The 72,089-nt window shown below is 35.1% G+C and overlaps 1 protein-coding gene, 1 long non-coding RNA gene and 1 pseudogene across 7 annotated transcripts in view; all 3 read right to left on the bottom strand.

Annotated features, from left to right (window-relative positions):
• Positions 1-27,008: 27,008 nt before the first annotated feature.
• LOC127839909 (carboxyl-terminal PDZ ligand of neuronal nitric oxide synthase protein-like) lies at positions 27,009-36,596 on the bottom strand (annotated as a pseudogene).
• An 18,101-nt stretch (positions 36,597-54,697) lies between these two features.
• On the bottom strand, positions 54,698-56,792 carry LOC127838697 (uncharacterized). 2 transcript variants are annotated; one of them, XR_008029912.1, is made up of 3 exons: positions 56,628-56,792; positions 56,225-56,318; positions 54,698-54,932 (listed from the first exon to the last, which is right to left on the bottom strand). It is a non-coding gene; the product is annotated as an uncharacterized LOC127838697 (long non-coding RNA). The 2 variants fall into 2 exon arrangements; XR_008029911.1 differs by having other exon boundaries at positions 56,589-56,791.
• A 3,980-nt stretch (positions 56,793-60,772) lies between these two features.
• The window catches only part of LOC127838696 (carboxyl-terminal PDZ ligand of neuronal nitric oxide synthase protein-like), a 58,358-nt gene continuing 47,041 nt past the window's right edge, over positions 60,773-72,089 (bottom strand). The window contains exons 5-11 of one of the 5 annotated variants that reach the window (XM_052366586.1): positions 69,370-69,428; positions 68,813-68,921; positions 64,796-64,952; positions 64,320-64,486; positions 63,712-63,930; positions 63,167-63,307; positions 60,773-62,731 (exon numbers count right to left, since the gene is read on the bottom strand). In XM_052366586.1, the coding sequence (XP_052222546.1) occupies positions 62,195-62,731; positions 63,167-63,307; positions 63,712-63,930; positions 64,320-64,486; positions 64,796-64,952; positions 68,813-68,921; positions 69,370-69,428 (1,389 nt within the window). In that variant the 3' untranslated portion in view covers positions 60,773-62,194. The remainder of the gene's footprint in view (positions 62,732-63,166; positions 63,308-63,711; positions 63,931-64,319; positions 64,487-64,795; positions 64,953-68,812; positions 68,922-69,369; positions 69,429-72,089) is intronic. The other 4 variants (XM_052366584.1, XM_052366583.1, XM_052366582.1 and 1 more) reach the window with 4 other exon arrangements.

Here is a 72,089-nt window from a genome sequence, read left to right as displayed (position 1 = left end):
GAACGGAAACTCCGCCTCATGAAGCGCTAGGGCCAGACTGTCGCTGAACATCTCTCGAAGACCGCCGTCCGGAGAGCTGTGTCCAGCGGTGACTTTGAATTTTCCACCATACACAGGTCTGGGCCGTGACAGATTATTGGTGTCGTGGATTGCGCCACTAGTTCAGAACACGGGCCCGTACTGGGCGTCGTCGTGTCCGTATAGAGTGCTCCTGAAACATAACATACACGTAAATTTAGGGGACATTTTAATTTAGTTGGGTGTTGTTAAAAGTGTTTCGAAAATATTTACCGCATATTTCATTTACACTTCATTGATTGTTTTAAAATCAAAACCATGTTTATTAATAAAAATCACTCTGTAATTAAATGTTAAGCGGGCTATATTATTAAAGTTTTGGAAATGCAATATATTGTTGTTTTATAATGTGTTTGTGTTTCAGATAAGAACGAGAGATTATGTAAAAAAATAGTATTGCCATATATTACGTTTTTTCGCAGACGAACACGATACGTTTGAAAGGCTTCTTTAATTCCGAACTTCAGTACGTTTAGCGCAAATACTTATTCATGGCGCGTTTACTTAATGGAAACATGCGAACTACGCGCTCGAAACCACAAATCACACATAATGACAATATCATACACATAAGCCGTTATCTCTTTCAGAAGAGGGGTGAATGAGTCTCTAAAGTTATTGTTTCGTTAACAAAACATTGATAACCGATCTACTAACTCCTTTTAACATAAGAAAGTAAATTGTTTCCATGCTTACTTTTTTTTTGACTGCCTTTGCCCGGCTCTGCGGACTTGATGCTCCCTGATTCCTCCGTCGCGAAATCTTTACGCACGGTCAGTGACTGGTTCAAACTCAGCTAAATGCTACTTTTCAAACGCTTGACCAATTGTCCTCACTATGACCATTGCCTGCTCCTGAAATAAAAGCTATTCGAAAATAAGCATACTATTGAAATGGGCTTGCAGATGTCTCGCAAATAAACGTTTGTCCTTTTGGCTTGAGTATGCGCATGGTCTGCTCCTAAAATGCCTTTCATTTAAAATTTAGCTTACGATTACAATTGGATCGCAAAAGTATCGACCTGAAAACAAACGCATTACCAATATTACTAAGAATTCAAATGATTAACTTTTGGTACTAAGGATTCAGACTATTCACCAATTGTACTAAGAATGCACACGATTGAGTTATCGTAACTGGAATGTATAACGATTGACCAATGGTACTAAGAATGCGCATCACTTGCCCATTTAATACTTCACGAATGTTTTGAATGGGCACCAGGTTGTTTCGGCTTTAAATGGTGGAACATTGCCAATACGAAGCAAGAAATAAATACGTTTATTTAGTTTTAGACAATCAATAGCTATTGATGTCAACATTTTGTTCCTTACACATTTAGATTGATTCGAGCAAATCTGCATTGCAATGTTTTGTTGACAAATCTTTAAGGGAAACTAATTTTAAATATTAAAAATAATAATTTTCATGGTGACTAACATTAAGTTATACAATTTGCTTAATAATTTTACAATATTAATTTGTAATCAGAAATAATTATTGATTAGTATTTTTAATGTTTGACCTTTGTTATTTGTATGTGGACAGCGCCCTAGCAAATTGTGACTCCTTGTGTTTTATCTAAATTTTAAAAAGACAATATAGATATTATTATTTACATGTAATTATTAGATGATTAATGTGATCGAAGGCTTTATTAAATTGCTTTATGCGCGATAACACTTTTCTTGCAGATTAAAAATTTCCTTTTTCGCAATTGTCTTTAATTTAAATTAATACCCTGGATTGCTGACCTTATAACATTGGTTGTTTATGATAATATTGACCTTACATAAATTGTCAACATTTGTTATGTTAGGCAAGGTTGAAGTATCGGGTTATTTGTTAAACAGACATATTGCGTCACTCAACATATGCCACACTTTGATAACAACGACTTTGTTTACATGCATAACAGTTTTCAATCTAGCAGATACAATGATTACATTGAGTGCATCAAACGCTCACAGCATTTGTCAATAAAGAGCGATTCTCGGAGATTTAAGCAAAACTTGCTGAGAAGATACAAGATGATAAGAGTAATCTCGCAAGGTGATATGTGTTCGCCCAAACAAGGTTAAGTTTTATTTATGTATTACAACAATAAGCAAACGTACCCATTAGCGTATCGGGCGAAGTGGCGCCAGATATGATTTGTTCCACATAACATTTAACACAAAATGCGCAATGCATTTAGGTTCTAAGTGGCGTGTATGTTTGAAGATAATGATGAACACTTTAAACAAAATACAATTCAGTAACGAAATTCACCTACCTAAAGCAAATTTGCGAGATCACTCATGTAACGCATTACACTTTCAATTTTTATGTACAAAATAAGGTAACACGATTAATTTTCAATAATAAACCTGCTTATTGTACGATCAGAAATAAAAGAATATTTAATCTTCTCAAAACTAACATTTAATCAGTTACTTATTGCACTTGTGCAAAATGTCGACATAATTTAAATATTTATATCAGTTGTAATTGCTTCAATTTTGAATCGTCTATGTCAGCAGCAAAAGACCCTTATAGTAAATACAGAAACGAAACAAAAACGCCCCAAGATTCCACATATTCCCCATTGACGTTGCATGCATTTTAACATATTTCACTAGTGAAGAAACCGTGCGCACATACAACATTGTTACGTTGTTTAAGCATTCCTCCGGCGCGACACAGAATGGTACAATCATTCTACGAGATTGTTGATAACAAATCAGGTGCACGATGGCTCGAGAAAACATTTATATGCGCCATATGGGCATAAAACTGAATGCATTTGTTTTGTTAAACACAAGTAGTTAAAGCATCATAAGGGGTTAATTCAATCAAAACTACAGGATAATTTATATATTGCGTGTGACCAATTACCCGATCCATTCATCACTACGAATTAGTATACATATTGTTAGTGACCTTATACATTATCCAATCATCACAACGAGATAATTTCTATATTCGCAAGTGACATTTAATATAATCATATCATCATTTCAAGGTGCTTGATCTATAGTGCGTGATCTTTTACCTTATCCAATCATCACGACGAGATACTATCTATCTATCTATGGCATGTGAACTATTGCCTAACCCAATCATCATCACGAGGTAGGTTATATGGCTAGTGACCTTTTAACTTATCAAGACATCATTAAATAAATAAATATAAACGCGATATTAAAAGTTTGTTTAGCCAACCCAGAATGGTTGATCCCAGCTGAATACCTTTCATTTATGTGGTTTACCTTTTTGAAGGACTTGAACACGTTGCATTTGAACACATAAGTGGGTCCGTCTCGTGCATTATAGCTTCAGATCTTCAGGTCGTGAGAGTCGTTGGCCACGTAAAATATTCTGTTAACATAGTTTTTTTACATCTTATCATAACCTGTTAAAAAAAATAGTGATACAATAAGTGTAAAAAGTATGATAAGAAATATATCCATTATGCAATAATACGTTAAGCGTTAAATAAACGCACGTCTATGAAACCTAAATATATATTAGATTTTTTAAGATCTAACTTCAAATGGTTTGATAATAATAACAATTCTTTTTATCTGCAGCTATCTTTTAAAGAAAATAATTTAGGATAAAGACTGAGGAGCAAAAGGCTTTAATTTGGTACCACATATTTCTTTGTTAATGACCTGAGCTAAAGTTAGAGACGTGTAGACTAACATGTCATGCAAGCAAGTGCCTTATTCGTAATAATTGCAATACTAGAAAGATAAATTGTACCTGGTAGCAACACAATATTCTGATATATAAATACCTTTAAATAGGATGATGAACGATGACTAATTTGCTGTCGTCATACCAATGCGGAAGTTTCTTAAACAAATACATAGTCGCGTTATTCGATATTTATTATAATTTTCATGGGAAAATATTTTTGGTTGCTTTGTTACGAATATTGTAATATGCTTGTTGAATAAATATACTCGAATTCCTATACACAAAAAATATCGCGGAGAAGAAAATCTTCTTTTTACAGACTTATGCAATGTATCACTGTCCATGGGGATTTCTTATATTAACATTCGCGTTTTTTCTTTACAGAAACAAATATGAAATTGCAAGAAGGCGACAAGAATAAATCTGTAAGGAGAGATGTCAATAGCGTTGGGGATTCATTACCGCTATTGCCATTTGATCCAACACGCCTCAATGATGCAATTAAGCATATGAGGCAATCGTCCTGCTGTTCATCCGACCAGACATCGAGCTAATGAGCAGACAGGCGGGAAAGACATGTGTAAAAACCTGACCTGGTAATCTTGATTTAGACCCTAATAGATTCATAATCATGCATGGGTATATGTTAAAATAAACGCTCCGACCAGGCTTCATTAAGAGTTATGCATTATATGTCACCTCTAGATTTAACATGGATACCAAGTTTTCGGACGCATGTGACCCAGATTCAAACTTTGATAAGACAAAGGCAGGATCCCCATTTCGAACAAGTGTCATCGATATTGAGTAATAAATTGCTCTAAAAAAATTGCCCTTTTGAATGTTTTTTTCGAAGATGTGATCTCGCGACCTTTGTTCATACAACGTGATCCAGATTCAAACTATGCCTAGATATCATCAAGACGCACATTATGACCAACTATCTTTAAAATCGATGGTATGTGTGACCTAAAAATCGATTAACAGGTAAACGTTTACGACAAACGACATAAAATTGACGACGTACTAAGCCCTACGCCGGACAGGCAACAATAGCTCAGCATGAGCACTTCGTGCTCTTACTAGAAAATATAAAGAAGTAGAGAAAATAATCAGGAATGAAGAAGACATTTTCTCCATAAGATTATGTTTCATATTTCTGTTTTCAAACATCACATTTGTTTCCCAAAATCGGTCTGATTATTGACTGACATTTGATTTACAGGAAACGCATCATTTTTGCTCATCACCACTCTACAGAATAATATTCGTCTAAGAGATATTATGCTGATAAATACTTCGGCGTTGAAACTCCATAAATGCTCGAACAAAGTGACAAATATATCAACAAGGGAGGATTGTAATGGATTTAGCACTAGTACTTGTTCTTACAAGTATTGTAAACAAGCATTGGTAGCAATTACCGCAAAATTGGCTTGACCAAAGGCATTTATTATGAGTACACGAAACGTAAAGGCCACGCTAATAGATTCGTTTGCATGTGTATTGCCAACTACAAGCCACTTTTGGCATTTATTATTCGCAACACAAATTACAATGCCGTATAACCAAAGAATCAGTATAAGAACAAGTATTGATCTTTACAATAATATGAAAAACAATTTGACACAGTAATATCCAGTAGCATGACATCTCTTCATATGTTGATTGCCGAAATTAACAGACATTTTCATCTTGCCGATATAATAACGGATAATTGGAGACTTGATCGTTGACGTGCTTTGAATAATGAAGTAGGCTCCGAAAGAGGTCGAGTTTATAAAGCGGCATGAATTGGTAATGATAAAGGGTTTTCACGAACGCACTTACAGAGACGTCAAGGCTCACTTCTGCATAAGAATAAGCAAATGAAAAATACAATTTCATGGTGTAATGGTCTACAATGTGTGTCGCAAAAAAGACATTTGAAACAAGAATGAATTGATATATATTTTAAATGTTGTGTCTGCTTTTGCATGATGATAAATTTGGATAGTTACACGTCAATGTTAATTACATTAGTTCACTTCAGTTGTAAATATTATATCGCTGACCATTTTGTCCTCTCTTTGTTTCAATAGAGCCGTGGCACATTCTTACTCACGGATATGTATATTAGTCTTGTTGATGTCGTGCGCATTTGATTGTAAAACAACACATAAATAGTTTTTACTTGATCTGTTATCGTATAAGTAATTATTAATTCATTCGAACATGAAATGATTCATTTTACATTTTATGATATGCAAACATATTTTAATGCATTAGGCATTACTAAAGATTTGACTTAACCTGTTTCTTAACATAACATGATTTTTAATTCAATTGACCATACAACGAGTTGACTAACTTTGTGTCTCTACATTGAACAACAGTTATGACTTAACTGGTTTACGGAACTTCCATTGCGCATATTGTTGTAAGATTATTATTTTACAATCTTTATATGAGCATCATACAACAAAATCATCCCTAAACTATTCGTGTATTAGCAAATGTGAAACATATGTGGATCTTTTCTCTTAATCATGATTAATTTATACTCCGATTATTCATAATTTGAAACAAATGCTTATCCGTTCGATATCGTCGCTGTCGTTCTCAAACCTCGTAGCTCTAAAATTTTCAAAATATTTTTTTCGTCTTTTCCGAATATATGAAGTCTGGCGCGTGTTTTGTGCTATATCTCGTAGCTCTACGCCAATCAGAGCCCTTGAAAAAGCCACGTGACGTGACGAAATGTTGTAGAATTATTGTTGGCTTTTTTTCCCGGCGAAAAGTCGTAGCGACGTCATTTCACCTATAGGTACGTCGTTTCGTTTGGACAAATTTGCCAAAAACGTTTATATTTTTTTTTTATTTGAAACTACGAGGTTTCCTATAAAAAAAATGAGACGGTTTTTTCTCTCTCCTGAAAAGTAGGCCTTTTGTAGCTACGAGGTTTGAGAACGACAGCGACGATATACAATTTTTTAAACACCAATTATCAGGACTATCACCAAGTATTCCCATTCGGTTTTGAATATATGCATCGGATGTCATTGTGGTATTTTGGAGATAAGACGATGCGAATGATAAATAATGATTTATTTTTTTTTGTTCCAAAATGTAAATATTGGAACTAAAAAGAAATTTGGCATTCCGAATATGATATCGATGAATGTTTTGTTAATAATACACCAAGTTAAAGGAATTATGACGCGTTAACATCTTGCGGGAACCACTAATTCCTAATGGCATTGCTAAGTCTTACGTATTTAGGAATGTGTTTTTATTTCGCAATATAAAAAGACCTTAGTTATATAAAGGATTGACCTTCAAAGTCTTGTTATAACTTATGTGTCCGTTTTGGTCTTAAACATGGTATAGCTATGATTATCTGGACATTTCGATTTTTCGGCAAATGTTCCATCATATGCTTTAGAACAAATAAACCAAAGGACAATACATTTTCCCACCACAAGACCGCATTTTAGCGGTTGAATATTTCTACTATGTGCACCTTTTTCCACTTGCAGACGTAGACTCGAACCCCATCCACGGAGACCAGATGGTCAACCTTGCGCTTCTTGATTGCCTTCGCCTTGAACTCGTACTCGAACAAACATATAAAGAGAATGTGCCCCGTTTAACTGCCCAAATTTTAAACATATCCTTTTTATCAACATCGTCGTAGTCGTTATACTTATCAGCAGGAGTTTGTTTCATATACGGTCATCATAATAGCCTTCAACTGCATCCTTATTTAATAATAACTCATAATAACTCACTTTCATGTTAGTGTCGTCGTTGCCGTTATTGATATTATCATCAACTAACCATCATTAACCTTCATCGAAACGTTACACAGTGGCTTAATAGCGTTTGGTCAAACGTTGAAATACGGATCTTCGCCTTGATCAACAAGTGATTCTTAATTTCGTAATTATTGTGAGGACGCTTACCTGGTAAGTAAAATAACATATGGCTATGTATTATGTTTTGCATTTTGTCTTCGATCTACCCTAATTATTCGCATGGCAGCGACAATCTCCACTCGACTGCTCGGCCTAGGGATATCCAGGGTGCCGATATACTGAAACATACACACGGGCATGTCACAGAAAATACTTGAGCCGTGCTCTGTGAAAAAGGGTTAATGCAAGTGCGTAAAGTTTCGTCCAAAAATTAGCCTGTGCAGTCCGCACAGACTAATCAGGGTCGACACTTTCAGCTTTTATGATATGTTTCGTTTCAAGAAAATCTCTTCTAAGCAAAAATCAAGTTTATGAGGAGAGTATCGTCCCTGAATAGCATGTGCGGACTGCACAGGAGAATCTGGGACGACAGTTTACGCACATGCATTAAACCCCTTTTTCACAGGCTCACTTCAAAGCTCGAACACATCTGATAATGATCATTGATTCAACTATCTAGAGGCTGTGAAGCAACGAATGCTTTATACATACCTGTTTTAGTCCAATTTATCTTTAGCCTAAATTATCTAACATGCCAGACCACATGAGTGGATTATCTTTCGTTATCTTAATCGAACTCTGTAGGAAGCGTTTGATCCAACTTGAGCGATATTCTCCAAGGCGTGCGTGTATATCAGAGAAAGATTGAATGCAATTAAGTATATTAACAACCATCCCAATACTTTTCAAACATACGGTGTTGGTAATAGATTTTCGATTGAAATGTAACTATTTTCAACTCACTAGTTTCTCGGCAAAGACAAACAGGTAAAAAGAAGATACCAGGACAATCAATATTTAACATGAACACGTGTTCTAAACTGCCATAAACAAAATGGTAAAAATCAAAGCAAAAATATATTTCCAAAACTAATTCAATTATACAAAAAAAAAACATTCACGAACAGGTAATTTTGAACTGATGTAGTCATTTTGTCAAATATTTACTTCGCCTCATGTTATGTTTTTAAAAATCTTATTTGCTTCTACTACTGCATGCTGGCAATTACGAACTTTTCAAAACTGTTACCTTGGACAAGGACACGAAACTGTGTAAAGTGGACAAGCTCAACCTATATTATTCATATACGGTCATTGTTTCTTTAGTTAATAGACTGTCCTATAAGATTAGTATGTCGCTTCCTGAACCACTAACAGATATAACGATATCTGTTGTGAATAATGTTCGGTAAAATACACAGATATACTTCTCGATGGCTCTCCTTACTAGTGGCGTGAGCATGAGACAAACGCCTTCCGCGCGGAACTGAACACAATTAATTTTCTAAAAGTAATTTGAAGCTGACATTTACTGACAGCTACGGGAAATTGAATCTGTACCGTTGTTTATTTTCTATTAGCGAAGCATTTTCATAACTAACGGTTACTTTAACAAATGTAAATCGATACAGATTGACTCTGAAACACCGCATTATGGCACGTTTTCTTCTCAAATGATTAAACTTCGAAACAACTTGTTCATCTCTATAGTCCGTCTACATATGAAACAAACGTCTACCCATGTAATGATTTCAATGTTCCCTCGAGCATTTTAAATCACCTAAAATGCCATGAAGTCAAGCTTTATATTGGATTTAGATCATATTTCACATACATTATGTATATATATATATATATTAGAATCGCTGTGCTATATCAATACGGTAAACATGTTAACTGTAATATAAAGAAGTGTAAGCAAAGTTCATTCTCCATTTTTAAGGTCAATAATTATTTCACGCGTTGTCGATTTTCCCAAAGCATCATATTTTCCATTTCGTCAAAAACCGCTATGCCAGGAGCTGCAATCCATAGCATGTGTATCAAATTTTAGAGTTAATGTATATTTTCTGAGATTCATTCTGCATTCAAGATTGTGAATTTGCAATAACCACATAAACCATATATTTGCTTCTAAATGGCAATAGATAATTAAGGAAAAACGAAACGAATTATGAAAAAAATCAAAAATAATATTCCACTTTAAAAGAGGATTTTTTAAACCGGCGATATGTATCTGTTCTCCAATGTCTTTCGAATCAGAGACATATGTGTGTATGTAGTTATACGGTAGTTCGTTCTATAGGTATTGATAACCAAATCTTGCTTTAATGATTTCCATGGATATTTAACAAACACCCATACAGATTTGTAACAACCGTTAAAGTTGACTACCGCTTATTAGCCAGGCAGCAAAAACGATTAAACCAATAATTCTGATGTACATGGAATGGCCATTCAATTGCCGCTAAATCTTGCTTATTATTTCATTCAAATATATCATGGCGTGATTGGAGCGCTATCTCTCTTATACCCTACTTATAAAGGAGGGAGCTTTAATAATATTGTGTTATTCAAAATAACATCCCAATAGCTATTGCCTCACGTTGGTGGAACGCACCATGCATTCAATTAATATATTGAAACCTACGACTTCAGTTTGGTAAATTATCGAAAACTGAAAATAATAGAAAAAATACAACTCTATATTGTTAAATCAAACGTTTTTTTAATTATAATTTAACATCCATATAACACGCAAACGTATTGAAAATATAGAGAGTGTACGTTTTCGTTTATTTCTTGCAAATTTGCGTAAAAACGTGTAAAATAGTTGAACATGTTAATACAATTTACAACAAAAGTAATGAGTTTCTTAGTCATAGATAGTCAATAAAAGCACTTTTCATACCAACACACAATGACTACTGCTTATTAACCAAATAAACCAATAATTCCGATGTAACGGAACATAAAATAGCCATGTAATTGCCGCTTAGCCTCGCGAACATTTCATGCATATATCTGGCTTGCTCAGTACATGATGACTCTTGTGTATTACTGGGGAAAACTAAATGATATTTATTGTATCCAGAAAGTGAGTCCAATTACTATAGCGTGGATAAAGCGCAGCGTAAATATATATCGCAGAGACAATATGTACAAGAATGTTTCTTAGCGAAACAAAACGGAAAATATTACATTTGATAGGATTAAATAAAGATAGAATAACAACAGAGAAGTAACTATGTTTAATGCATGTTTATTAAATGCAAGACATATATACAGTACAAGACATCCGTCCAATACAGGATTAACACACTATACAGAACATACACACAATACAGGACATAAATAAATTATAATAAACATGGCATAACTTTCAACACAACGCTAAATATAAAAATTATGAATATGTGTTACTTTCGGCGGTGAGCTTTCGTTGCTATGTAGTATTTGGCTTTAAAAACGCAGGTTAGGTCTCGAGAGAACATGCCACATTTAAAGGAATCATGTCGTTTACAGATCAACAGTTAAGCAATTAAAACGCGAATGTTAATGAAAAATATAATCTAAATGTACTCCGTTATTGCGTCGGAAACATGGACTCGTTTCTGTTATAAAAGCATGGTTTCAAAAGACGATATTTTAAAGAGTCTTTTCCGAATCGGGATTTAAAGCAAACGGAACAGGGCAAAACGCCAAAATCCAAACGTTAATAGTATTACATAGCCGATAACCACAGTTTTCCCTGTATCTTTCTTCATTCACATTCAAGGTATCAAGAAGTCTTTACTTTCGCAATTGCGCATAAACAAAGCCGAAACCTTTTACAGATACGTATTTCTTAAGCATTTTTCATCACCTATAATATAGTTTTGACTTACTTTTCTTTTTTCGTGTGCTAGTTTGCAATACGCTCAATTATGGGACATTGTTAAAGTTATTTAGAAAAGCAGTTTTGTCACTGCTTATAGTTAGCGCACGAAACAAATATGTATTATTTGCTCGTATAATCTGAGCACGAAACATATATAACCTGATGAGATCTGTATACGACACAACTGTTTCATTTTGAAATGACGACGCTTGACAATACAAACATTGCGTACAACGTCCATTATCGACCGACATATACCGTTCTAAATATGCACGGATAACTATAAGCACCTACATGTTTCTAGTGAGTGGGGTAACTTACTTAGGTCTTCGAATACAGATTGAGATACCTCGTTTTCAGCTGATTATTGTGATACATCGTTTATCATGGCTTGTTCAGTAAGGGTTGTGTGCATATCACTGTATAAGATTCGCACAGCCTTCGCGTGTAAATGAAAGTCGGATGAGGTAAGCTTATACCAACACCTGGAGTTAATTAAGGCAATTAGCACGACGTGCTAATGGCACATGTATGCTTGCTATGATCCCTACGTTATCTTGTCCAAATTGTTTACACAGAAAATTGCGAGTGTCTTGTAACCTGACGAACAAACAGTTGTTGCCTTTCGGTAGTGTTGTTGTTTTCTTGACAATGATAATAAAAGAACATACGTGGTATGTGATGATTTCTTATTATCAACATGATTGTAAAATGTCTAATATCACGTTATATAGCGGTATATATTATAATTACATAAAATCATTGATTTACATATTAACGTTTTCATTTAAATAGTTAATACATATACTATTCATAATGCTGTTACAAGGTATGTGTACTTTTGCTATGCAATACATTAACGGTTTACACTCTTTTGAGAGTTTTTAGTCTAGCATTGGGATTTATGTTTGCTTAATTTTGGTAAACGGACATTTATAAATATCCATTATCTGCCCATTTATATCTTGCACAATTGACAACCAAGTTAAGAAAATATAAACAACAATCTAAAATGATTTATATTTTGAATGTTTGTCTAATATCTTTTTCAAATAAGTGGTCTGCACAAGCGAATGTTACATATGTATTAAAGAATAAAAAATGGCAAAAAAACATCATGAAGATATTTGATATCGTATAACAACAATACCATTTGAATAGACGTCCAACAATAGAAGTTCAACGGCGGAAAGGGATTTGATAGACGTATGCTCGAAATATTTGCGGAAGGTTATTGTCAGTTTTCAAATAAAACCAATTAGGTGAATAAAGCAGTTAGTGGTTCGTGAAATTGATATGTAATTTCAACTTAGCCGTACAATTTATTTAACGCAAAGTATCCTGGTCTGTTTGGTAAGTGACCGCCGTTGCTCATGTTTAGTAAATGAGGACAACATTAGGCCAGAATTTTTTAATAAAATGATTTTCGGACCCGCCGACTCCAACTTTTGACGAAACCAAAAACATTAATTAATTTTTTTTTTCGGATGCCAAAAGGTGGCTTTTAAACACGAAACGCTTGCCGGGTTTAAAAAAGTTCAAATGAGTTATAAATCATCATAATAAACCCAGTTATAATTACCCACATTAAAACCCGAACCTCCTTCATCGTGTACATGTGCTGGAATTTACCAAAAGCTACGCCATCATTGTTTGTGCAAGAAGTTGATGAACGCTACAACGCTTTCATAAGCAAAGTCTGCTAATTTCCCAATAATTATGCAATTGTCAAATAAAATCCTGAATGGAATCGATTTGTAAGTAAATATTTTATTATTTCTTTACAATTTTATAAAATTGATAGTATTAAAATGACTAAAAAATATTATGAAAGCAATAAGAAAAGAACGATTTTAATTTAACAGGTGCTCGAAATGCGAAACCCATTTTCGCCTATCAACTTTAAACATTCCATATTTTACGCACAAATATGGTCATAGTTTAAGTTTTTGGGGCTAATTATCGGATTAACAGCTCCTTCATGACATTGAACTATCAATTATGTTATCCTGGGATTAACTGTCACGAAGATCAATAATTATAACGATTATTAGGGACGCTATTTCTTTAATAAATACCATGACAAAAAACAAGTTAACTTGTTTCAACATGCATTTATGTTTAACAGTTCCATTTATAAAACGTTCTGGAAACGATATATTTTAATTAAGATACCAACTATTTCTGAAATCAAAAGTAGGTCCTTCACTCGATGTACTATATTTCGGATATGTTAAAATTCGGACATATATAAAGATAGTGACATTTATGTGTTGATTTGTTGTATATAGTTTGTATAAATATGTTTCGTGTGATTCTAGGTTTTAATAAATAATTCTGAAACATTTAGGCAGCATACTGTTACATTATTGTTAACGCTATTATATTATGTTGGGTATCTGGTTTATCAAGTGGAAAAAATGTTAGTTAAAAATAAATAAAAATAAAGCTTTTAATATTAAGACTTATGAAGGTACTTATTGTTATTTATGTATTAACATACTTCTCAGAGTAATAAAAATATAGTAATGTCATTATTCATTAATGTAGTAAGGTTCCTTAAATGATTGTCCTTATTGATTAAGTTTGAATTACGGGCGGTTTTCACACCGCGATAAAGTGGCGACAACTTTTTTTGGGTCAGTGAAACCCCTGAAAAGCGTTTTATTATGCTATTTGTATTTGTCTGCGGCATTGATTTTTACTGGACAATAAACTATAAATGTTTCTTTTAAACTTTAATAGCGTATTGGTTGTTTGTGGAGATAAAGTATTTTTAATGCAACATATGGATTCCTTGTGAAAAAAAAACATAAAAAATCACCAAAAAGTTTAATATAGACAAGTGAAAAGATTGCATATTGAACTGATATATATATATATATATATATATATATATATATATATATATATATAGTCAAGATATTTTTAAAATTCAAACAAATTTAAAAACTGCACATCAAGACCTACAGTCTGATTATGATCATTTTGCACATCAACACGTTTGAAAAACATCACTGTGGTTGCTTAGTAAAAATAACTTCATACCATAACCTTTTTAAAATGAGTGCATATTTGGTCACCCATCTTTTTTTCCGTCCTCCTACCCGACACTTTTAGAAAAAAAAATCCGAAAATCATTTTATTAAAAAATGTTGGCCTTAATTATATTATATCTACAGCATTGCAGTGCTACTGCTACAGCCTGGATATTGTGAAACATGTACATGGAATTATGTAATTCAAAAGAACCCAAACATAATAACTAATTGTGTTCCAATAGGAATATGACAAACTACTTAGCTAATGGCAGATAAAAACGGATACATTTTTCTTTAAATAATTCGAAAATAATTAATGCGTAACAGGATTTAAAAAATCACGTGCTAATATGGAGTATATTTGTCTACTATCGTTTCGAAGTAAAGCTCCTAAATAGTGAGTTCCAAACCCATCTGTTTGTGCGTTTTGTCTGACTTTTTGCTTATTTGTAACAATCACAGTATTTGCATGATAATATTTGATCTACATAATGAATATGCGCAGTAAAGTGCATTTATGTACATTTAGTTACGTAAATAATCCGGTTTTTCCTTGAAATAGTCCCTTTAAGACCGACATTCAATCAAAAGAGTCCAAGCGTTGGTAATAATTTAAAATTACAACTATTGAATGTTCAATAGTAAAATATGTCTTTTTCCATATTTATGGCTTAATTGCACTAGATATTTTTAGGAGATAAACCCAATTCATAATCTTCATTTTCCAAGTAATATTCTGCTTTAATATAAAAAAAGATTCCGTATCTGTTTGTCAATGTACTGTGAATTAAAAAAAAGGTGATCGCATGTGGTTAAACGGTAGTTCTGTCTATAGTTAAAGACAATCGACGCTAAGAGTTATCATTTCCATAGATATTTAAGAAAAGCACACACATCTGTGTACACATCAGGGCGTGGACTACCACCTATATCCGGGCAGCATTGTCCGAAATTATAAATGAAACCAATATGCCGAGGTAATGGTACATGAAACGGCCTTGAAATGGCTGCTCTGTCTGTATTAATTCACTTAGATACATTCTTGCTTTATGGATTAATGATCGCCCTTTTATATTTTGGTAAATGAGGGAAGGCTTAATTACATTGGTTTATCAACAATTGCAGTCATGCTGTTTTAACATGGATTTAATAAAACTACATATCACGGACCCCTAAGAGACTGCCGACTCCCCCAAGGGTATTTTAATGGTTGGCAATACAAAACATACACACAACATACACCTGAACGTGTAAAGCATATCTGCGGTATGTTCAATAATAATGTTTATTAATACTGCTTAATTAGTAATGCTGTTTATTCAAGATGTATAGTTCTACAGTAGACATATTATTTTGCGCCTTTAAATTTATTTTTGATTTCTCATTTGTAATATAACAATTGGTTTCAATTATTTTTTGTGTCTGTATATGGTTAAACGGTTTTTGTGCTTATAATTATATATAATGCGTTTTATATTGTTGACAATGCTCTTTTCCTTACAATAAATATTTAAAAACAACAACAACCAAACAGCTTCTTACCAACCAGGTATTCCCAAGGCAACATGTACCAATTTAACCAATTATTCTGAAGAAATGGTGCGTGAAATGACCATGTAATTGCCGCTTTGCCTTGCGAATTATTTCACGTAGATATTTTCTGGCAAACTCGGTAAATGATCTCTCGGGTACGTTCGTGGAAGCCTAAATTACATCATGGTATCCAAAATTAAAGTCCAAAAGATTGGATGAAACGCAAAATATATCACGTGGACCTATTCAAACCATTGCATTCCAAGTTTTCAAATCGATCAATAAACGCAAAAATATAAATTCACAGATAAACTTATAAATTTCAGTGTCGGTTAAGTTTCTTTGTTCAACTTGAGTATTTTATATTTTTCAATTAACGAACAACGTAAAACATGCATATATATATATATACATATATAGTGATCATAATGAGTTATTTGATATATTTATAGTGTTTGCAAAAGTACTCCCATTCGCATTCAAATAGTAATAAATAAAAGTTCAGACTTGCTTTCAAAGACCAACGAAACGAATTCAGATGTAATCAATAAATAGCAAAACATCCCTTTAAATACAACGAAACATCGTCTTTTGCTTAATAACCAACTAAACCAATTATTCTGAAATCGTCATGTAATTAGTTAATAATCAAACACGAACTCGTCATGTAATTAGTGCTAAATCAAACAATTCATTTAACGCAGATAATATTCTAAGGTGCTTAGTACTTGATCCCGCGTTTGTATTGTCTGTAAATGGGGAGACTTCACTACAGGACTTATTCCAAAACAAAAGAATATATTCAAAACTGTAATGTTCTACAACTAATTCAAAGTTATGTCTAGCACGGTAGTAAGCACATAAAATTACATTTTTGTATTTCAAACAATGTGTTCATGACATAAATACCATGATTATTAGTCTGTTAATATTCAAACTTGAAGGCACACTGCGTTCAACATAAACTTCATGAACAATGGGGTCACTGCCGAAGATTATCTTTTTTAAGAACCATTTATGCTTGAATATACAAAAGTGTGTTTAACGGACGATATACAATCTCGAAAGAGATCCTGTGATGTTTAGATTAGCAACTGATCAATTAAACCGTAGATGAGAAATGATCTAAATGTGTTATTGCGGCGATCATAAATTATACCTACGAACAGTATTATATCTGAATCCAAACCATATTTAAACGATATCAAGCCAGCTAATCATATACATGTTAACGAAATTGTGTAAACGTTATTTTCCTTTACAACAGTGCATCTTACTAGCATAAACTAGCCTTTTTCTTACTTTTTCATAAAAATATTTATGGTTTACGTTACGCTTTTATAACGTGGCACAGGCTAATCGTTGACGACACTTTTCGCTTTTATGCAATTTTACATTTAACAGAAGTCTCTTCTGAACCAAAATCCACTCTAGGCGGAAGGAAAGTTTGGACCCTGATTGGTCTTAGAATAATTCACAGTTAACCTAGGACGATACTTGACTCACATTAAATAAGCCCCGTTCCCCAAAGCTAGGATCAAATAATAAGATAAGATAATATGGTACTATAATTGATTGTTAGCATGAGTTATTTTGATTGGAACTGACAGCGTTGAAGAAGATATATCGGCAAATGTGTTAAACAAGCACAAACAGTCCCTTAACATATGCCTTATTTCAAAGAGCGCGCATGTGCTTAAATTGACACCAGTCTGCGATATGGCAGAGTTAATATTTACAAAGAGTGCATCAAGCCCTAAGAAACATCAGTCAATAAAGAGATAGCTTCGGAGATTTATCCAAACAACGATGGGAATATACTAGATAAGAATAATCGCGCAATGTGAAATGTAGTTTCCCAGACTACAATACCTTTAATATCTACAACGATGAGCCAGCGTAGTAATTATCATATCGTGTGCAAGCTATTATTAATGGTTCCAAATACAAGTTTCTTCAAAATGCGCAATACGTATATTTTGTTTGTGAAATGTGTGTTTTAAGATAAGATTCAACACATTAAAATGAAACACAATTCATTTCTTAAATGCACCAAAATAAAAAAATACGAACTCCGTAGGCACCATAATTGGTGAATCGAAGTATTAATACTATGTATGTTATAAATGATAAGTGAACTATTTCGTTATCCAATACTCATAACGAGGCAATTTATGCAAGGCAAGAAACCTTGTACAGAATGCAATCATCATAACGGGGTATTGTATGTATGGCAAGTGACCTATTGCCTAATTCAAACATTAATACGAGGTATTTAATATGTGACAATTGCCCTATTGCAAAATCCATCGTCACCACGAGATACTTATAACTGGAAAGTGGCACAGTGCCCAATACAATCATCAACGCAAGGTATTTTGTTATTGGAAAGAAACATTCTGCCCGAACATATTATCAACACCATTTATTTATGGTAAGGTACATATTTCCCAATCCATTATCACTACGGATATTTCCCAACCCATCATCGCTATGAATAACTTTATATAAGTGATAAGTGACCTATTGCCGCATCCATCGTCACTAAGAGGTATTTAATATATAACAATTGACTTATTGCCTGACACTGGACTCATGAAAATGACACCCACAGATAAATTAAAGTAGGGTCGACGTCTTTGGAAAAAAACTTGTGTTTTGTAAATATCATTGTGATACGTATTGATCATGTGAAAGAATTTTTAATTTATCATAACTAAACATTAAAAATATTTGAGCGTTATAAAAATAATATGTGAAAATAGGGGTTCGAGATATGTTTATTCATTGTAATACAAGGTCAACCAACATACAGATGATATATAAGGATGGTTTGAAAATAACAAAAAAATATCCGGACAGATGATAAAATGTAGGTTACAGACGAAGAACAAAAACGCTGTATTGTGGTACCAAATATTCCTTTGTTTAGAAACCGAACATGAGTTAGAAACCTGTATGAAATTGACACTGCATGCAAGCAAGTACGTTAATTGTCACGACCACTGAAATGACATAACCCTGGCGTATGGCATTGCCACTTCATGCAATTAAGTGCGTAAATTGTCGCGTACACTTAAATGACACAACCATGATGTATGACATAGACACTGCATGTAAGCAAGTGCGTTAGTTGTAATGACACTAATGGCATAACCATGGCGTATGTCATTGACACTGTATGTAGGCAAGTGCGTTAATTGTAACGGCATTGTAATGGCATTACCATGGCGTATGACATTGACACTGCATGTAAGCAAGTGCGTTATTTGTAACGACACTAAAATGGCATAATCATGGCGTATTACATTGACACTGCATGCAAGCAAGGGCGTTGAGTATCGCGACCACTGAAATAGACTTACCATGGCGTATGACTGCATGCACGAAAGTGCGTTAATTTTGGGGTAAACTTGAATGGCATAACCATGGCCTATGATATTGACACTGCATGCAAGCAAGTGCGTTAATTGTTGTGTAAACTTAAATGGCATAACAATGGAGTATTACATTGACACTGCATGGAAGCGAGTACGTTAATTGTCGCTTAAACTTAAATAGAATAACAATGGCTTATGCCATTGAAACTGCATGCAAGCAAGTGCGTTAACTGTCTTGACCACTGAACTAGCATAACAATGGCGTATGACATTGACACTGCATGCAAGCAATTGCGTTAATTCTCGCGAACACTAAAATGGTATAACCATGGCGTATGCATGTAATCAAGTTATTTAGTTGTCGATATAACTTAAATGTCACACCCATGGCGTATGATATTGACTCTGCATGCAAGCAAGGGTGTTAATTGGCGCTACAATTAAAATAGCATAACGATGGCGTATGCCATTGACACTGCATGCAAGCAAGTGTCTTAATTGCCGCGACAACTCAAATGCCACAACCATGGATCATGACATTGACACTGCATAAAAGCAAGTGCGTCATTCGTCGCATTAAATTGCATAACCATGGCGTATGCCATTGACGCTGCAGGCAAACATGTGTGGTAATTGTCGCATCAATTCAAATGGCATAACCATTGCGTATACCATTGACAGTGCGTGTAACCAATGTGTTAATTTTCTCGTAAATTTAAAAGGCCTAACCATGGAATCGTTATAATAATTGCGATACTACACAGATTATTATATTGCACCTTGCAGCATACATTTTTTTATATACGATTACCTTTAAATGGGATGAAGGACGATGACTAATGTTCTGTTGTCATACAACTGCGTCATTATTCGATATTAATTACAATCTTTATAACAAATCAATTTATGTAAACATCGAGCAGAAAGACTCTGCTTTATGCAGACTAATTCCATGAAGGAATGTCTATGTTGATTGTTTAAATTAACATTAGCGCTCCCTTTTAACCGGAACATAATGTTATATGACATTGCAAGAACGCGACCAGACAAAATACGTATGAGGAGATGTCAATAGCGGCGGAGATTCATTACCGCTATTGCCTCATTAAGCCATTAATCAAATGAAGCAGTCTGCCCGCTGTTCATCCGACCAGACATGGAGTTAATTAGCAGACATGCGGGAATGACATTGTGATAACACTAGTAAAACGTTGTTTCGGGTTAATATTGCATTATAATGAATTGTAATCGGACTAACCGTGTATACCTTTTAAAACACGCAACTGACATTACGAATATGTGTAAGAAGCTATTTGCTGCAACAGCTGAATCAGCAGCTGATTATACAATGTAAGGGTTTTATATAGAAAAAAAAAATGTTGAAGCAAACATCTGTCTTGCAACCGCAACATAATCTATTTTCCTACGATATAACCCTGATAAGCAACCAATCATTTGAGAAGCATCAACATGTGTATACATAACATATAACGCGTATATGATGAGATATCCGGTTTAGAAAAATGACCACAATTGCCCTAAATCGCCAACCTAAGTTCAAGTTACATTAATTGTTGTATAAATGACCTGGTAATTTAAATTTTGACCCAGATTAAAATGGATTTATATAGTCATGATACACATGAATGACCGCAGTTCATTAAGATAGAGTGTAACATTATATGTAGCCTGTAGAGTGGAAGCTGTGACATGTGTATCTAGTTTTTTACGCAGGAGACAAAGTTGCTTACTCGACCTAGATATTATTAAAGTAAACATTATCGCCAATTTTATTCACGAATGGATGAAAAATGTGGGCTCTAGAGCCATAACAAGGTTAATGTAAACGACGCAAGGCATACAACTGACGAAGTACGAAGTCAACATTCCGATGGCGACATAAGCTCAGCATAACCTGTATGTGCTTTAATAATCATAAAAATACACATGGAACAGAATCAGGACTGAATAACCAATTTGTTTCTTAAGATACGATTTCATATTTCGGTATTAATATATCAAATTTGTTTTCCAGAAGACGTTAAGCATATTAAGTAACGATTGATTTATTGATTCTTGTTTTCTCTCGCGATCAAGAGAAACGCATCAAGTTTGTTAATTCCCAGTCTACAAATTAATATTTGTTTACTAGGAGATATTCTATTGATAAACACTTCGGCAAATCCTCGATGAAACGCCATAAATTGTCGAACAGCCTGTCATATTTATCCACAAGGGAGGACTATAATGGAGTAAGCGTTGTTGCTATTTCTTACAAGGATGTTAAGCAAGCATCTTAAGCAATAACAAAAGTCAAACTACAAGACACGCAAATGGGTTGTTTTTGCATGTTTGTTGTAAGCTTGAAGATGACGTTGGTTTAAAGCTTGCGTTTTTAATTACGGGGATAATGAGGACGACTCGAAATGATAAAATGATCCCAATATATAAATAGTCCCACTATACTTTGAGAAAATTGGTTAATGTTCATTTTTATTGCAAAATATTAATCGCAATCGAAATTTACCTGTCTTACCCATAAAATGACACGGATTACTGCTTATCGTGTGGTTTAAATACGACCATGCGTCAGTGTCAGAATAATATTGATTTTCACTAAATAATGAAAAACAATTCGACAAAGTAATATTCAGTTGCTTGAAATCTCGTCATAGGTTGATTGCCGAAATTGTCAGACATTTCCATCTTGCTAAAACAATAACGGATCGTGGAGGTTTTATTGTAGACGTGGTATTGAATAACGAAATGGCCTCCAAAAGAGATCGAGTAAATAAAGCGGCACAAATTTATGAGCCGCAGTCTAGAAAAAAGGGGTTTAATGCATGTGCGAAAAGTGCAGTCCCAGATTAGCCTCTGAAGTACGCTAATCAAAGACAACACTTCTCGCCTTAACTGGATTTTTTACCAAGAAGAGACTTTTCTCAAACAGAAAATATCATAAAGCGGAAAGTGTCGTCCCTGATAAGCCTGTGTGAACTGAACAGGCTAATCAGATACGAAACTTTACGCATATGCATTAAAACCCATTTTCACAGAGCGCGGCTCATATGAATTGGTAATGATCACAGGATTTTCACGAACGCACTTTAAGAAACTTTCGGTTTATGATTCACTTTTGCATTTGAATAAATACATTAAAAATAAAGTGTCAAGAGGTAAAGATCGAATATATGTGTGACAAAAATGAAATAGAAACAATAATGCATGTTGTGTCTGCTATTTTCATTCTGGTTTGTTTAGATATTTTCACTTTAGTATCAAAAAAATCAAAAAAAAACTATTTCACAAACAGTTGTAAAAAGTGTGACGCTACTTAGTGGTTATTCTCTTCGTCTTAACGGGACACTCTTGCTAAACACTGAAATTTTTCAACTTAACTGACATAAACTTTAGAAAATTAATCGTCTGTCAATGTGGTAGTGTGGACATGCGAAGATGATGCGAATGATAAACCTTCATTTTTTTACGTTTCCAAAATGGTTATAAACCAGCTAAATACCGTATTTGGAATGCTGATTTCATTTGTTTTATGTCCCCGGTAGGGTAGCATGCAGCATTTGAAAAGTCTGTCTGTACGTCCGTCCGAAAACCATAACATGTGCCATAACTTTGCAATATTGAAGATAGCAACTTTATATTTGGCATGCATGTGTATCTCATGGAGCTGCACATTTTGAGTGTTGAAAGGTCAAGGTCATTCTTCAAGATCTTCATCAGAAAAAACAAATCGAAGGGAAAAAACAAGCTTAAAAGGAAAATAATTTATATGTATCATTTGGCAAGTACAGATCATTTTTACAAGGGACGTAATATTTTTAAAGGGATATAATCAAAAACAAAAATAAATAAATAAAAGCGGCGCAGTAGGGGGCACTGTGTTTCTGACAAACACATCTCTCGTTTATTTGATAGTCTTGGCGTAAACCATGATATATACAATCAGAGCTATCATGTTTACTTGAGATCAAAATAAACTTAGTTATTAGTTATTATTATTATTGCTTTACCTGTTAACAAACTTGAACTATTATTATATCTATGATGTTACCGCTCATAAATAACTGTCGGTTAAAGACGAAACCATGCTTCTTTGTCGTTCTCCTGAAACAGTTTCATTAAAGGTCGCGTGCGCGCAAGACAAACGCGTTTTGCGTTGAACTGCCGATAATTCATTTCTTTCAAAAAAATTGTGACGCTCATATTTACTGACAGCTACGGGAAATCGAATCTCTAGTTTATTTTTCTTAGCTAAGCTAATCTCTAAAGACTTTAACAAGACAATCACAATCTGATCCAGATTGACAACGAAGTGCAGTACATTTCTTGCTTCATGATTTAAATTCCAACAAGCTAATTAATGATTCACAGCTATATGCATAGCTCTATTCAAGATTATGTGACTGAACACTAAAACACAACATCTGCCCATGATATAATTTCAAAATTTCTTCAAACATTTTAAAACATCTTTAATGTCATGAACTCATTCATGAATTCTTTTGGAGTTAGATTATAATAACTATTAAAATATGTAAATCAGTTTTTATCAGGCAAATATTGTATTGCCCGTGTTCCATCTAATTTGCACAAGCCAATATTGTGTGTCAAGTGTCCTATCTTTCTGTCATTGACGTATCAATGCAAATTTTTGCTTTACTCCGTGCGTTACTTTATTAAGACATAACAAACATCATTAAAGCGATACATTTTATGTTGGAATTAAAGAGAAAATGTCGAGTCTTAGCAAACAATCATAACAGAACAAACATGTTATGCAATAGTAAGATAGCATTGACATTTATAAAATTGTTTTGAATACTATTCGATAAACTATCACACATATCTGTAGACATTATATTGAGTCTATATGTTGTCACACTTATCCACTTCCTCCCTTTCTATTGCGATTAATTTCCTTATCCAATAATGTTACGCGGTATGATCCAGTAATGGATAAGTGATTCCGTAATCAGTCTCTGATAACTGACTTGCTTTACAATCGCAGCCATATCAGAAATGATTTGGCATTTTGTTCCACAATATTCCGGTCTTGTTTCGCTTTGTTTCTCGCGACTAAGAAACACATTGACAATGTATTAAAGCCCCCAAAACACTCAACATCAACGAATATTTCGTAAAATATGTCGTACAATAAAGCTAACACTAAAAAAACTGAGTTCATTATAGCAATTGCCGAATTGTCTAAGCTATATGTGGTCTGGTAAAATAGATGTAATGAGATGCAACCTGCTCGTGTATATGTTTTGTGTGACAACATATTCCATGCGAATTCCCCGCGACGATATCCGAACATTGAAAAGAGGATGCGAGATTGGCTGCTAGAAGCGTCGGAAGCATGACGTTTTTCTCCGCCGGTGTGTTTTCCTTTAAAGTAAGTCATACTGAACATATCAAGACGAACAACGTGTATATTGTAATCGTACGCCGTTAGTCGAAAAAAGGAGCGTTCGATTAGAATGTTCCTTAATTGAAACTTAAGTAATTTTTATTTTCATTTATACGCGTACATGACAGTTGAAGTTGGATAAGTAATGATTTGATTTGTTGGGTTCGTTGCTGACGTATTCTTGCTCTGATTTATTATTTCATACCAAATGTGTTGGGTGTATGGATTCTGTAAGAAGCACAACAAGTGGCCAAGTTACTAGTACTTCCGATCTGATGAAATTAAAATTTCGTGATGGTCATTTTATGTGCGTACTGTAACAATCGGCTTGCGTGTGAAAAGTGGGTCATCAGACATAACTTAGTCAAGCGATGTTTAGTCCGTGCTAAGTTTGACAAAGTTAAAAGAAAAGATATGTACATACTGCATAAGTCAAGCCCGTAATTAATACTGTAACATGGATGTAAAATGATTTAAACACATAAGTATAAAAAGATATTTATTCACTTTCAATCAGTAACATTTGTTTAACATATTCAGCTCACTTTTTGCACACTTTGAAAGAATTTGATTTCATGTATAATAGGTTCTTACTTCTATTAGCTTCTATTAGCAGGAATTTGACATGTGTATGATGAATGCATAACTCAACTTCATGTTCAAGATAAACCATTATTGTCCATCTACAGGACATTGGCTGACTCATTTGTGTTTGTATGTGTTCATTCCCAAGATAAATAGGTCTGTTCATCTGCGAGACATGGACTATTTCATGCCTGTACGTAAATGTATTAAATTCTATGACACGCACTGTGTTCATGTCCAATACATTGACTGAGTACATTGTCCGCTTGGAAATGACTAACTTAAACGACTGACTAAAATGTCCATTTATGTGTTCATTTCCATGCAATCTAATACGCTCACGACAACGACACGAACGCATATACTAGTATGTTTACAGAGTCGCAGCAGTTGAGTCATGACCCTCATGACCAAGACACGAACACAATTACTAGTATTTATACATAAATGCATTTGAGTTCAATAGCCTCCCTCGTTGCAAAGAAATGAAAACAATTACTAGTATTTCTAAATATATTGAGTCATTTGTTCGGAAAATGCACTTTCCTAGATTGTCTTATGACAGAACAATTGAACCTTCTACATTGAACCTTCTACACTTATTAAAAATAAAAGGACTATTATGCAAAAACGAGTAAATATATAATGATGACACGTAGTTATATAGAATCAACTTCATTAAACAGTCAATATTTAGTCACTTTGCTCTAAATATATATTTCAACACTCGTAGCCAATAATATGCAAATCGTGTTGTACAGAAGTCAGAGTGTTTGGCATCGAGGACTTGTACACAATTGCGTTGGAAGCAATATGGCAAACGAAACGTCTAGTAAAGTATAGAATGGGCATTGTTTGTCGCGTAATGTTCGTAGAAAATTTACATAAGAAATTACCCTCTCTTTTTCTTTGTTAATAAAACCAGTATGTAGGCCATTGCAAAACATTGCATTTATTGCGTAGGCAGCGTTAATTGAACTGCACATGCGTTCATTCTTCAGAGTCTTCGTCCTCCAGGCGGCACGGTGGGGTTGGCGGCGAAGGAGGCTGTGTAAGCCCCTCGTCGTAACTCTCCGTGTTGTCCTCGTCCGAGAAACTTCCCTTCTGGTTCCGGTTGTGCTCGAGGTACTTCTGCATCAGGGACCGGTCGGATTCAAGGTTGTTGAAATGGTATTCCAATTTTGGCTTATACACTAGACCAGGCTGGATACTGTCTCTGTTGTTGACTTGAGCGGTTGGTGTGTTACTTTCGACGTTCTGGGTTCCGTGCTTCGTCAGCGTGCTACTTCCGGACCGGGAGTAATAGTCACTGTCCGTAAAATTAACAATACCGTCTTTGACGGAATCTGTGTCCGAATTAGACGAATTGCTAGAATCGTCCGAAATCTTTGAGTTTCTATATGCACCGTAGCTTCGGAACTCAGGGGGCGGGCGTAGTTTTGGGACCTTCTGAATTTTGCTCGGATTATCTTCTTCATCTTCGAAATTGACGCCATAATGATATTTCTGGTCACATAAATCGTCCTTGCTGGCGGCAAACGGGTTGCTATTGACGATCGCGGTCATCTCGTAGCTCATCTGCCGAAATTTAACAGGCGTGCCGAATCCGATTTTGTACTTCATCCTTTCCTCTTAAGCCATCCCCCAGAACGGAAACTCCGCCTAATGAAGCGCTAGGGCCAGTCTGTCGCTGGACATCTCCCGGTGACCGCTGTCCGGAGAGTCGGTGTCAAGCGGTGACTTTGAGTTTTCTACCATACACGGGCCTGGGCTGGTCAGACCCTCGCAGTCGTGGATTGCGCCCCGAGGTAAGAACACGGGTCCGCACTGGGGCGTTGTCGCGTCCGGAATAGAGTGCTCCTGAAACATTTCATACACGTAAAGCTAAGAGGCATTTTAATTGTGTAAGGTGCGGTTAAGAGTGTTTCTAAAATAGTTTACTCTTATTTCATTGGCACAACATATTTGGTTTTACATTCAAAACCTTGTTTGTTTATAAAAAATCACGCTGTTATAAATTGTTAAGCTGGCTATATCATCAAAGTTATATAAAATGCAATATTATATTGTTTTTGGAATTTGTTTGTGTTTCAGATACAAACTAGAGATTATCCACGAAAATCTAATTGCCCTATAATACGTTTTTTCGCAGACGAACTAGATACGTTGGACGAGATTCTGAACTTCAGTACGTTTTGCGCAAGACTTATTCATGGCGCGTGTACCTTACGGAAACATGCGAACTACGCTCCCAAAACCACAAATCAACATTATGACAATATCACCCACCTTTATATCTTTCAGGTTACGCGGACGTCCGCGGCTGGTCGAGTAACGTAGTTTCATTTCCTGCAGGCGCCCCAGTATCTGGTTCATGTGGCCTATCAGGTCGCGGTTCTGTAGGAGCAGCTGATGGGTTCGAGCCTTACAACCGCCGGAAACATGGTTAGTTACGTACACCATGTTACGTTGTATAAGGTGTATGTGGAAGTTTAAAAGCTTAATTCTGGTGGGGTGACTGACTGCTATACAGTCACTTAAATATTGCACTTTAAAATAATTATTTAGAAATATATCTTTGAATTGATTTGTCATTTTCATAGAATGATATGAGTTGGTGTATGGGAATAATGCGTATGAAGCGTGTATTCGCATAGTGTTGGCATATTCACTAAATTATAATTACTCATGAGCATGATGTTTTAAATAATTGGCATTTAATGTATTGTTTCGTTGTTCTGCCATGTTTATTGAATCATATAAGTTTATTAATATTTTGGGTATCAATATATCTTTGTGATGTATTGTCATGTTCATTGAATAATTTTAGCTTATAAATTCATACCTGCGATTCAATCCTGGCCGCAGTCTCTGCCGCCAGCTGCTTCTTCAGCAGCTGCACCTGCGCCACCGCAACCTGTGTCTGCTGCTAATGGTGCTCTACTTGTTGCCGTAGCAACGTCATCCGATGTCGTGACGTAAACGGGAGGTCCGGGTCGATTCCGTCATCGTCTGTCAGTGCTGGTGAGTGCAATGGCGGCGAACATCTAATTCCTTCGTTTTCCTAAAATGATATTTAAACACATTTTTAGTTGTTATTTATTGCATTTGGTACATACTTGCTTGAACATTTTTAGAGTAAGTTTTTCAAAGAAATTATACAATCAAGCGACTATCCTTTTTTCATCAACACAAATACAATGTGATAAGTTGTAAATAATGGCACCACACGAACGGCTTATTTTTTTTTATATTGAATTGATCGATCTTATGTGCTAATTAATATTATTTGAGATTTGCTAATTTATATCATTATCAAGACCAAATTATAAAAAGTATGTCATCTGAAGTTATGTTAATAGACAAACAAAACAAGTTCCGCTAATATAGCGATTTTTTCACGAGACAATTATGTATCGATGAATCATAACGAGGTTCGCAATGTACTAAGAATGATTTTCATTTTACCGGAGACTTTGTCGCCATTTGGTAGATGATCTGATGAGCCTGCTTTAGCGACAGGTCGGTAGGAGGCGTGGCCCTGCCCTTGAGCGGGGACGAGGCGGTGTCTTTCCACACCACTGGGCTCTTCACCGGCAGCCCGTCGGCGTCGTATGCGTCCTCCTCCTCACGGTCTGTGGATGAAATATTGGTAGACCATTAAACACGTTTCAGTTTGTATATATTATACGATTAGTAATGCAGAATAGACTGTTAATTGTGTCAAAAGTTTTACAAAACAGTACAATGTTACCTCATAGGTAACACGGAGCCTCTAAATCATAAGAAATATAGCTGTAATTTTAAACTCAATGTTGTTCTGTGAATAAGTCTACAAAGTTATTGTTTAGTTGACAAAACATTGAATACCGATCTCCGAGTCCTTAAAACATAAGAAAGTAAATTGTTTCCCTGCTTACTGTTTTCTGAATGCCTTCGCCCTGCTCTGCGGACTTGATGCTCCCTGTTTCCTCCGTCGCGAGGTCTTCAGGTACAGTCAATGACTGGTTCAAACTTAGCTTATGGCACACTTCAAACGCTTTACCAATTGTCCTCACTATGCGCATTGCCTGCTCCTGAAATAAAAGCATTTCGAAAATTAGCAAACTATTGCAATGGGCTCGCAGTTGTCTCGACAATAAACGTTTGACCAATCGGCTTGATAATGCGCATAGTCTGCTCCTGAAATGTATTACTTTTAAAATTTAGCTAACGATTCAAATTAGATCGCAAAAGGCTCGACTTGAAAACAAACGCATTACCGATATTACTAGGAATTCAAGCGATTGTCCAATGGAACAAAGTATGCAAACGATTCACAAATTTGACTAACAATAAAATTGATTCCCAATAGAACAAAGATTGCAAATGATTAACTTTTGGTATTAAGAATTCAGACGATTCACCAAATCTACTAAGAATGCACACGAATGAGTTATCGTAAATGGAATGCATAACGATTGACCATTAGTACTAAGAATACGCATCACTTGCCCATGTATTGTCGGTCATTCAATACTAACGAATGTTTTGAATGGGCGCCTGGTTGTTTGTGTTTTAAATGGTGGAACATGGTCAATACGAAGCAAGACATAAATACGTTTAAATAGTTTTAGGCAATCAATAGCTATTGATGTCACAATTTTGTTCCTTACACATTTAGATTGATTCGAGCAAATCTGCATTGCAATGTTTTGTTGACGAATCTTTAAGGGAAACTAATTCAAAATATTAAAAAAATTAATGTTCATGGTGACTAGCATTAAGTTATACAATTTGTTTAATAATTTTACAATATCAATATGTAATCAGAAAAAATAATTGTTTAGTATGTTAATGGTTGACCTTTGTTATTTGTTTGTGGACAGCGCCCTAGCAAATTGTGACTCCTGGTGTTGTATCTCAATTTTAAATAGACAATACAGATATACATGTATTATTATTTACATTTAATTATTAGATGATCAATGTGATCGAGGGCTTTATTAAATTGCTTTATGCGCGATTACACTTTTCTTGCAGATTGAAATTCCTTTTTTCGCAATTTTCTTTAATTTAAATTAATACCCTGGATATCTGACCTTATAGCTTTTTATGATAATATTGAACTTACATAAATTGTTAACATTTGTTATGTTGATAGGAACAGGCAAGGTTGAAGTACATGTATTGGGTTATTTGTTAAACAGACACATTGCCTCACTCACCATATGCCACACTTCGATTACAACGACTTTGTTTACATGCATAACAGTATTCAATCTAGCACACACAATGCTTACAATGAGTGATCTAGCAGACACTATGATTACAATGAGTGATCTAGCAGACACAATGATTACAATGAGTGATCTAGAAGACACAATGATGACAATGAGTGATCTAGCAGACACAATGATTACAATGAGTGCATCAAACGCTCAGAGCATGCGTCAATAAAGTGCGATCCTCGGAGATTTAAGCAAAACTCGCTGAAAAGACACAAGCTAAGAGTAATCTCGCAAGGTGAAATGTGTTCGCCCAAACAAGGTTAAGTTTTATTTCTATAGATATTACAACGATAAGCAAACGTACCCATTAACATATCGGGCAAAGTGGCGCCAGATATGTATTGTTCCACATAACATTTTACACAAAATGCGCAATGCATTTAGGTTCTAAGTGGCGTGTATGTTTGAAGATAATAATGAACACTTTTAAACAAAATACAATTCAGCAACTTAATTCACCTACCTTAAGCAAATTTGCGAGATCACGTATGTAACGCATTACACTTTCAATATTTATGCACAAAATAAGGTAACACGATTAATTTTCCATAATAGACCTGCTTATTGTACGATCAGAAACAAAACAGTATTTAATCTTCCCAAAACCATCATTAAATCAGTTACTTATTGCACTTGTGCAAAATGTCGACATAATTTAAATATTTATATCAGTTGTAATTGCTTCAATTTTGAACCGTCTATGTCAGATAAAAACTTGCAGCAAAAGACGCTTATAGTAAATACAAAAACGAAACAAATACGCCCCAAGATGCCACAAATTCCCAATTGACGTTGCATGCAATTGAATATATTTCACTAGTGAAGAAACCGTACGCACATACAACATTGTTACGTTGTTTAAGCATTCCTCCGACGTGAAACAGAATGTTACAATCATTCTACGAGATTGTTGATAACAAATCAGATGCACGATAGCTCGAGAAAATATTTATATGCGCCATCTGGGCATAAAACGGAATGCATTTGTTTTGTTAAACACAAGTAGTTAAAGCATCATAAGGGGTTAATTCAATAAAAACTACGGGATAATTTATATATTGCGTGTGACTAATTACCCGATCCATTCATCAATACGAAGTAGTTTACATATTGTTAGTGACCTTATACATTGTCCAATCATCACAACGAGATAAGTTCTATATTCGCAAGTGACATGTAATATAATCAAATCATCCTTTGAAGGTGCTTGATCTATAGTACGTGATCTTTTAACTTATCCAATCATCACGACGAGGTACTATCTATTTATCTATTGCATGTGACCTATGCCTAACCCAATCATCACCACGAGGTAGGTTTTATGGCTAGTGACCTTTTAACTTATCAAGACAGTATTAAATAAATAAATTTAAAGTGTTTTAAGCCAACCCAGAATGGTTGATCAGAGCTGAATACCTTTCATTAATGTGATTTACCTTTTTGAAGGACTTGAACACGTTGCATTTGAACACATAAGTGGGTCCGTCTCGTGCAATATAGCTACAGATCTTCAGGTCGTGAGAGTCGTGGGACACGTAAAATATTCTGTTAACAAATTTATGTTTTACATCTTATCATAACCTGTTTTAAAAAAAATTAGTAATACAATAAGTGTAAAAAGTTTGATAAGAAATATATCCATTTTGCATTGATACGTAAAGCGTTTAATGAACGCACGTCTATAAAACTTAATATATATTTGCTTTTTTGAGATCAAACTTCAAATGGTTTGATAATAATAACAATTCTTTTTATCTGCAGCTATTTAAAGAAAATAGGATGAAGACTGAGGCGCAAAAGGCTTTAATTTTGGAACCATATATTTCTTTGTTAATGACATTAGCGAAAGTTAGAGACTTGTAGACTAACATTTAATGCAAGCAAGTGCCTTCTTCGTAATAATTGCAATACTAAAAAGATATATTGTACGTCGTAGCAACACAATATTCTGATATATAAATACCTATAAATAGGATGATGAACGATGACTAATTTGCTGTCGTCATACCATTGCGGAAGTTTCTGGAACAAATACATAGTCGCGTTATTCGATATTAATTATAAATTGCATGGGAAAATAATGTTGGTTACTTTTGCTACGAATATTGTAATATGCTAGTTGACTACTCGAATTCCTATACACAAAACATATGGCGGAGAAAAAGTCTTCTTTTTACAGACTAATTCAATTTATCACTGTCCATGGGGATTTCTTATATTAACATTCGCGTTTTTTCTTTACAGAAACAAATATGAAATTGTTAGAAGGCGTCCAGAGGAAATCTGTAAGGATAGATGTCAATAGCGGTGGGGATTGTCATTTGATCCCACACGCCCAATGAAGCCATTAAGCAAATGAGGCAATCTTCATGCTGTTCATCCGACCAGACATCGAGTTAATGAGCAGACAGGCGGAAAAGACATTGTGATAGTACGAGGAAAATGTTTTTCGGGTTCGTCTTTCATTGTAATGAATTACAATTGGATTCGCCATGTTGGCTTTTAAGAAAAGCACCTGACATTACGGGTATGTGTAAGTCGCCATTTGCTGCAACAGCTTTATCAGCAGATGACTATACAATAAAACGTATTTCATCGAATAACATAGTTCAGGTTCAAGCAAGCAAATGATTAGAAACCGCAAATCAATTTTCCTATAAAATAGCATTTGCTAAACAAACAAGCGATTTTGCAGCAGTATTTACAGAACAGATGACTGATAATCGGTTGCGATATCCAGATAAGACATTAGGGCCACAATGGCCCAAAGCGATCACGCGAGTTTAAGTTACGTACAATTTTTAAAAAAACCTGATCTGGTAATCATGCTTTAGACCCTAATAAACCCATAATCACACATGGGTATATGTTAAAATAAACGTTCCGACCAGGCTTCATTAAGAGTTATGAATTACATGTCACCTCTAGATTAAACATGGATACCAAGTTTTCGGAGGCATGTGACCCAGGTTCAAACTTTGATAAAGCAAGATCCCCATTTCGAACAAGTGTCATCGAGATTGAGAAAAGAGTTTCTCTAACACATTAGTCCTTTAGAATGGTGACAAGTTTTGTTCGAAGATGTGATCTCGCGACCTTTGTTCATACAACGTGACCCAGATTAAAACTATGCCTAGATATAATCAATATGCACATTATGACCAACTATCTTTAACATGGATGGTATGTGTGACCTAAAAATCGATTAACAGGTAAACGTTCACGACAAACGACATAAAATTATCGACGTACTACGCCCTACGCCGAAATGGCAACACTAGTTCAGCAGCAGCACTTCGTGCTCTAACTAGCAAATATAAAGAAATAGAGAAAAGAACAAGGAATGAAGAAGAATTTTCTCCCTTAGATTATGTTTCATATTTCTGTATGCAAACAACACATTTGTTTCCCAAAGACGTTCTCAATATTGACTGACGGTTGATTTACAGAAAACGTATCATGTTTGCTCATCACCACTCTACACAATAGTATTCGTTTAAGAGATATTATGCTGATAAATACTTCGGCGATGAAACGCCATAAATGCTCGAATAACCTGAAGTATCCGTCCACAAGGGAGGATTGTTATAGATTTAGCACTAGTATTTTTTCTTACAAGGATTGTAAACAAGCATTTTTAGCAATACCGCAAAATTGGCTTGACCAAAGGCCTTTATTATGCGTACACGAAACGTAAAGACCACGCAAATAGGTTATTTTACGTGTGTATTGTCAACTAGGAGCCACTTTTAGTGATTTTGCCAACACATTTTCCGCAACACAGATAACAATGCCTTATGACCAAAGAATCAGTATAAGAAAAATTATTGATCTTTAGAGGAATATAAACAACAATTTGACACTGTAATATCCTGTAGCATGACATCTCTTCACATGTTGATTGCCGAAATTGTCAGACATTTTCATCTTGCCGATATAATAACGGATCATTGGATACTTTATTGTAGACTTGCTTTGAATAATAAAGTAGGCTCCTTAAGAGTTCGAGTTAATACAGAGGCACCGATATATGAATTGGCAATGATAAAAGGGTTTTCACGAATGCACTTATAGAGACGTTCGGGTCAGGGCTCACTTCTGCATGAGACACGGTGTAATGGTCTTAAATGCCTGTTGTTGTTGACGTTTGAAACAAGAATGCGTTGATATATTCGAAATGTTGTGCCTACATTTGCATTATGATTAATTTGGATAGTTACACTTTAGAATGTTTATTTCATTAAGTTCACTTCATTATGAATTATTTTTTATCTAACATTTGTATATATAATGACGCTGCCCAAGATGTCCTCTCTTTGCTTTAAAATAGCCTTTGGACATTCTTACTCACGGAAATATAAATTAATGTATTGATGTTTTGCGCTTTTGATAGTTACAAAACACATAAATGGTTTTTCCTTGATCTGTCGTTTTAGTAATTATTTATTCATTCGATCATGCAATGATTCAATTTAAATTTGAGTATATGCTAACATATTTTAATGCATTAAGCACTAATAAAGCTTTGACTTAACCTTTTTTCCTAACAGAACATGATTATTAATTCAATTGACCATACAACGAATTGGCTGACTTTGTGCCTCAACATTGAAAAAAAAACTTTGACTAAATTGGTTGACGGAACTTCCATTGCGTATATTGTTGTTATATTATTATTTTACAATCTTTATTTGAGCATCATACAACACAATCATCTCTAAACTATTCGTACATTAGCAAATACGAACAATATGTCTTTTCTCTTAGTTATGATTAATTTATTCTCCGATTATTCATAATTTGAAACAAATGATGATCGGTTTGATATTAACTTATTTTTTAAACACCATTTATCAGGACTATCACTAAGTATCCCCATTCGGTCTTGAATAAATGCATCGAATGTCACTGTGGTATTTTGGAGATAGGACGATGTGGATGATAAACAAGGATTTATGTTCTTTCCTTCCAAAATGTAAATAGTGGAGCTAGAATGAAACGTGTAATTCCGATTTCGATGAATGTTTTGTTAATTATACACCAAGTAAAGGGAATAACGACGCGTTAACATCTTGCTGGGACTACTAACTCTCAATAGAATGGCTAAGTAGTACGTATTTAGGAATGTGGTCTTATTTCGCAATTTTAAATAAGAAACTGATCTTCAAAATCTTGTTATAACTTAAATATGTCCTTTTTGGTCGTAAACATGCTATAGCTATGATCATCAGGACATTTCGATATTTTGGAAAATGTTCAATCATATGCTTTAGAACAAATAAACCAAAAGACAATACATTTTCCCACCACACGAACGCATTTAAGCGGTTGAATGTTTCTACTATGTGCACCTTTTTCCCGCTTGCAGACGGAGACTTAAAACCCATCCACGGAGACCAGAAGGCCGCCAACCTTGCGCTTCTTGATTGCCTTCGCCTTGAACTCGTACTAAAACAAACATTTACAGAAAATGTGCCCTGTTAAACTTCCCACATTTTAAATATATCCTTTATATAAATATCGTCGTATTCGTCTTACTCATCAGCAGCATTTTTTAATTGTTATAACCGTTTAAAGTGGAACCAGATATAGCAACAAAAGCAGCAGTCAAACCGCATATACGGTCTGTCATCAGAATAGCCATCAAATGCATCTTCATTTAATAATAATTCAGAATAACTAACTTTCATGTTAGTGATAGACGTTGTGATTATTGAGATAACTATCAACTAACCATCATCTACCTTCATCAAAACGTTACATAATGGCTAAGTAGCGCTTGGATCAACAAATGATTCTTAATTTCGTTATAATTACAAGGACGCTCACCTGGTAAGTAAAATAACCTAAGTCTATGCATTATGTTTTGCTTTTTTCTAAGACCTACTCTAATTCTGCGCATGGCAACTACACTATCCACCCGATTGCTCGGACTTGGGACATCCAAGGTGCCGATAAACTGAAACTTACACACGGACATGTACCCGAAAATACTTCAAAGCTCGAACACATCTGATCATGATAACGGATTCAACTACCTAGAGGTTGTGAATCAACAAAAGCTTTATACATTTACCTGTTTAGTTCACTTTATCTTTAGCCTTACTTATCTAACATGACATACCACATTAGTGGATTATCTTTCTTATCTCACCCGAAAGCTGTAGGAAGCGTTTGATCCCACGTGTGCAATATTCTTCAAGGCGTGCATGTGGATCAGAGAAAGATGGAGTATATGAACCACAAATCAAACCACGGTGTTGCAATATATTTTGAATGAAGTGTAACTATTTTCAACTCATTTTTCTATCGGTAAAAATAAGCAGGTAAAAAGAAGATACCAAGATAATCCATATTTAACGAGTACATCTGTTCTAAACTGACATAAACAAAACAGTAAAAATGTAAGCTAAAAATATTTCCAAAACAAAAACAAGTATACCAAAAACATTTACGAAAAGGTCATTTTCTATTTATTAGACTGATGTAGGCATTTTTGTCAAATATTTTTATTTGCCCCATGTTTCTTAAAATCTTCCTTGCTTCTACAATCGCATGCAGGCGATTGCGAACTTTTCAAAACTGCTACCTCAACTTATATATTTCCTATACGGTTATAGCAGTATAATACTAGTTAACTCGTTGTTTCTTTATTAAATGGACTGTCCTGTTAAATTAATATTTCGCTCCCTGATCCACTAACAACAACAACAATAATAATAGCAATCTTAGACGGCTGTTCTTCCAATAGGCCATTTTAATGTTGTTGGTAATCGTTAGCAAAAACTTTCAGTTTATAGCCTTGGCGAATACCACGATAAGGTCAATTATTGCCACTTTATACTACGGATAACGACTTTACGTTCACTTGAGACCAAAATGAACTTAGCAGTTATTATGGCATTTACTGTTTACTGACTCGAAACCTAAATCGGAAGTAATCGCATAACGATATCTCTTAACAATTATTCTCGGTAAGAGACAAAAGTATAGTTCTCGGTCGCTCTTCTTACCAGTGACGTGAGTACAAGACAAACATCTTTCGCGCGGAGCTGAACACAATTGATTTTCTAAAAGTAATTTGAAGCTTTCATTTACTGACAGCTACGGGAAATTGAATATCTACCGTTGTTTATTTTTTATGAGCGACGCTAACCCATGAACAACTGTTACTTTAACAACTGCAAATCGGTACATATTTACACCGAAACACCGGATAATGGTACGTTTTCTTGACAAATGAATCAACTTCTAAACAACTAACAAATATGTTCTTTTCTATATTCCGTGCATCTAACAATGAAAACAAACCTCTATCTTTGTAATTATGTCAATGTTTCCTCGAAAATTTGAAAACGCCTTAAATGTAATGAAATCAAGCTTTATTTTTTATTTAGATCATATTTAACATATCTATTTTAGAATCGCTTTGTTATATCAATATGATATACATGTTAAAGTTTATTCTCCATTTTAAACTCAATAATTAGTTCACGTGTTGTCGTTTTTTCCATAGCACCATATGGTCCATCTCTTCAGGAGCCGCAATCCATAGCATTTGTATCAAATTTTAGATTTAATATATATATCCTGAGATTCAATCTGCATTGAAGATTGATAATTTGCAATTACCACATATAGCATATATTTGCTTCTAAATTACATCAGATAGATTTAGGAGAAACGAAATAAATTATGAATTTCAAAAATAATATTCCACTTTAAAAGAGGATTTTTCAACCGGCGATCGGTATCTGTTCGTCCATGTCTTTCGAATCAGAGACATATGTGTGTATGTAGTTCCATGGTCGTTCGTTCTATAATTACTGATAACCCAATCTAGCTTTGATCATTGACATAGTTATTTAACAAAAGCCCAAACAGATATGTACAAACCAGGAAAGTTGACTACCGCTTATTATCCAGAACGCAAATACGAATTAAACCAATTATTCTGAGGTAATGGTACATGGAATGGCCATGTAATTGCCGCTTTATCTTGCTTATTATTTCATTCAAATATATCATGGCGTGATTCGAGCGCGATCGCGATATGCCCTACCGATAAATTTGGGAGCTTTAATTATATTGTGTCATTCAAACAACACCACACTAGCTATTGCCTCGAGTTTGTGGAACTCACCATTCATTAAATGAATATATTGAAACCTCCGACTTCAATGCGGAACAAAAAATAAAACTGAACATAATGGAAAGAATACAACTATATATTATCAAATCAAACGGTTTTTTAAAACTATAATTTTACATCCATATACCATGCAAACGTGTTGCAAATATAGTTAGTGTACGTTTTCGTTTATTTCTTGCAAATTTGCATAAATCGTGTACAATAGTTACATGTAAATACAATTTACATTGAAAGTAAAGACTTTCATAGTCGTAGATGGTCAATACAAGCTCTTTTCATACCAACACACCATTACTACTGCTTATACATCAAATTATACCCAATTATCCCGATGTAACGGAACATGAAATGGCCGCCTAATTGCCGCTCAGTCTCGCGAGCCGCTCAGTCTCGCGAATTATTTCACGCAGATGGCTTGCTCTGTGCATGATGAATCTTGGGTATTAACTGGTAAATGGGGAACGCTAAACGATATTTATTTCACCCAGAATGTCGGTCCAATAACTATGGCGTGGATAAAGTGCTGCGTAAATATACATCACAGAGACAATTTGTTCAAGGATGTTTATTAGCGGAACACAACGGAAAAGCGTAACGTTTGCTAGGATTAACCCATTTATGTCTAGCGTTTAGAAAAAAGGCCTTGGCAAACAGCGTAGACCCAGATGAGACGCCGCATGATGCGGCGTCTCATCTTGGTCTGCGCTGTTTGCTTACAGAAATTTATGTAAGAAATAGTCTAAATATAGAAATAAATATACTAGACATACCTCATTTCGGAAATGAATTGATCCGATTTGGAAGGATGGGAGAGTCCACTAGGCATTAATGGGTAAATTAATTAAATAAAGAAATAATGAAACTCCAAAAACAAAAACAACAGAGAAGTATAATGAGTATGTTTATTTCAAGTAATTACTCTATGAAATAACCTACAAGACATACATACAGTACAGGATATACATTTAATGTTATATACATGGCGTACTGTTTGGACACAAAACGCTCAATATAAGAATTATGAAAATGTTTAACCGTCGGCTGTGAGCTTCTGTTGCTATGAAGTATTCTGCTTTTATAAAGGCAGGTTAGGTCTTAAGACAACATTCCACATCTAAAGGAGTCCTGTCGTTTCCAGATCAGCAGTTAAGCAATTAAACGCGAATGTTAATGAAACATATAATCTAAATATATTCTGTTGTTGCGGCGAAAACATGGAATCGTTTCTGTTGTAAAAGCATGGTTCCAAATAACGATATTTTTTAAGAGTCTTCTCCTAATCGAGATATAAAGCAAACGAAACAGGACAAAACGCCTAATAAAAGGGGTTAATAATAGCCATAGCCGATAACCAAAGGTTTCCCTGTATCCTTATGCATTCATATTCAATTTATCAAGAATTATTTACTATCGCAATTGCGCATAAACAAAACAGAAACCTTTAAAAGATAGATACGTATTTCTAAAGCAATTTTCGTCGCCTATTATTTAGTTTTGACTGACTTTTCTATATTCGTTTGCAACACGCCCAGTTGTGAAACATATTCCAAGTTATTAAGAAAAGCAACCAGTTGTGTCACTGCTTATAGTTAGCGCACGAATAAAATATGTAGCATTTGATAGTTTAATCTGAGCACTAAACCTATATTACATGTTAAGACCTATATACGACAAAACTGTTTTAATTTTAACGCTTAACAATACAAACATTGAGTACAGCGTCCATTATCGAAAGACATATACCTTCTGAATATGCACGGATGCCTATAAGCGCCTACAGGTTTCTAGTGAGTTTGGAGGGGAAGCACGTATATGTTTCTAGTGAGGGGGTGTTAATAACTGACTTAGATCTGTGAATTAAGATTGAGATACCTCGTTTTCAGCTGAAGTTTGTGATACATAGTTTATTATGTCTGGTTCAGTTAGTGTTGCGCACATCGCTATATAAAATTTGCACAGCATTCGCGTGTGCATGAAAGTCGGGCGAGGTATGCTTATATCAACAACGATTGTTAATTAAGGCAATAAGCACGTGCTAATTACACGTGTATGTTTGATATGATCCCATCGTTATCTTGTCCAAACTGTTTACACAGAAAATTGCGAGTGTCTTGGTACATGACGAACAAACAGTTGTTGCCTTTCGGTATTGTTTTTCTTTACCTGAAAATTATCACAAAAGAACATTCGTGTTGTGAAATTATTGTATAATGATTAAAATCACTTAAAATAGCAGTATATATAATTACATAAAACCATTGATTACATAATTATATTGTCCATGCATAGGTTTCACCATATTCTGGCTGTAGCAATAGCACTGCAATTGCCGATGATATAATATAATTAACGCTATAGTCATTTGATAACCATGAGCAAGGGCGATTACGAACCATACAGAACAGGTGTTTGTGCGCGAAATAATTCATAGTGCTAAGTTGAAATTACATTTTTCAATTTTACGTACAACTACCTGCTTAAAATGTATAATTGGTCTTATTTGATAACTTCACCATGAGTGACTATAACCTTCCCGCAAAGAGTTGGCTGCTTTCGAGAACACCTCTATCAAATCAAACCTTTAAATACAACGCAACATTGTCTTTTGCTTAATTAATAACCAGCTTAACCAATTATTTTGAGGTACGGTACACAAAATCGTCATGTAATTAGTGCTAAATCAAACAATTCATTTAACGAGATAATATTATGAGGTGCTTACTACCTCATCCCTCGTTTGTATTGTCTGTAAATGGGGAGACTTCATGTGTGTCAACCATTACAGTTTAATAGCTAAAGGTTGGATAATGTGAACACAAATATATGTCACGTGGCTTCTTAAGACTGTTGGTGTGTTCATGCATTAATCGTAAAAGCAAAAATGCAATACCTGCCAGGATTAAATATAGGAATTATTAAACTTCCGGGTTCGTTTTCACTAACTAAGTCTAGGACTTATTCCAAAACTTAAGAATATATTCAAAACTATAATATTCTACAGCTACTTCAAAGTTATTTCTAGCACGGTAGTTAGCACATAAAATTATTATTTTTTATTTCAAACAATGTGTTCATGACAAAAATTCCATGAATATTAGTCTGTTAATATTCAAACTGGAATGCACACTGCGTTCAACACAAACTTCATGAACAATGGGGTAACTGCCGAAGATAATCTTCGTTAGGAATCATTTATTAAATATCATCAATTTAACCGTAGATGAGAAATGATCTAAATGTGTTATTGCGGCGATCATAAATTGTACCTATGAACAGTATTATAACTGAACACAAACCATATTTAAACGATATCAAGCCAGCTAATCATATACATGTTAACGAAATTGTATTAGTGTAAACGTCCTTTTCCTTTACAACAGTGCATCTTACTAGCATAAACTAGCCTTTTTCTTATTTTTTATATAAAAAATACCTATGGTTTACGTTACGCTTTTATAACGTGTTAGCACAGGCTAATCATTGACGACACTTTCCGCTTTTATGCAATTTTACATTTAACAGAAGTCTCTTCTGAACCAAACTCCACTGTAGGCGGAAGAAAAGTTTGGACCCTGATTGGTCTTAGAGGAATTCACAGCTAACCTGGGACGATACTTGACTCACATTAGATAAGCCCCGTTCCCCAGAGAGAGGATCAAATAATAAGATAAGATAATATGGAACTATAATTGATTGTTAGCATGAGTTATTTTGATTGGAACAGACAACGTTGAAGTTGATATATCGGGAAATGTGTTAAACAAGCACAACTTGTCCCATATGCCATATTTTGAAGAGCGCGCATGTGCTTAAATTTACACCAGTCTGCGATCTGGCAGAGACAATGTTTACAAAGAGTGCATCAAACAGTAAGAAACATCCTTCAATAAAGAGATAGCTTCGGAGATTTATCAAAACAACGATGGGAATAAACTACATAAGAGTAATCTCGCCATGTGAAATGTAGTCTCCTAATCTACGATACCTTTTATTTCTGTAGATGTTACAACTATGAGCCAGCGTAGTTATTATGATATAGGGCAAAGTGGCGCCAGGTATTATCAATGGTTCCAAATACAAGTTTCTACAAAATGCGCAATACATATATTTTGTTTGTAAAGTGTGTGTGTTTTAAAATAAGGTTAAAAACATTAACATGAAACTCAATCCAGTTCTTAAATGTAGCAACATATAAAAAATGACTAACTCATTAGGCATCATAATGGTTGAATCTAAGTATAACTTCTAAGCATGTTATTCCTGACAGGTGACCTATTTCGTTATAAAATACTCATTATGAGGCCATTTATGTAATGCAAGTAACCTTGTACCGAATTCCATATTCATAACGGGTTATTTTATGTATGGCAATTGACCTATTGCCCAATTCGATCATAAAATACGAGGCATGTTATATGTGGCAAATGCCCTTTTGTAAAATCCATCGTCACTACGAGGTAGTTTTTAACTGAACAGTGACATACTGCCCAATAAAATCATCAACGCAAGGTTATTTATTTATGGTAAGTTACATACTGCCCAATTACAATATCATTATGATGTACTTTTTTATATGGCATTGACCTATCGCCAAATCCATCGTCTCTACGAGGTACTTTATATAAGGCAAATTACCCAATGCCCGACACCGGACTCATGACAACGACAAACACATATGAATTAAAATACGGTCAATGTCTTAGGAGAACGAACAGTACAATAGTACGTAATGTGCTATACCGTTCTGGAAGGTCTTGAACAAGTTGCATTTAAACACATTGGTAGGTTCTTATCGTGCGATATAATCCAGATCTTAAGCATTTAGAGTCGTGCGCCACGAATAATATTTTGTCAATAACGAAAAAATAGCCGGACAAAAGATACCAATGTTGGTTAAAGACATGTATGACATTAACACTGCATGCAAGCAAGCGCGTTAATTGTCGCAACCACTGAAATGGTATAACCATGGCGTATAACATTGACAATGCACGTTAGAAAGTGCGTTAAGTGTCGCGACACCTCAAATGGCATAAACATGGCGTAAAACATTGACACTGCATGCAAGTTAGTGCGTTAAATGTCGCGTACACTGAAATGGCATAAACATGGCATATGACTTTGACACTGCATGCAATCAAGTGCGTTAATTGTTGCGACCATCCAAATAGCATAACCATAGCGTATGACATTGACACTGCGTAAATTGTCGCGTACACTTAAATGACATAACAATGGCGTATAGCATTGGAACTGTATGTAAATGAGTGCATTAATTGTCGCGTAGACTTAATTGGCATAACGATGGCGTATGACATAGACACCGCATAAAAATAAGTTCGTTAATTGTCGTGTAAACTTAAACGGCTGATGATATTGACGCGTAAACTTAATTATCATAACAATTGCGTATGACATTGACACTGCATGAAAACAAGTACGTAAACTGTCTTGTACAACTTAAATGGCACCACCATGGCGTTTGCGATTGGCACTGGATGCTAGCAAGTGCGTTTATGGTCGCTCAAACGGCATAACCATTGCGTATTCAATTGACACTGGATACACATAAATGCGCTAATTGTCGCGTAAACTAAAATGGCATAACCATGGCGTATGACATTGATACTGCATGCCAGAAAGTGCGTTTTTTGCCGCGTGCGTAATTTTTAATTACATAACCATGGCGTATGACATTGACACTGTATGCGTGTAAGAGCGTTTACTGTCGCGAAAACTTAAATGGCATAACAATGGCGTAACCCATTGACACTTCATGCAAGTAATTGTGGTAACTGTTGCATAAACGTAAATGGCATAACCATGGCGTATAACATTGAGAGTGCATGCATGCAAGTGCGTTAATTGTCGGATAAACCTTTAAAGCATAACGATGGCGAATGCCATTGACACTGCATGCAACTGAGTGCGTTAATTGTCGCGTAACAGGCTTTACCATGCAATTTTGACATCAATTTGCGAAACTACACAGATATATTGCAACTTCCAACATACGTATGTATATCAATACATATAAAAGGGATACTAAACGATGACTAATGTGCAGTCGTCAAACCACTGCGGATGTTTCTGAAACAAAGACACTATCAGGTTATTCGATAGTTATACAACTCTTTAAAGAAAGTAAATGAATATTGTATTAATGTTGACGGTCATTTATGCTAGTTAAATATCTCATTTCCTATATTAAACATCGCGCTGAAAGACTATGCTTTCTACAGACTAATTACATGAATCTATTTCTATGTTGATCACTTATATTAACATTAGCGCTCTCTCTTTTCCGAACCACAATGTTTTATGACATTGCAAAAACGCGATCAGACAACATAAGACGAGATGGCAATAGCGGCTTAGATTCAAAACCGCTATTGCCATTTGATTCCTAGCGCCTCATTAAGCCATTCATCAAATGAGGCAATATGCCCGCTGTTCATCCGACCAGACATGGAGTTAATGAGCGGACAGGTGGGAAAGACATTGTGATAACATGAGGAAGACGTCGTTTCAAGTTAATGTTGCATTGAAATGAATTGTAATCGGACTAACCGTGTTTGCTTTTAAGAAACGTACCTGACATTACGGATATGTGTAAGTCGCTATTTGCTGCAACAGCTGATTATACAATATAAAAGGTTTTCAAAGAAAACACATCTGTTTAAAGTAAACATCTGTTTTGCAACCACAATGTAATCAATGTTCCAACAATATAACACTGGTTAAACCACCAACCAATTATAATTACAACTTCTGTCACTTTCATATGAATGCTGCATTCTGATTGGATAATTTGTTCACGTGACCGGTTTTTCATTTTCCGATGAACCCACTTATGCAAATTTGAACATGAATATTCATTGCGCTTCTTTCTGGTCATAAACAAGTTGCCAAAATGACGTTATATTTTGCGCGAAACTTAATGGCGTTGTTTTTATTGGTCAATAGCGAAATGACGTTATATTTTTTTGCGCTGACTTCAACGGTATACCCATTTGACGGAGATGAAACCGAAACTGAAAATAGATTCATACGCTAGATTAAAAAGGACTTTCATGACCCTTACCATGAAAGAATTTCAGCTTAAAGATCTTTTTGTGTTGTAATTATAAGAATTGAATAGCATTTTTCTGGATTTCATCGGTGTATGAACTGTCGGGAAAATACACCTAATTTATGCATAAACGCCGTCTGCGTTAATGCAAATTAGGCGTAATTTTCCCGACTTATCATACACCGATGAAATGCAGAAAAATGCTATTCTATTCTTAAGTGAAGCAGCAAAACGTCTATATACATAACAGATGACGCGTATATAATGAGATTACCGGTTTTTTTAAACTGGCCCTAAATCGACATCCTGAGTTCAAATTAAATAAATTACATAAATTGTTGTAGATTTGACCTGGTAATTAAAATGTTGACCCAGATTAAAAATGGATATATATATAGTCGTGATACACATGAATGACCGCAGTTCATTAAGATAGATTGTAACATTTTATGTAGCCTGTCGAGTGGAAGATTTCACATGGGGATAGAGATTTTTACAAACGTGGCAAAGGTGCTTACTCGACCAAGAATATTTTAAAAGTCGACATTATGACCAAGGTTCTTCGAGATTGGATGAAAAAAATGGGTCTAGAGCCATTACTATGGAAGGGAATATCCGCCAGTCCATTCATGTTGCCAAATGACAATTACATATTGCTAAATGCCATCGCAAACTGCTAAATGACAATTGCATACTGCTAAATTACAATTGCATTTTGTTTTATTTTATTTGTTATGAAATAACTGCGTCTTCTTTATGTCTTTATGCTTGTTTCTCTATCAGTTAGTGAAATATTTCTTGCATACTTCTTTTTAATGTTTATTCGATGGATGTGAACCATGTATTCTCTCGAGTAAATGACAAATGAATTATTTCTGTTAAATTGTTCATGTGGCTATCTTCTTGTTCCTGAAATATTATCATTTCAATTCTTAGTATTGCTAGAAAATGGCATTTGTTGTAAGTTCTACTAAGCGAAACGAATAAGCATAAGGCAGCAGCTCACATGAAGTAAGCCGAATGCCGAATGCATTAAGACGAACGAATTAGTAATACTGAATTCATACACGACGGAGAACCAGAGTTGTCGGTCGTTTACGGTAGTTTTCGTAAAAGGTCACATAAGCCCAAACCGGAACTCCTGTTTTTACGGTTACATGCAGTCAGTTTGAAACTTAGCACACATTGTTCAGTGCATGCTGCATAGGATTTGTAAAATACATTGCAAATGGTTGTTTTTGGTATTAATTTGAAGGTATATTAGTAAGCAATAAGAAAAAAAAGCCATTTTTGTGCTCTACTTTTTCTGTTGATGGTTCCCGGCTTTGAAACTAGGTCATACTATTTGAGCCCAAAATGGTCGCCTGCACAGCTGTCAAAACCGGTTTGCCTATTCTAAGGTGAATATTTTCCGTTACAACGTATAGTATTTAATGACATCCTTTTTTCAAAAGATTATGCATTTATCTTTCTAATGATGTATGATGATATAGTGGGTCATTGCTTGATCATGGTAAAAATTGATATCGAACTTTAACTATTTTATATAGAATATAGAAGGAAATTAATTTCGCATGCGTAACCTAAAAGGTTAATATTTAGAAGGGTGCTGTATTATATATCTACCAGATGAATTACTCTACCGCGTCGTTTCGAACGCATCTTTCACTGTTCTTATTCAGGTAAAGGTTACTTGTTTAGTGTACTTGTTTATTAGGTAAATTGCATACGATTGTAATCCCCATTTCGAACGTTGAGTTGTCATTTGGTTTGTGATTAAGGTCTATTTAAAGTTAATGGACGTAATCTTGTTTTCATTTGTAAACACGTTAAACGTCCCATAGTATCATTGTAACGAAAGTGGGTTACGATGATCAAAACGTCTAACTGTTGGCTTGTTTGAATTTAACTATTAACTTCATTCTGTTTTCATCGCATATATTCGTAACACTGTCATTTATCTAATCAAATCGGTTGATACCTAGGTTGGTAAAATTGTATCTTATTCAAATGATTCTTTTTAATTGTTTTTTACTAGTTTATCCCCAATACGGCATGGAAATTCATACAAAGAGCTAATTAAAATGGAAAGCAATGTGAGAAAATAAGTTTGCACAGTTACCTCATTTACGAACAAAAATAATTATGTTTTCTGGAATTAATTCTTTTCTCTTTTTCATTTCAAATGTTGATATTTCGGATACTGTTTTATTCTGTTATCAATATATGTTGACCATATTTTACCTGTTTCTGTATATTGGGTACGAGATGACTTTGGATAGGTACCAGTTGACTAAAAAACAGGTATAAGTTGACCAAGATAAGTTTGAGTTGATCACAGTATGTGTTGAACAGTTACCTAACAGGTGTCTTCAAACAGACACATTAAGTGAAGATTGTTCGTGTATATACTTAAATGGTAGATCGATATTGTTTTTCTTTGCATCTAAAATTTGTAGCCCAGTGACCCAGTTAATGTTTACGGTTTGTAACTCAGGGGTCCTGGGTTCGATGCTCACGTGCGGTGCTGATTGTTTTCATGGGAGTTTCCTCTGGCAAGACTGCAGAGCTCTAGCCTAGTACTGGTGAAACCCAGGAAGCATATAATTAAGTGTATCTTTGCCTTAATGTAAGTTAAATACACGGGCAAAAACACCATACAAACAAACACATCAAGATGTTAGTACATGTAAGATAATGGGGGGGTGGAGATTTTCCATAAAGATGGTACTTAGAAGAGCAAAGCAGATAAAACCATATTTCTGTACAAAATGTATAGAAACTTAGATCATCAAGCGTAATATCTGACTACGTAACAGTAATTATCTCTCGAATCTATGATTATACTACATAATGGTGACTTTTTTTTTATAAATAAAAAAAATAATGTACATGAATACATTTGCAGATATGAGCCAACAGCAAAGAGCAGCTGCTCTTTTAAGGCAGGCAGCAGATTTGTTGAATGTCAACACATGTGACAGGATTACACAATACCAGTACCTGCACCAGTAACCTCTGTCAGTAGCAATAGTGCTGCAAAGTCAATGTTTGCACCCGACAGTAAAAGAAGGAGGCATGGAAATACAAATACAGGAACTGTGGCAGTGTCAGCACTGGACTACATGTATTACACCCAGGTGTAATCAGGGAGGCATCACTAAAGAGGCCTGTGCTAGATATTTTGGAACTACAGTCTATACCACACTAATTCTTTTTTAATGTAAAGATTTATATCATTTCATAATATTCATGCATATACATCTTATTTTACTGTGCAAACTTAAAGAAGTCATTTATTATTGAATACTTCCTAATTATTGTTTACAAGACCTTCCTGTACTTTCAATTTGTTCTTGAAACTCCCTACATAATTAATGATGAGGAAAATGCTTTTAGCAGCTAACTCTAAAAAGGTTTATGGAATGAGTTCCCTAGTTTAGGATATTTCAAACACTTCTGAATTAAAAAATAATAATTCCCAAGTGTACCCGTCCTTTTTCCAATTGGGCAAAGACATCGCTGCAATACAGAAAATCAGATTCCACAACATGGCACTTATAAGTACTGTATACAAATTAAATGTGTATCAAGTTGAGTCAGGCTCAAACTGCACAGGTTATACCGGTAACTCTGCTGGTATCAGTTATATAATTAAAATGTTTTTGCCCTTAAATCCAAAGTAAGCTAGTGACCTGAAAATCAATAGGGGTCATCTGCGAGTCTTGATCATTGTACCTATGAAGTTTCATGATCTTAGGCGTAAGCGTTCTTGGGTTATCATCCGGAAACCTTTTTAAAGGTTAAAGTCACTGTGACCTTGACCTTTGACCTAGTAATCTGAAAATCAATAGGGGTCATCTGCGAGTCATGATCAATGTTCCTATGAAGCGTTCTTGAGTTATCATCCGGAAACCATTCGGTGGACGGACGGACCGACCGACCGACCTACCGACCGACCGACATGTGCAAAACAATATACTCCCTCTTTTTCGAAGGGGGGCATAATAACTTTAATAAGTTATCAGTTATACAATTTCATATGCTTAACGTTTCTTTATAAGGCCTAAGCTCTTGCATAAATCAAGCTAAATATTAAATGATTTCAACCTTAACAAGACAAGTGTATTGCATTCACTTCCCTACTGTAAATGCAGGTTCCTGGTTACAACTAATGACCACCTGTTGAAGGAGCTAGACGTTACCAGGGAGAGACACTAGCACAATGGTGAATCAGACTAATTGGGGCAAAAAGCAGCTTAAGAAAATCCTTCAGGGACCAGTCTTAAAGGGATCTTTTCACGCTTTGGTAAATTGACAAAATTGAAAAAAGTTGTTTCAGATTCGCACATTTTCGTTTTAGTTATGATATTTGTGAGGAAACAGTAATACTGAACATTTACCATGGTGTAATATAGCCATTATATGCATCTTTTGACGATTTTAAAACCTATAAATTATAAAGCGTTGCAACGCGAAACGATTGAATAATTTGGAGAGTTCTGTTTTTGTCGTTAAATTTTGTGAAACTACGAAGATTGCTTATATAAGGTATAAAATACGTCCAGTATGTGTACTCGGCGGAATAGCTCAGTAGGCTAAAGCGTTTTTACTTCAGGACTCTGGCAGGACTCCAGGGGTCACTGGTTCGAAACCTGCTCCGGGCAATGTTCTTTTCCTTTTTTTAATTTTATTTTTGATTTTTTACTGGAGCTTTTACGATCCAATGTTTACATTTATAAATATAAAGCATTTAATGAATCAGTTAAAAAATGCCAAAATCTGTGAAAAGGCCCCTTTAATGTTCTGATAATGATAATAGTGTGTTATGAGTGTTAATGCTAAGAATTTTGGCTACTCTGTATCAAATATCTATAGTGGTATTTTATTAAGATTTAGACAAAAATAAGGCCAATCTTAATAAGAAATATTCTGCTGGAACATATTGAACTGTTTATTCAATCATGCAGCAATTTGTTGTTTTCCATTTTTGCATTTGACATGCTTAAGCTCAACATAATATTAGAGAAATTGATTTATTTCACATTATTTTCACGTCCTACCCAAGTGATTGATTCAGTTGTTTAAGCTTGGGGCCCTTCTCTATCACTAATGAGCCGGACATTGCAATATAAATAAACTACTGTTGACGCGCTGTAAAATTCAAACCAAATAAATTCCCATGCGATACTTGTTACAACAGAGACACGTGAAGCTTCTAATTTCCTGTTATAGCGTAAATAAATCACAAAAAGTAGAACTTACCTATGCATCATTTTTCTCAAGCATCATTTAACTCAAAGCGTTTTCAACAGGAATAAGGTCTCGATAGTGGGAATCCAAGCAAAACGATAGGCATTATGTCGACAGGTAAGTTTTTTACTCTATCACCGCTTTTTACAAAGGATTCCAGAAATAGTCGATGTTTCACGGTTGATACCGGAGATTTTGATTTTGATGTTAATAGTGATCTCCCGGCAATAGTAATTTACGCTGCAATTTGCGCTGGAATCAGGTTTTGTAATACTGGTCCCCCCTTTCGAATTGTGAACTATTAATAATGCGATGTACGCAATACCGAAGACTAATTCTTAATCAAAGAAGCACTAGCAATCGACTTAAGATGTAATATAGAACCACAAAGGTATTAACAACTTGTTAAATTTAGTAGCAACATAGCCAAATGCACAAAGTAAAACACAGAACGCCGTTAGAATAAGCATTAATACAAATTCCAAAAGTTCAACTGCAGTTGTCAATAACACACACGAAGTAAAGATATATATGAAGTAACTATAAACTTATCAACATGCGACATTGGATGAAATGTTTGCTTAGCAAATGCAACTAGACAAAATGCAAAGACCGTGTATCAGAAAGCATATGGCAGTAGTTAAAATGAGAATGTCATTTAACATCATGCATGGACTGGCGGATATTCCCTTCCATACATTACAAGGTAAATAAAAACGACGCACGGCATACCACTGACGACGTATGACGTCAACATTCCGACCGCGACAATAGCTCAGCATAACCATTTTGCCCTTAAATGATAATAAAAATATGCATGGAACATATCCAGGATTGAAGAACCAATTTTCTTCTCAAGATAAGATTTCATTGTTCGGTATCAATATATCAAATTTGTTTTCCTGAACACGTTAAGCATATTAAGTGACGGTTGATTTATCGATTCTTGTTTTCTCTCGCGATCAAGAGGAACGCATCAAGTTTGTTAATTCCCAGTCTACATATTTATATTTGTTTAAGAGATATTCTATTGATGAACACTTCGGCGAACCCCTTGATGAGACGCCATAAATTGTCGAACAGCCTGTCATATTTATCCACAAGGTAGGATTCTAATTGATTTAGCGCTGTTGCTATTTCTTGCAAGGATCGTAAGAAGGAATCGAAAGCAATAAAACACGTCAAATAACACACGACACGCAAATAGGTTGTTATTGCATGTTTATTGTTAGCCTGAAGACGACGTTGGTTTAAATCTTGCGTTATTTTTTTTTATAACGGGGACGATGATGACGACTCGGAATGTTATAATGATGATGTTGATGATGATGATGATGATGATGATGATGATGATGATGATAATGATGATGATGATGATGATGATGATGATGATGATGATGATGATGATGATGATGATGATGATGATGATGATGATGATGATGATGATGATGATGATGCTGCTGCTGCTGCTGCTGATGATGATGATGATGATGATGATGATGATGATGATGATGATGATGATGATGATGATGATGATGATGATGATGATAATGATGATGAGGAGGAGGAGGAGGAGGGGGAGGAGGTTGAGGAGGTTGAGGAGGTTGAGGAGGTTAAGGAGAAGGAGGAGGAGGGTTGATGTGCACACAAATTTTATATATATCATTTTACAAAAATTCTATAAATATGGTTCCTCTATACTTTGAGAAAATTGTTTAATGTTCAATTGTATTGCAAACTATCAATCTCAAACAAAATTAACGTGCTTATTCGTAAAATGATACTGATTGCTGATTATTTCGTGGTTTTAATACCACAATGCGTCAATGTTAGGACAAGTTTTGGTGTTTAATAGATCATGAAAGACAATTTGACAAAGTAATATTCAGCAGCTTGACATCTCTTGTCACATTTTGATTGCCGAAATTGTTAGACATTTTCATCTTTCTGAAATAATAACCGATCATTGGAGACTTTATTGTAGACGTGGTGGCGAATAATGATGTAGGCTAAAGAGAACGAGTTTATAAAGCGGTATTATATAAGAATTGGTAATGATCACGAACGCACTTAGATAAACCTTTAAATTTGGTTAGGATGTACTTATGCCTAAGAAGTAATACATTGATAATAACGTTCACGGCGTAAGGGCCTAATATATGTTTGAAAAAATTGAAATATGAAACAAGAATGCGTAGGAATAAAAAAAACGTTGTGTCTGCTATTTTTATTTTTTTTATTTAAATACTTTCACTTCAGTATGGAGATAAGACGATGGAAGATAAGACGATGCGAATGATAAACAAATAGTTATTTTCTTACGTTTCCAAAATGGTTTCAGGTTATGGTAGTCTTTCTCTGACTTTATAATTCCTATATAGATTTAGCAGACTAAAACTAGTAAATAAACGCATGAGTTTGTTTATTTATTTTCATGTGCTCGTATTTCTTTTGCTCCGTTATATTTAATTTACTGGCGATGTTTTTCTTCAGCTATTAAACTGTCCTATAAGACAGCTAGTTTGCTCCGATATCCACTAATAATAACGAAACTAATAACTACAATCTTTTACCATTGGAACTTGCCCGTAAAAACCCCATTTTCAGATAAACCCGGCAATCACATTTATCTTTCCGGGTAAGAATACGCACACAGTGGACAACATGCTTTGCACTATCACAGCAAATGCTTTCAAACTGAGCCAGACAAAATGGGTCATTACCATTGAACTTTTTTGCACTGCTAACTTATTTAAACCCACCGTTGAAGTCTATCAAATTCCGGCTGCTTTAAGCAGGAAGTACATTTGTTTACATCTCACTGAGCATGTTGTTGTTGTTGACTATAATTCAGGTAACTTAGTTTCGAATTACTGAAAACATGTGAAATTACTAGAATATTGACCATTTATACTTACATTTAAGCTCCTGGAGTCAAAAAACAATTTTGTTTAGGTCATACGCCTTATGTTCAGGAAATTGACCGGGGCCAATGCGCAAATAGGGCTACAAAACTGTAGACTGCCTCCTTAAGATCGCAGTCGAAAGTTTTAAACCCATCGAAATTTGAATTATTTGTACTCTTCAGTCAATTCTGGATGAAACTGGGTTGTTTTCTTTGTAATATAACTGCAATGTACAATTTAAGACTATTTTTAGTGAGCATATCAGCGGCAGCATTTTCACGCAACTTTTTGGTCATTCTTTCGGTATTCTACGCAAGTCTAAAAATCACTCAATTTGCACAGATATGAGAAGTAGATATAATCATATTGCCAAAAATCACTCACAATGAGTGTCAGCTTACATCCTGAGTCAAAAATTACTCACTACACTGGTCAAAGTTAAAAAAAATAAATGAATTTTGATGTTTTTCCCCTTCAAATCAGTGTTTTTTACTCACTTTTCATCAAAGTGTCTGCACATTTAGGGGTTTAAATGGTTTGAAAGGCACTAAATGTTGTACGTATAGTTGAAATAAGTCAGCTTAGTCTTTCTTGCATGAACAACTAAGCATATCGCACAAAGAAACAAAGACTGCGTCTCTAAAGCAGATGTTCGTACCAAGCAAAATTGGGTTTTCTTCAAAAATCAGGCTTACCTCCCCCTACTGGAATGTTAATATCTCTGCTAAAATTGCTCAGAATTCAATGGGAAAGCTGTTTTCAGGTGTTGATGACTCTATTTTATCAAAAAATGTCACCTTTGACTATGGGGCGTTGGGTGTGAAATTTGGGATATTTACCTTAAGGGGGCAGTCTACAGTTTTTCTTGAAAATCGCCAGGCCGACAACCACTGGTCTGCAAAACACCCTCAAAACAAGGCCTTCAGTCCCAACCTGAAAATAGATTCAGACAATATTCAGTGCAGCTCATCAACAGCTTGCAAATAAAGCACAAAACAATGCAGAAAAAGCACTTTAAACTGGTATCTGGGGTAAAATAGACCTTTTCGGAGGTCTCGGAACTTGCCCGTAAAAACCCCATTTTCAGATAAACCCGGCAATCAAATTTATCTTTCCGGGTAAGAATACGCACACAGTGGACAACATGCTTTGCACTATCACAGCAAATGCTTTCAAACTGAGCCAGACAAAATGGGTCATTACCATTGAACTTTTTTGCACTGCTAACTTATTTAAACCCACCGTTGAAATCTATCAAATTCCGGCTGCTTTAAGCAGGAAGTACATTTGTTTACATCTCACTGAGCATGTTGTTGTTGTTGACTAAAATTCAGGTAACTTAGTTTCGAATTACTGAAAACATGTGAAATTACTAGAATATTGACCATTTATACTTACATTTAAGCTCCTGGAGTCAAAAAACAATTTTGTTTAGGTCATACGCCTTATGTTCAGGAAATTGACCGGGGCCAATGCGCAAATAGGGCTACAAAACTGTAGACTGCCTCCTTAAGATCGCAGTCGAAAGTTTTAAACCCATCGAAATTTGAATTATTTGTAGTCTTCAGTCAATTCTGGATGAAACTGGGTTGTTTTCTTTGTGATATAACTGCAATGTACAATTTAAAACTATTTTTAGTGAGCATATCAGCGGCAGCATTTTCACGCAACTTTTTGGTCATTCTTTCGGTATTCTACGCAAGTCTAAAAATCACTCAATTTGCACAGATATGAGAAGTAGATATAATCATATTGCCAAAAATCACTCACAATGAGTGTCAGCTTACATCCTGAGTCAAAAATTACTCACTACACTGGTCAAAGTTAAAAAAAATAAATGAATTTTGATGTTTTTCCCCTTCAAATCAGTGTTTTTTACTCACTCTTCATCAAAGTGTCTGCACATTTAGGGGTTTAAATGGTTTGAAAGGCACTAAATGTTGTACGTATAGTTGAAATAAGTCAGCTTAGTCTTTCTTGCATGAACAACTAAGCATATCGCACAAAGAAACAAAGACTGCGTCTCTAAAGCAGATGTGCGTACCAAGCAAAATAGGGTTTTCTTCAAAAATCAGGCTTACCTCCCCCTACTGGAATGTTAATATCTCTGCTAAAATTGCTCAGAATTCAATGGGAAAGCTGTTTTCAGGTGTTGATGACTCTATTTTATCAAAAAATGTCACCTTTGACTATGGGGCGTTGGGTGTTAAATTTGGGATATTTACCTTAAGGGGGCAGTCTACAGTTTTTCTTGAAAATCACCAGGCCGACAACCACTGGTCTGCAAAACACCCTCAAAACAAGGCCTTCAGTCCCAACCTGAAAATAGATTCAGACAATATTCAGTGCAGCTCATCAACAGCTTGCAAATAAAGCACAAAACAATGCAGAAAAAGCACTTTAAACTGGTATCTGGGGTAAAATAGACCTTTTCGGAGGTCTCGGAACTTGCCCGTAAAAAACCCATTTTCAGATAAACCCGGCAATCACATTTATCTTTTCGGGTAAGAATACGCACACAGTGGACAACATGCTTTGCACTATCACAGCAAATGCTTTCAAACTGAGCCAGACAAAATGGGTCATTACCATTGAACTTTTTTGCACTGCTAACTTATTTAAACCCACCGTTGAAATCTATCAAATTCCGGCTGCTTTAAGCAGGAAGTACATTTGTTTACATCTCACTGAGCATGTTGTTGTTGTTGACTAAAATTCAGGTAACTTAGTTTCGAATTACTGAAAACATGTGAAATTACTAGAATATTGACCATTTATACTTACATTTAAGCTCCTGGAGTCAAAAAACTATTTTGTTTAGGTCATACGCCTTATGTTCAGGAAATTGGGCGGAGATCTGATCGACAGACCAGCCGGAAGTTATTATTATGCGCGGACCTTCACACAAAAATAGTACACACAAAAAATAAGATACATTGTATAAATCTTTAGTAGAAACCGTATTAGAATCGAAATAATTGGTTTATGTTATGGTTTGTTGTCGAATAACCAACGACCGGGAGTTTAGATGCATGGTTCCCTACGCATCTAAACTTCCGGCCGTTGGTTAGTCGACAACAAACTTTAACGTACACGAATTATTTCTTAATTGGGATCTTTTTTAAGTGACTTTTTTAAAGCGTTAGTTATTGAAATTTATAAAATTATTTTGAATACTATTAGATAAACGATCTCATATTTCTGTAGATGGTATATTGAGTTGATATCTTGTTACACTAATCCATTCCCTCAATTTCTATGGCGATTCATTTCCTTATTATCCATTAAAGTAACGCGAGATGATCAATTAATGGAACAGTGATTCCGTAATCAGGCTCTGACAAATGACTAGCTTTATAATCGCAGCCATATCAGAAATGATTTTGGCATTTTGTTTAGCGATATTCCGATCTTGTGTTTGTTTCTTGCGACTAAGAAACACTTCGGCAGTGTATTAAAGCCCCATAATCACTCAACATCAGCGAATATTTCGTAAAATATTATTTACACTAAAGCTAACACTAAACAAGAGGGCCATGGTGGCCCTGTATCGCTCCACTATTTTGTATGCGAAAAAAGAGTGCAATGCGCATGGGTTGAAATGTACTCAAGCATGTGACTTTCTTTTTCTATCCATCGTCCCACTGGGCGCTTAAAGTTGGAACGGTGAGCATTTTTTATATAAAGAAAACGTTACCACGGTGTTAACTAATCAGACTAAAAAGTCCGGGAATTGTCGCACAGGTCCTATGCTTATAACGTAGGTACATTTATCACTCCAAAAGATATTGTCGTTCTTTCTATTTCACATATTTTTTGCTGATAATCAAATCTACGCATGTTGGACAAGATTAATGAAAGTTCCTTCATTCAATCATGAATCTTTTTCAAAATTTCAAAAAGAGTTTGTAGGTTTCAAAGTTTCTGTTACTTATATAGTTCATGACATATGCAAAATATCTAATGACGTAGATCACCTAAACTTTACTGTATTCTTGAGGCATTAGTGAGTGTAGCAGGATTGTTAACGTGGTGAAGAAATTGTTAATTGTACAAAGAAGATATTTGCCTGAGGAAACATAAAATTACGAGTTTTTCAGGTCCATGAGGTGCCGAAAGGCAATAGGAATGATAACTTTGTAGATGTTGTTTCATTAAACAAAGTAAATGTTTATGAGACAAAACATTGAATTATAATTCATCAAGATGTTGCGATCATGGCAACACTACTTGCATATGGCGTGAAGTTTAAAGAGATATCATGACAAACAATTAGATTGACCTAACTTTCCTTTCCTTTTTTCATCTGACATCGGTTACCTGTCATGTTTGTTTTTGAAAAATACTAGGATTGCCATAAATTGAAATAAGGTATCTGACCTATTCTCCGATAGGTTGCTAGTAATAGACTAAGCGGCAGTCATGTTATAAACAAGGGGATTGTTCACGGCATTGGTAGAATATACTTTTAATAGATACATCTTTTTTAAGTTGGATTCTCCTTACTTTTTTGCTACTTAATATTAAAATCACTTAATTTTAATGTAACAATGTGTTGTTAAGTTTATCTTGAACAAATATTTTTTGAAATTTGTTTATAAATCATAAAATGATCTCATTCAAATTATTTTTTTTATAAATAGGGCCTATAATAAAACAAGAATTTTGAGAATGTTAACATAAAAGAATAATACTAACCATTTGGTGAAAACAAACAAAACAATACAATTTTTTTTTATTAAATGTTATATACAAACAAGGTTAATGGACTAAAAATAAACACACACACACTTGAGTGTTCTTCTTGTGTCAATGATGTATTAAACTGAGTTAAATAAATATATATAATTTGTTTACCTTTCAATATTTTGCATTTCACATCTTTAGTTCAATGCTATTTCAATTAACTGAACAGCGTGACAAACATTATTAAGCAGAATATGCATATGAATCTGATTATACACAGATCCACTATCATATTAATCAAATCATGTTTGTCTATTTCCATTTTCGAAAGATCCTCTTCTAAATTGTTTTACTTCGCGAGTAGACTGAACTCCCAATTTGCAAACAGAAACACTGGTTTCCGTGACACAAATTCACTGTGCACATTTCTAAACAAAATATGTGCTTCTTGTATCTAGAACGTAGTCTTTTTCGTTGACCAAACACATTTCATTATTCCTTTCAAACTATATGATGTCAGTCGTTAATTCGATTGATATTTGTCATTTCAATAATCTTAATTTTCGCTTCACAACGGCGCCATTTGCATACGAAATACCAAACACATTTTATGAAACCGATTATGATTGGAAGATTTGGAAACGACAGCCAATTTTATCGCTCGTTTTAAAAATGCTTAGGCAGAATCTACCAGTGTAAAATGCGGAGAGATTTCGCGGGCCTCGGATATATTAAGCATGTGTTCATTTTTGTGACCCCCGGGGCAGGGTCAAATTTGACCCCAGGGCCATAATATGTACAAACTAAGTAGAGAACTATTAGATGTCACTACATACCGAATTTGGTAGCCCTAGGCCCTATAATTATGGACAAGAATATTTTTAAAGTTTACACAAATTAGGCTTTATATAAGCATTTGTTCAATTTGTGACCCCCGGGTCAGGATCAAATTTGACCCCAGGGGCATTATTTGAAGAAATTTGGTAGAAGACTATTAGATGTCTCTACATACCCAATTTGATAACCCTAGGCCCAACGAATATGGGCGAGAAATTTTGAAAGTTTTCACAAAATAGGCCATATATAAGCAAATTTTTAATTTTGTGACCCCCGGGGCGGGTCAAATTTGACCCAAGGGGCATAATTCGAACAAATTGGAAAGAGGTTCACCCAAGGAACATTCCTGAGAAATTTCATCAGAATTGGACCAGTACTTTAGGAAAAGAAGATGTTTCAATAAAAAGTTAACGCACGGACGGACGGACACACTCACGCACGCACGACGGCCACATAACCATAACACAAGCACCGCTGGCCTTTTGCCAGTGGAGCTAGAAAATCAGATTTCATTTAAGCAATAGCCGAACTTTCAACGCTATTTGTGGTCTGGTTATATAGATTAAACGAGATTAACAAAATGCTCGTTTATATTTTTAATGTGACAGCACATTACATGCGAATTTCAAGCGACGATATCCGAACATTTACGAGAGGGCGCGAGATTAGCTGCGGGCAGCGTCGGAAGCATGACGTTGTTCTCCGCCGGTGTGTTTTCTTTTCAAAGTAAGTCATACTGAACATATCAGGACGTATCAAGAAGAACAACGTGTTTATTGTAATCGTACGCCTTTAGTCGAAAAAAATAAGGATATGCGACTAGAATGTTCCTTAATTGAAACTTAAGTAATTTGTATTTTCATTTATACGCATATATGACACAGTTACAGTTAGATAAGTAATGATTTGGTTTGTTGGGTCCGTTTCTGACATATTCTTGCTCTGATTTGTTATTTCATACCAAATGTTTTGGGTTTATGGATTATGTAATCAACACAACAATTGGAAAAGTTACTATTACTTTCGATCTGATCAAATTAAAATTTATTGATGGTCATTAAATTTGCGTACTGTAACAAACGGCTTGCGTTTAAAATATGGGTCATCAGACATGACCTGAAAGCTTAGTCAAGCGATGTTAAGTCCGTGTTACGTTTAATAAAAGTTGAAAGAAATTATATGCACGTACTGCATGGGTAAAGCCCGTAATAAATAGTGTAACATGGTTGTAAAATGATTCAACACATTAATATAAAAAGATATTTATTCACTTTCAATAAGTAGCATTTGTTTAACATATTCCGCACACGTTTGGCACACTTGGACATATTTGATTTCAGGTATAATAACTGCTTACTTCTATTAGCTTCTATAAGCAGGAATTTGACATCTTTATGACGAATGCATTACTCAAGTTCATGTTCAAGACACAACATAATTTTCCATCTCCAGGACATTGACTGACTCATTGTGTTTGTATGTGTTCATTCCCAAGATAAATAGGTGTGTTCGACTGCGAGACATTGACTCGTGTCTGTACGTAAATATATCAAATCCTAAGACACGCACTGTGTTCATGTCCAATACATTGACTGACTAAAATGTGTATTTATGTGTTCATTTTCAAGCAATTTAAAACGCTCACGGCAACGACAGGAATACATATACTAGTATTTTTACAGAGTTGCAGTTGAGTCTTATACCCTCATAACCAAGACTGGAACACAATTACTAGCATGTATACATAGTTGCATTTGAGTCCTATACGATCATGGCAAAGAGTTGAACACAATAACTAGTATTTATAAATAAATGCATTTGAGTCCAATGCCCTCCCTTATGGTAAAGACATGAAAACAATTACTAGTATTTATAAATATATTCAGTTGAGTCATTTGTCCGGAAAAAAAATCACCTTCCTAGATTTTCTAATGAAAGAACAAGAGAACCTTATACACATATTAAAAATATGCAAAAAAGAGTAAATATATAATTATTATGCGTAGCTATATTGCATCAACTTCATCAAATAGTCAATATGTAGTCATATAATTGCCCTAAATATATCTTTCACTACTCGTAGCCAATAATATGCAAATCGTGTTGTCCAGAAGTCAGAGCGTTTGGCAACGAGGACTTGTAACAATTGCGTTGGATGCAATTTTGAAAACGAAACGTCTAGTAAAGTATATAATGGACATTATATGTCGCGTGATGTTCGTAGACAATTAATATAAGAAATTATCCTCTCTTTTTCTTTGAAAATGAAAACCAGTAGGTAGGCCATTGCAAAACATTGCACTTATTGCGTATGCAGCGTAAATTGAAATTCATATGCGTTCATTCGTCGAAGTCTTCGTCCTCCAGGCGGCACGGTGGGGGCGGCGGGGAAGGAGGCTGTGTAAGACCCTCGTCGTAACTCTCCGTGTTGTCCTCGTCCGAGAAACTTCCCCTTTGGTTCCGATTGTGCTCGAGGTACTTCTGCATCAGGGACCGGTCGGATTCAAGGTTGTTGAAATGGTATTCAAGTTTTGGCTTATACACTAGACCAGGCTGGATACTGTCTCTGTTGTTGACTTGAGCGGTTGGTGTATTACTTTCGACGTTCTGGGTCCCGTGCTTCGTAAGCGTGCTACTTCCGGTATGGGAGTAATAGTCACTGTCCGTAAAATTCACAATACCGTCTTTGACGGAATCTGTGTCCGAATTAGACGAATTGCTAGAATCGTCCGAAACCTTTGAGTTTCTATATGCACCGTAGCTTCGGAACTCAGGGGGCGGGCGTAGTTTTGGGACCTTCTGAATTTTGCCTGGATTATCTTCTTCGTCTTCGAAATTGACGCCATTATGATATTTCTGGTCACATAAATCGTCCTTGCTGGCGGCAAACGGGTTGCTATTGAAACCGCGGTCATCTCGTAGCTCATCTGCCGAAATTTAACCGGCGATCCGAATCCGAAACTGTACTTTATTCTTTCCTCTTCGGACATTGCCCAGAACGGAAATTCCGCCTCATGAAGAGCTAGGGCCAGACTGTCGCTGGACATCTCCCGATGACCGCTGTCCGGAGAGTCTGTGTCAAGCGGTGACTTTGAGTTTTCCACCATACACAGGTCTGGGCTGATCAGACCCTCGGAGTCGTGGATTGCGCCCCTAGGTAAGAACACGGGTCCGCACTGGGGCGTCGTCGTGTCCGGTATGGAGTTCTCCTGAAACATAGCATACACGTACATTTAGGGGACATTTTACTTCTGTTGGGTGCGGTTAAGAGTGTTTCTCAAATAGTCACCTCATATTTCATTGGCACTTAATAGATGGTTTTATATTCAAACCCATGTCTGTTAATAAACATTAGTCTGTTATAAAATGTTTAGCGTGTTTTATTATTTAAGTTATGTAAAATGCAACATAATGTTGTTTTAGAGTTTGTTTGTGTTCCAGATAAGAACGAGAGATTATGTAAAATAATCGTATTGCCCTATATTTCTTTTTGTCGCAGACAAACTACATACGTTCGAAGACCTTCTTAAATTCTGAACTTTATTAAGTTTAGGGCAACACTTATTCATGGCTCGATTACTTAATGGAAACATGCGAACTATATGTCAAAACAACAAATCATACATAATGACAATATCACCCACATAAGCCGTTATCTCTTTCAGGTTGCGCGGACGTCCGCGGCTGGTCGAGTTACGTAGCTCCATCTCCTGCAGGCGTCCCAGTATCTGATTCATATGATCTATCAGGTCACGGTTCTGTAGGAGCAGCTGATGGGTTCTAGCCTAACAACCGCGGGAAATACGGTCAGTCAAGTACACCATGTAACGTTGTATAAGGTGCATGTGCAAGTTAAAACGCTTAATTTTGGTGGGATAATGAATGCTACATCGTCACCTAAATATTGCACTTTCAAATAATTAGTTAGAATTCCTTTTCATAAAATGATATGCGCATAATAATGCGCTCTTTTATGGGAATAAAGCGTTTTAAGTGAATATTTGCATTTCGTTGTCATATTCAATGAATTATAATTACTCATGATTGTTATGTTTTAAATGCTTGGCATTTAACGTATTGTTTCGTTGTTCAGCCATGTTTTTTTAATGATACAAATTTATAAATATTTTGGGTATCATTGTAATGTATTGCCATGTTCATTAAATAATTTTAGCTTATAAATTCATACCTGCGATTCAATCCTTGCCGCAGTCTCTGCCGCCAGCGGCTCCTTCAGCAGCTGCACCTGCGCCACCGCAACCTGTGTCTGCTGCTGATGGTGCTCTACTTGTTGCCGTAGCAACGTCATCCGATGTCGTGATGTAACCGGGAGGTCCGGGTCGATTCCGTCGTCGTCTGTCAGCGCTGGTGAGTGCAATGGCGGCGAACATCTACTTCCTACGATTTTCTAGATTTATATTTAAACACAATTTTAGTTGTAATTCAGCGCATTTGGTACATACTTGTTTGAACATGTTTAGTGTAAGTTTTTCACAGATTGTATACAATCAAGCGACTGTCCTTCTTTTCATAAACATAAATACAATTCGATTAGTTGTAAATAATGGCACCACACGAACGGCTTATTTTTAATCGTAAATTGATCACTCTAATTTTCTCATCAGTATTATTTGAGAGTATTTTGTCAATATTTTCAAGACCAAATTATACAAACGTCATCTTAACTACTTTTTTAATAGTCGAACAAAAAAACTTCCGCTTATATCACGAGGTAACTATTCATCGATGGCTCCAAAACGCTGTTCGCAATGTACTTAGAAGAAATTGTCATTTTACCGGAGACGTTGTCGCCATTTGGTAGATGATCTGGTGAGCCTGCTTTAGAGACAGGTCGGTAGGGGGCGTGGCGCGGCCCTTGAGCGGGGAGGAGGCGGTGTCTTTCCACACCACAGGGCTCTTCACCGGCAGCCCGTCGGCTTCGTCGGTGTCCTCCTCCTCACGGTCTGTGGATTGAATATTGGTAGAGCATAATATTCAGTTTCATTATGTTTATATTATACCATGTGAGTAATGCAGAAAACACAGTTAAAGGTGTCCTTTTTTTACAGAACATTACAGTAATATCTTATTAATTAAAACGGAGCCTCTTAACCATAATGAATATAATTGTACTTTCAAACATCGGAGTTTAGTATAGCGACTAAAACTCAATGTTGTTCTGTGAATTAGTCTACAAAGTTATTGTTTAGTTGACAAAACATTTAATACCGATCTACTTACTCATTAAAACATAAGACAGTAAATTTGCTTACTGTTTTTCTGACTGCCTTTGCCCGGCTCTGCAGACTTGATGCTCCCTGTTTCCTCCGTCGCGAGGTCTTCGCGTACGGTCAGTGACTGGTTCAAACTCAGCTTATGGCACACTTCAAACGCTTGACCAATTGTCCTCACTATGCGCATTGCCTGCTCCTGAAATACAAGCAATTCGAAAATGAGCACGTAATCACAATGCGCTCGCAGTTGTCTCTACAATAAACGTTTGACCAATCGGCTGGAGAATGCCATTGGTCTGCTACGGAAATGTCTTTAATTAAATGGTGGAAAATTGTCTTAAGAATGACCAGTTGTCTTTAACGTTTGACCAATGTAACTTAGAATGCACAAGTTTGACAAATCTTACTAGGAATTCGCAATTTCTTCTCTTGAAACGTCTGTCAATTACCATTGAAAGGGCTTGCAGCTTAACCGACTTTAAACGGTTTACCAATCGTACCATGAAAGCGCATGCTTTCGACATACATATCGGTCTCTCAAAACACGTATGATGGGTACGAATTTGCCTCGACCTTTAACAATTGAGAAATTATCGCTGCACATAAATTATCGTCTTTCATATTGGTATGAAACGGAAAATCTTAAATCTACAAATCCGTGTATTATTTGTCAAAGGACGTACAATCTTTATACAATACCATAAATCATAATTCATTGAGTTGTTGATGTTTAGCGATGCCAAATAAATGAATATAAGTGGTTTGTTGATCCAAAACGCGTTCTGACTAGGATTCGTATAATTTGAAGCTCAATTTCTATAACTCGCATGATGAATATGGTATAACATGTTTTACATACGTAAACTGTCGGATTTATCAAATACAAATTCGATATGAAAGCTTGTTACCATAATTATCATATTCAAGTTTATATAAACGTTCTTTATTACAAAAATATATTACAAAGCCATTTAAAATTCGTTTTCAAATTGAGTAAATCGACCCAAACTATAGCTTGCTTAATTGTAGTAGCAATTTTGTACCACTCACACTAACTTCAATTTAATGAATTTAATTGACGCTGACCCCTGCTTTAACATGCAATCAATTTGAAAGCACTTTAACAAAATACAGGTTAATCGTGTTCAATTATGATTTTGTTATTAAGTTACATATACTTAACATAAACTTGAACACCAATTTATATAAATATGCATGAGTACACATAATTCCATGAAATCTTTACATTCATAACCATACAGGTTTTTACATCGATAAAACAATAGCTAGTTACCCTGTGTATTCTTTAAGTCATACAACAGCGGTAAATTAACAAATTATGCGTCAACACGAAGCAGGAAATAAAAACGTTTACATATTTTAATGCAATAAATAGCTATTGATTTCGACATGTTGTTACTAACACACTTAAATTGATTCGAGCAAATCTGCATCGCAATCTTTTTTTTTGACGAATCTTTAAGGGAAACTAATGGCAAATATTAAACATTTTAATCTTCATGGTGACTTACATTAAGTAATACAATTTGCTGAATAATTTAACAATATGAATATGTTATCAGAATTAATTATTGTCTCTGTATTGTTAATGTTTGACCATTGTTTTTTTGTATATGGACAATGCTCTAGCAAATTGTCACTCCTGGTGTTTAATCTAAATTTTAACTAGTGGCCTGAAAATCAATAGGGGTCATCTGCCAGTCATGATCAATGTACCTATGAAGTTTCATGATCCCAGGCGTAAGCATTCTTGAGTTATCATCCGGAAACCATTTTTCTTGTTCGTGTCACTGTGACCTTGACCTTTGACCTAGTGGCCTGAAAATCAATAGGGGTCAATTGCCAATCATGATCAATGTACCTATGAAGTTTCATGATTCTAGGCCTAAGCATTCTTGAGTTATCATCCGGAAACAATTTCACTGTTTCGAGTCACTGCGACCTTGACCTTTGACCTAGTGACCTGAAAATCAATAGGGGTCATTTGCCAGTCATGATCAATGTACCTATAAAGTTTCATGATCCTAGGCCTAAGCATTTATGAGTTATCATCCGGAAACCATTTTACTATTTCGAGTCACTGTGACCTTGACCTTTGACCTTTCATGATCCTCGGCCTTAACGTTCTTGAGTTATCATCAGGAAACCATCTGGTCGACGGACGGACCGACCGACCGACGGACCGACAGACGGACCGACGGACCGACATGTGCAAAACAATATACCCCCTCTTCTTCGAAGGGGGGCATAAATAGACACTGTAGATAAACTTGTAGGATTATTTACATGTAATTATTAGACAGCGGATAATTAAAAAAACAAATACATCAATGAACCAATGTGATCGAGGGCTTTATTAAATTAAATTGTTTTATGTGCGTGACACTTTTATTGCAGATTAAAACATTCTCTTTTTCGCAATTTTATTTCATGAAAATCAATCCCCTGGATAGATTACCGGTATTGCTTTGATTTATTATGATAATATTGAACGTACATAAATTGTTAACATTTGTTATTTTGATAGGAACAGGCAACGTTAAAGTACATATATCGGGTTATTTGTTAAACAGACACGAAACGTCACATAACATACGCCACATTTCGAATACAACGACTGTGTTTACATGCATATCAGTCTGCAATCTAGCATACAAAATGCTTACAATGAGTACATCACACGCTTAGAACATTCGTCAATAAAGTGCGATCCTCGGAGATTTAAGCTAACTCGCTGGGAAGATACAAGATAAGAATAATCTCGCAAGGTGAAATGTGTTCGCCGAAACAACGTTAAGTTTTATTTCTGTAGATATTACAGCGATAAGCAGACGTACCCATTAACGTATCGGGCAAAGTGGCGCCTGATATTACTGGTGCCACATAACATTTTCTACAAAATGCGCAATATATGTATGTTGTAGGTGGCGTGTATGTTGGAAGATAATGATGAACACATTAAACCAAAATACAATTCAGTAACTAAACGCACAAAAAACAAATTCGCGAGATCATGTATATAACGCATTATAATTTCAATTATTATGTACAACATAAGGTAACACGATTTGTTTTCTCCAAAATAGACCTGCAAATTGTTTGTTCAGAAACAAAACAATATTGTATCTTCTCAAAACCAACGTTAAAGCAGTTAGTTATTGCACCTATTGTCGAGATAATTCAAATATTAAATTCAGCTGTAATTGCTTCAATTTTCAACTGTCTATGTCAGAAAAAAAACTTACAGCAAATGATTGTAAATACAGAAACGAAACAAAAACGCCCCAAGATACCACAAATTCCCCTTTGACGTTGCATGCATTTGAACATATTTCACTAGTGAAGAAACCGTGTGCACATACAACATTGTTACGTTGTTTAAGCATTCCTCCGACATGACTCAGAATATTACAACCATTCTACGAGATTGTTGCTAATAAATCAGGTGCACGATGATTCGAGAAAAGGTTTATATGCGCCATCTGGGCATAAAACGGAATGCATTATTTTTGTAGGTTAACGTGATTTCTTGGGGTTATAGTAAAAGGGTTAACGCTTCATATACAATCAAGAGTGCAGTCTCCTACATCGTATTTGAATACAGATTAAGTGAAACTCCTAAACCATCAAAAGCGGTTAATTGAAACCGAGGTACTTTATATATTGCCTATCACCTATTACCCGATCCAATCATCAATACGAGGTAGTATGCATATATTAAGTGACCTCATACATTATCCAATCATCACAACGAGTTACGTTTTATATTCACAGGTGACCTATAACATAATCAACTCGTCATTTCAATTTGTTTGATTTATCGCGAGCATATCCAATCATCACTACAAGGTACGATCCATCTATGGCATGTGAACTATTGCTTAACCCAATCATCACTACGAGGTTATATTACTAGTAACCTTTTAACTTGTCCATACATCATTACATAGATACATATAAATGCGATATTTAAATGGTTTTAGCCAATTCAGACTGGAAGTTCATAGCTGAATACCTTTCATTAATTTTATTTACCTTTTTGTAGGACTTGAACACGTTGCATTTGAACACATTAGTGGGTCCGTCTCGCGCAATATAGCTCCAGATCTTCAGGTCTTGAGAGTCGTGGGACACGTAAAATATTCTGTCAACATAGTTTTGTTGTCTTATTATAACCTTTTTACAAATATAAGTGATACAATAAGTGTAAAAATTGTGATACGAAATATATACATAATTAAATAATACGTTAAACATTAAGTAAGCCAACGTCTATAAAACCTATTATATTTTATTGTTGAGATCTAACTTAGAAGAGTTTGATAATAATAACAAAAATGTCTGGGACTGCTTGAAGAAAACAACGAAGGATGAAAACGGAGGAGCAAAAGACTGTAATTTGGTACCATATATTTCTTTATTTATGTCCAGAGCTAAAGTTAGTGACTTGTAGACTGACATTACAAGTAAGCACATGCCTTAATTGTCGCGTAAAAACTGATATGATATAACCATGTCATCTTTGTAATAGTTGGACTACTAGAAAAATATATTGTACCTGGTAGCTACAAAATATTCTGATATACTAATACCTATAAATAGGATGATGAACGATGACTAATTTGCTGTCGTCATACCACTGCGGCAGTTTCTGAAACAAATGCATATTCGCATTATTCGATATTATTACATGGTAAAATATTTGTGTTACTTTTGTTAGAAATATTGTAATCCTTGTTGTCTACTCGATTTCTACAAAACAATATCCCGTAGAAATTATCTCCCTTTCTTTTACAGACTAATGCAATTAATCACTGTCCATGGGGATTACTTATATTGACATTCGCGCTTTTTCTTTACAGAAACAAATATGACATGGCAAGAAGGCGACCAGAACAAATCTGTAAGGAGAGATGTCAATAGCGGTGGGGATTCATTACCGCTATTGCCATTTTATCCCACACGCCTCAATGAAGTCATTAAGCAAAAGAGGCAATCTTCCTGCTGTTCATCGAACCAGACATAGAGTTAATGAGCGGAGAGGTGGGAAAGACATTGTGATAGTACGAGAAAAACGTTGTTTCGGGTTATTCTTGCATTGTAATGAATTGCACTCGGATTCACCATGTTGGCTTTCAAGAAACTCAACTGATCTCACAGGCATGTGTTAAAAGCTATTTTCTACAGCAGCTGAATCAGCAGCTGACTATACAATAAAACGTTGTTTTTTTCATTTAATATAGTTCATGTTCAAGCAAGAAAATGCCTGGAAACCACAGCGTAATCATGTTCCTATAAAATAACACATTCTAAATAAACAAGCTATTTTGCAGTAGCGATGTGTTTACAGGACAGATAACTGATTATAGGGCGCGTTATCCAGGGCATTAGGGCCACAATGTTTCACAAAGTTACATACAGTTTTAAAAACTTGACCTGGAATTCTTGAATTTGACCCTAATAGACCAATATTCAAACATGAGTATATATCGTTAAAATAAACGTTCTGACCAAGCTTCATTAAGAGGTATGCATCGTATGTTACCTCTAGAGTGGTAACAAGATTTAATATAGATACACAATTTTCGGACGCATGTGACCTAGATACACAATTTTCGGACGAATGTGACCCAGATTCCATCTGTGACTAGATATAGGCAAGATTTTGAACAAGTGTCATCAACATTGAGTAATACATATTGCTCATATATATGATTACAACTATTGTATATGATTTGACCTAGTTGCCTATACTGTTTTACGTTCATGAAGTATCATTGAGATTTATTACTAAAATGGGGCTTTTAAAATGGAAACAAGATTTGTCTTCAATTGATTTGGTGATCTAGGTTTCGGATGAGGTAACCCAGTTTCGAGCTCTGTGGACATTCTGATAAAATTTAATCAATGTTAAATAAATAATTTGGCCTTTACAAAGGTGACAAGGCTTTTCTAAGTTTTGATATCGCGACCTTTGTTGATACAACCTGACCAAGATTCAAACTTGGCCTGGATATCATCAAAATGCACATTATGGCCAACTATCTTTACAATGAATGGGAAGTGTGGCCCAAATATCGATTACGATGTAAACGTTCACGACAAACGACAAACAATTGACGAAGTACTACGCCCTTTGCCGGACTCGCAACAATAGCTCAGCATGAGCACTTCGTGCTCTAAATACAAAATATTAAGGCATAGAGAAAAGAATCATGGATGAAGAACACATTTCCTCCCTAAGATTATTTTACATATTTCTTTATTTATATATCACATTTGTTTCCCAAAGACAGTCCAAATATTGACTGACGGTTGATTATATTATATTACGGTTGAAACGCATCAAGTTTGCTCATTTCCAGTCTACATAAAATATTCTTTTAAGAGATATTATGTTGGAAAATTACTTCGGTGAAACGACATAAATTATCGAAACACTTGGCATATTTATCCACAAGGAATTATTGTAATGGATTTAGCACTAGAACTTTTTATTACAAGAATTGTAAACGAGTATTGGAAGCAATAACCGCAAAATTGGATGACCAACGGCGTTTAACATGAGTACACGAGACGTCAAGAACACGCAAATATGTTGCTTTTCATGTGTATTGCCACCTAGGAGACAGTTTTGCTTTTGTCTATAAAGGTGATGACGAAACTGACTCTGGGTATTATAATGATGTTCTTTTTTTTACAAAACAATTATTCGCAACACAAATAACAATGCCTTATGACCAAAGAAATTAATGCGTCAGTATAAGAAAAAGTATTGATCTCTACAGGAAGATGAAAAACAATTCGACATAGTTATATCCAGTTGCATGACATCTCTTCACATGATGATTGCCGAAATTGTCAGACATTTTCATCTTGCCGATATAATAACGGATCATTAAAGACTTTATGGGAGACGTGCTTTGAATAATGAAGTAGGCTCTTCAAGAGCTCAAGTTAATAAAGCGTCACAAAATATGCATTTGTAACGAGAACAGGGTATTCACGTAGGGGTCAGGGCTCACTTATGCATTAGAATAAGTAAATTGAAAATACAATTTCACTGTGTAATGGTCTAACATGCTTGTTGCAAAAAAGACATTCGAAACAAGAATGCGTTGATATATTCGAAATAGTATGTATGTTTTTGCATGATGGTTAATTTGGATAGTTTCACCTCAAAATGTTAATTTCATTAAGTTAACTTCAGTATTTGTGTTTTTATCTAACAGTTGTAAATAGTATGATGCTGCCCAATATGTCCTCTCTTTGCCTCAAAAGAGCCTTTGCACATTCTAACTCACAGAAATAT

The sequence above is a fragment of the Dreissena polymorpha genome, chromosome 7, assembly GCF_020536995.1.
Source record: "Dreissena polymorpha isolate Duluth1 chromosome 7, UMN_Dpol_1.0, whole genome shotgun sequence".
NCBI classification, from domain to species: Eukaryota; Metazoa; Mollusca; class Bivalvia; order Myida; family Dreissenidae; genus Dreissena; species Dreissena polymorpha.
Note: the sequence above shows the minus strand (reverse complement) of the source record. Positions and strands in the feature narration are given on the sequence as shown.